At 38.8% G+C, this 72,089-nt stretch overlaps 1 pseudogene; it reads left to right on the top strand.

The window, feature by feature from the left end:
* The first annotated feature begins 42,071 nt into the window (after positions 1-42,071).
* LOC129480193 (COP9 signalosome complex subunit 3-like) lies at positions 42,072-44,715 on the top strand (annotated as a pseudogene).
* Positions 44,716-72,089: the final 27,374 nt, after the last annotated feature.

The raw sequence follows: 72,089 nt of genomic DNA, 5'->3' as shown, positions 1-72,089 counted from the left end.
GCCCTGGCTGCCCCCATTTCGCCACCCAGTTTTTGCCCTTCCTCCTGCTTCATTTTTCCTCCACAACACAAGATAAGAATTTTCACCTGTCAGGTTGAAGAATAGGGTCTGGGCATTGGACAGAGCCAGTCTCCAATTATATTCAAACTCATTTCTCAGTGGGATATATTCTGCTCTTATTCCAATGTAGGGAAGACTATTTCACTAAGGAGAAAACTAATAAGAGGGGGCAGTAGATTTTTTTAAGACTGAGTTCCCAATGCTTGGGTGTACAGTAGTCATTGATGTACCAGCGTATCCGATTACACATTGTGAACATTCTGCCTCCCCATTAATCAGAGGGTAGATTAGGTGGCTAATCCATGGAGAAAGGTGTATGTGAACAAAGCTGACCTGACTTCATATGGAGTTCTCAGGAACCAGCCACCAAATAGAAGTATAAAGCATTTGGTGAAAATCATTATAAAAATAATTAGATTTTTAAAATCTCCCTGCTTCAGCTCCTCAGATGAATTTGCAGCTGGGGAGATCTTTAAACACAGAATTAAGCCCCTGATTAGTGAAGGTAACATTTGGGTATAGTTTATCCAGCATAAGTAAACATTCTGAGTTCTTTAATTTGAAACCAGCAAAAAAAAAAAAAGATATTTCATTTTTTCTGCTGCTGCTCCTTCTGTCTTTTGTTAGAGAATTAACTTCAACAGCTCCATCATTAGAAGAGAAGATGGCACTAGAAAACCTTATTTTTCTGCATCAGAATGTATTTCTCTATATTACTGGGATGAAATAACAGAATGAAAATTGGCCGTGCTGATTCATTTCTTTACTATTAATATGAATAAGTATTCTGGGCATTTGTTTAGACCTTTCTACCAACACAACTCACAATCAGAAGGACCAAAGTCCAGGAGCTAGATAAGAGTGTGTCTAGCCCATGTGTTCTCTTTCCTACTGCCTCTGCATTCCTGGATGCTAAGTCAGGTTACCTGGACATGCTGGTTTGAAAGCATCCCAAAGCAAATGCAGATGAGCAGGGTAGCTCAAGATGGACAAGATTTGGAGTAATACTCATTTAAGATCCTTAAAACTCATAACAGACCACGTTGTCTTTGCTTATATAATGAAGTAAAATTTTTCTGTATGATTAGTTGTAGCCAACATTTCTTCCAAACAACTGTAAATTCCAGAATGGAGGGATATGTCTAAGACATCTTTATGCATATTCTTAACTAAATTAATATAGCCATTTTTATAAGGTCATTTGAAGAATCAAGGTACTCATGGCAGTAAAAGAAGAAAAAACAGCATTGAAAGAGAAATATGTGAGAAGCACTTTAGAATTCATTGAAATATAAATACAATAAGCTTAGAAATCAAGTATACACTGACACTAGTATTATTTATCCTTTCTTCTTTTTTTAATTCTCTTTGAGTTTTGTTCTTCCTTTTTTCTTCTTCTAGAGAATACTGATAAAGTAGTCTAAAAAATAACTTGAAACCTACAAAAATTAATGTTCTGGTACATATCCTAGTATATAAAGTAATAATTATTTTGATGAGACTAACGTGAAAAGAAATAAACATACATTGTTGTGTATTCAGAAAAATGCCCATGTTCATCTTCTATTAAAAATGCTATCTTTAAAAAAGAAAATAAAAGATGCCTTATTAGTCTTTATTTTTTTGAGTACTTACTGTGGCCCACACCTCTGTTATTTGCAAGTTTTTCATTGCCTCAGTTAAGTTTTACGCCATCCTTTAGGCATGTTAGAAGTAAAACAGAGGCCCGGCACGGTGGCTCACGCCTGTAATCCCGGCACTTTGGGAGGCCGAGGAGGGTGGATCACTTGAGGTCAGGAGTTCAAGACCAGCTTGGCTGACATGGTGAAACCCTGTCTCTACTCAAAATACAAAAAAATTAGCTGAGCATGGCGGCAGGCACCTTAATCCCAGCTACTCGGGAGGCTGAGGCAGGAGAATTGCTTGAACTCAGGAGATGGAGGTTGCAGTGAGCAGAGACTGCACCACTGCACTCCAGCCTGGGCAACAAGAGTGAAACTCCGTCTCAAAAAAGAAAAGAAAAAAAAGTAAACAGCACACAAGAACATTTTGAAGAATTTACTTGAGCAAACAGCAATTAATGAATCAGGAAGTCCAAACCACAACTGGGTCAGGATGAGCATGGAATAAAGGAAAAAAAATGGATTGGTTGCAGTTATACAGTTTTCCTTATGTGGTCTATTTTATTGGAAAGTCCCTACTTCTATAATTATAAGTTAGTTGGCTGCTTCAGATTGGTTGGGCTTAAATTCCATTTTTCTTTAATATAGGCATTTACAAGAAACAGCTCAAGTTAACTTTCACTTCTGTTTGCCGATCAAGCAAGGTTAGGGTCACTGATGAGGCCTCGCTGGCTATGTCTGCTCAAGGGTTGTTCAGGCCTAGTCTGCATATTAATTTGCCTTAATAGGCAGGACTTTTCTTTTGAGAGAAGAGGCTCTTGGAGGAAAGGGTCCACTGAAGACGTAACCATGACAGTGGTATGTGATTTTCCAGACAGAGAAAGTGAGGAAAGAGTCTCAATGCAGCAGATTAAGGAAACTGAAACAAAGACTTTCCAAATGGAAAAGCAGAGATTTGAACCGAGCGCTCTCTGGTGCCGAAGCCTTGTGTCTCCACCAAGAACGTCTTCATCACTTGAAGAAGTGTTGTGCATATTCACCTTTACTTGTTCAATGCTAGTATAGCACCTGGTAGTTTCTCAATGCATCCTGTGAATTTTACCTTTCAATTTTTTAATTTTATTATTATTATTATTATTATTATTATTATTATTATTTTTAGATGGAGTCTCACTCTGTCGCCCGGGCTGGAGTGTGGTGGCACAATCTCGGCTCTCTGCAAGCTCTGCCTCCCGGGTTCACACCATTCTCCTGCCTCAGCCTCCTGAGTAGCTGGGACTACAGGCGCCCACCACCACGCCCGGCTAATTTTTAGTAGAGACGGGGTTTCACCGTGTTAGCCAGGATGGTCTTAGCCAGGATGGTCTCGATTTCCTGACCTCGTGATCCACCCACCTTGGCCTCCCAGTTTTACCTTTTAAACATAAATCCTTTACTCTCTCTGCTCCTTTTAAAACCCGCTTCCGATGCATTAGGTCATTACCTCATGTGGACAGTTGAAAAAATCTGCAGAGTAGTTTTCCTGCCTCGTATTGTTACTTTCAATCTATCCACTGTATGATTCATTCCCTGCTTCCTTCTTCAATATTTCCGCAGATTACCATCCAAGCTTCACAACTGACCCATGAGGCTACTTAGTGTTGCCTGAACAGCCAATGCAAATTCTATGCTAATACTTCTCCATGACAATATCACTTTCTCTCTTTGCTGAAATGACCTTGTGTACATGAAAAAATACCTGACTTATCTTTTGAGACTCATTTCAAGGTTTCCTCGATGGCATTGTTTTGAATCTACCCAGAATCGGCAGCTCTGTTCTTTTTGCCAGTGTTCGGTCTTATGTAAACACTGTTACAGCGGATGTACAGTGTGTCATAAAGGTCTGGACTTACCTCTGTTTTCCCTACTAAGCTGGAAATTCCTGGAGGCAGGGACATCTTACTTGGCATTGTATCCTTAGAACACATGCACTTGAGCTCAATAAATGTTATTAAATGAATCATTTGTTGAACAAATGAATGGGTAATCTACTCTTGAGCAACAAGATACTCGCAAGTGCTAAAAAGACACTATTCTCTTATTAGAGGTTATAATCTGTGACGAAGCTTTAGACAGTGCATGAATTCACAGAACCTGTCTCTTGGCATGCTGAGGATAGCAATGTGACACCAAGTGTCTTGGGAAATTTTGAGCAGGGTGATATACTAGCCTCTAATACCACCTAGAAATGCATGCAGTTTACAACCACATTGTCTAAAATCAGCATCAAAACCCCAAGCATGAATATTGCTCAGTGGAATGGTATGGTTAGGTCAAAAATAAACAAAGTTCACAAGGAAAAAATCTAAAAATAATGGCCTGAAAAGTGATAACTCTTCTCTCCAAGATGTAATTGTTTCTGAAGGAATTGCTTACCTGAGTAATCTTATAATTAGCTCATCACAGTTAGGGAGAGCATTAGGGCCCCTTAATTCTAGCATCCCACCTAAGGCAGGACTTCCGGAGAGATGCCAATCCAGATTCTACTTGAACACTTCCAGAAATGGGAGTGTCATCACTGGAAGCATCTCCTTATTCTGGAGGCAGCTCATTTAATTCTGGATTATTCAGGCTGAGGTGAAATCTACCTTCAATCCATTGACCCTGGTTGTTTTTCCAGAGCTACACAGAACACATCCAGAGCTACACAGAACACATCAACTTGTTTTTCCATGTGAAAACTTTTCATGTATTTGAAGACAGCTATCATTTCTGCTAAAAGGTTCTTTTCCATTGATTAGAAACGCTTCATTTTATGCAATAATTTCTTATGTGATGTTCGTTTAAAGCCCTCAGCTGTCTCTGGCCATATTCCAAAGGACACACTTCAATATGTAACCAAACATGGACACAATACTGCAAGTGTACCTAAGCATTGCAGACATATCTCATATGTATAATATACCTCTTTATCAAAATCAAATATTTTACTATATTCAGTGAGTAAATGGATCAAAATATTCTTAGCTAGGAATTGTTCTTGGATACAAAGGTAAGACAGTCTTTACTTCAAGAAGCGTACAACCTAACAAAATAAAATTCTCTCTCAATAAATTGTGATATTGTCTCAGCACTATAACTGAGGTAGAGCAAGATATGATCATCAAGTAACTGACATATTAGGTTTTTACACAATGGAAGATCTCTGCTTATTTCAGACAACTTTATATTCATTAAGGACTCATTCCAGACCTGTGCCATTTAAATATCTAAATGCTGCACCCTCTCCATATCTTTTCCTAATTTTGTGATGTTGATTTTGTTATAGTTCCAGCATAGCAAGGTCTTTTACACCTTTGTCCTGTCATCAAATATGTTCGTTTTCCATTCTAAGCTTCATGTCTCCTCTGAGAGCAACAGGGAAGCTGGCTGCACTGTACATGAGCAAAATAGTTTGCATTCAGCTTTCCCAGCAGAAATATGTGTTGGGGAATTTGGCTAATGGGAAGTGGTAAGGCATATATTTAGAAAAGACAGTTTATTTTACCCAAGACAAATATAGACCCTTGGAATTCTATCCACCATGACTCATAGACAGTGCAGAGTTCTCAGCCCCTAAGGGCGTGTGGTGTTGGCTGTTGGCATACAGTGAAGCCAGGGCCTGAGAAACAGAGAAAAGCACACAAATGGCTGATTTTTTCAGTCCAGCTTCTGACACCAGATGCCAGATTGCAACTTGAAACATTCCCTTATCTCCAGCCCTGCAAGGTAGCTTATAATGTTCTTAAAATAATTAAGCTTCCTTTACGTCGTCTCTGCTTGAATTGCATTTAGCATCTTGCTGGAGAGGCCTTTCCTGACCACCCTGTATAAACAGTCCCAGCCCTGCCTCTGTGCTTGCTCTGTCCTTGCCCTACCCTGTTTCCCATGGCTCTTATCGCTATGAGACTTAGTACATATTTCCTACTTGTAGACTGTTATACTCCCTCCATCCCCATGTCCACATGCACCAGAATATAAGCTCCACGAAAGCATGGGCGTGGGTTTCCTGACTGTGAACAGGGCCTGGCACTAGCACGTGTTCCATTGGCACGTGCTCAGTAAATATTTGTTGAATAAATGAATGAATCTGAAGTAAAATGATGGTAAATTATTTATATACTTAGCTGGTAGAAGATTTAATAAAATAATGACTATGGAAACAACCAAGAATGTCACGTGTATTTGATCGTTCCTAGAAAGATACGATTAATTATACAAAGAATTTTGAGCTTCTCTAAATAAAAGAACAGTCTATGTACTTTCAGTGTGTGCTGGTGTTATTTAGCATGTGAAGAAAAGAGCTTATGAAATAGTAATCGTAGCTACCCATTACCAAATACTGAGTAATGGAGTAATGGCTTAACATACATTTTCTCATTGAGCATAGATTTTATTGTATATCTTATTTAGACAAAAGAGGGAGCTCAGAGGGCATCAGCCATTTACCAATGGCCCACAGCTCAAAAGGGCCAGAGTCCAACTCCTCTCACCTTGCAACACTTACTAACAAGCAATAAGCAAAGAAACACATGTATCTTCCTTTTATGAAATGTCCCGGGACACTCACCACCCTTGCTGGGGAATTTTATATCCAGGTGAGGCTTTCGTGCTACTTGCAGCTGATCAGAGTCCTGTACTTGGTATCACCACATAATCACGATGGCTCTGCCTAGAAAAGTGACCACCAAAGTGACACCTGCATATTTTCTACTCCTCGCTTTGCTTTCAAATCGCGTTTGCCAAGAAAATCAGGTAAAGCAATGTTTTTGAAGTGGTCAGCATTCTTTACATCTGAAACAAGTTATGTTTCTTTCTTCCCCATTCATCACTCCCTCAACATAGATTTTACAATCCAAATGAGAGAGCTCTATCAAGAAAAGTTTGCACTTCTCTCTTGCTGACAATTTTGTTAGGTAAGATAAATGACAAAGCTTGCTCTTCAGACCCTATCTGAATTCTAAAACTCCCACAGAAGCAATTTTTGCCCAAGAGTTAACAGGAGAAAGTAAAGGGATTGCCCATAAACCAGACACATATTGGGAAGGGACAGAAAGCAGAAAAGTGCAGCCACAAAGGCCTTGTGCAGAGAGGCTCTTACAGTTTCACCCATACCAAGTTGCCTATTGTAAGCCACGACTTTGGAGAGTTGAGCTTTGGGGAACCATGTGAGATCCTCCGGGTCTTGCACGTCTAGTGCATGCCATGGTTATTGATCCCACTCTCATACACTTGGCTGAAATGTACGTGGTCTGCACCTGAATTTAGGCCATATGCCTCCTATTTGAGAAACTCCCCTTCCCTGTTCAAGCATCATGTTTTGCCTTTCAGCAGCACTTACACACAGAGATAAAATGGGTGAGAAGAAAGTAGGAAAAATTTAACACTCAGCAAAGACCACTCGAAGGTGCAATTCCTAACACACTTTCTGCAGCTTTGACCTTGGAGGACTCTTTCCTATCAACGGTTCTGTGAAGGATTAGTCGACTCTCAGGGCAGTTCCTGTGCCTCTTTCGTCTCTTTCAGCAGACTTAAAAGTATCTGATTTAGGAAGTCTTAGGATTCCTCCCAAAAGGCATCTCAGGTTCTGATCTTAGTTATGACAAAGAAGAGATCTAGGCTACTATCCAACAAGAGTCCTAGTCAGGGTTAACGCACTTTAAGCGTTTATAACAAGAGATGTTGAACTTACATATAGATAAGAGAATAAAGAACAGCAACAAAGGACTTTATAGGACTTCATCCTCAGATCTCAGACCAGTTTGGAGGCATCACACTTAGGAACAGGGTGGTTACCATTGCAAACTCATCAGTTTCTCCTTGTGTAAAAGCAGAAGGTGTAGGAAAAGGTGTGCAGAAATCCTACTTCCTAAAGGGCATTGCCCTCTCAAAGGGTGTGTAGTGGGCCACAGTCTTGCCTCAGGACCCCACAGCCTGGATCATTGAGCAGAATTGTGCCAGAGCACCCAGTTTCTCCCATGCAAGGTCAGTGGGAGAACACAGTCATAGGCATGTAGGAGAATACTAGGCTTCTCCTCCCTTTGCTGCAAGATTAATAATGATAATAACACATTTAGTGAAGAGACCACTTAAACATAAGAACTTTCAACCTCTTTATTCACAAAATAAAAACATTATTAAGTACCTATTATATGTGGGAGGTTGCATGAACTTCGAGAGGAACAAATGTAAAATTAACACAGTTCCTTCTCTTTTATAAGCCTTAATTTGTGTGTGTGGTGGTGGCGGGGGAGATAGGGGGGAAGGCAGACGTAGAAACCAGAATTGCCAGAGTGATTTCTTATCCAATCATGTCATAACCCATCTATACCTGTGAAAGTCCTCCCTGCACCCTCAATTTCCCCTGTGACAAGTCAAGCTCTTTGTCCTGGCAAGCGAGATCATCTATAGTCCATTTGGTCCCGCTGCCTCTCCCACTTCACCTCCCCTTTCTCCTGCCTGGCATCCAGCACTCCCACACCAGCAGGCTGCCCAAACTTTCTGCAGTGTTTCACAGTGTTTTTCATCTCTGTTACCCCTTTCATCTAGAATGCCCTCCTTCATTTATCTGGACTCACTATGTGTTTTGTTTTGTTTTGTTTTAGATGGAGTCTCGCTCTGTCGCCCAGGCTGGAGTGCAGTGGCGCGAGCTCGGCTCACTGCAACTTCCACCTCCTGGGTTCGAGCAATTCTCCTGCCTCAACCTCCTGAGTAGCTGGGACTACAGGTGCCCACCACCGCGCCTGGCTAATTTTTGTATTTTTAGTAGAGATGGGGTTTCACCATGTTGGCCAGGATGGTCTTGATCTCCTGACCTCGTGATCCACCCACCTCGGCCTCCCAAAGTGCTGGGATTACAGGCCTGAGCCACCGGGCCCGGCCTTCTATGTGTTTTTTAAAGACTCAACTACAGCCTCCTTCTAGAAGCCTTCTCTGAGTTTCCTACATAGTCTTGAGCACTTACTCTTCAAAACTCCCATGAACTGTTACTTCTATGAGTGTTTAAAAGAAACCTATTGCAAGTGATTGTCTTTCTGTTAAGAGTATGTGCCTCTTGAGGATGGACAGAGTCTGTTGCCTCTGTTTTCTTAGCATGGGTCCCAGTGCCTCTTATCCCATATGCCTTAAAAATATTAAGCAGATTACTAAATGAAAAAAAAAGATGATACAGAATATTTAACAAAGCACAGAAAAGGAATGCTAAACAGGAATGCAGGGGCAGGTGTTCAATGCCGTTGGAAGAAGGGTAAGTGTATAATGTGTTGGTTGAAGCCTGAGTTGGAGAAGTGGACCTCAGCAGAGCCTTGAAGAATGGGTTGGATTCAGGAGGAGAGGAAAAGGTTTTCAGAATGAAGATGTAACTTGAAGGAAAGCAGAGCTGTCTAAAACATACAACTGAATAAAGGCCTGCAAAATAGACAGAAAGAGCTGTGTGAGATTATTTATGGAGAGCTAAGACCACGGTGAAAGGACCGTGGTCTTTATTTAGCAAGCCACAGGGAGCCATTGACAGTTTCTGAGAGAGAAAATTTCATAGCATAATGCTTGTTTTAGGAAGACCATTATTGCAGCATTGTGAAGGATGGTTTAAAAGTCAGTGTTTTAGAAAGCCAGGGAAGAAAGTATTTCAAAAACAATGTTGCCACTGTGAAGTTGGATGACAACTGAGAACAGGTCTCTTGTTGGCATAGGTAAGGTGGGAGGATGGAGGAAAGGGTTGAAAATAATTACCAGGGGTAAGTAGAAGAAAACAAAGGGATTGAGATTACAAGTGAAGTGGGAGGATTAGCCTTGAAAATTAGTGTCAACTTTTCCTGAAAGAGGAGAAAGAGGAGGAGAATATAGTTAAAGATTTGAGGCTCTCAAACTTATATTCATCATTCATTTGGGATATTTTTGATACTCTTTTTTTTTAATGCAAGACAAGGTCTTGTGATGATGGTAAGAAAAGCGAAGGATGTGGTTTGGGTTTGAATTGAGTGGGAAAGGTCTGGAAGAACAGTGCCGTAGGAAATGAGAGACGGAGACAGCCAGGGTGCAGTGAAGAACTGACAAGGCCACTGCGGTCGTGCCTGAAATAACATAGTTTGGGTTTTTGTTTTGTTTTGTTTTTGTGGAGACAACCACCAAGGTTCCAGTTATCTGCTGCTGACTAGCAAACCACCCCACATTTAATGGCTTCAACCAATAACCACTTTATTTTGTTCGTGATCTGTTGGTCAGACTCTAGGGCAGGGCATGCCTGGGTGATCTTCTGCTCCATGTAATGACCATAGGGGTCTCCAGCTCGTGGCTGGGGGATCTGGAGGGCCCAGCAACTTGGCAGGGATGGCTGGGGCCTTGCAGGTCTGGGTTCCTCTTCCCCTGCTTCTGTCTCAGGGCCTTTCCATGGACTCTCCATTCGAACACCCAGACTTCCAACAGCATGGCTCAGGGACAGGGAACAGCCAGGCCTGCAGTCCTGGGACCAAAAACCAGCACAGAGCCACTTCCACCACCAAACGTGGGTCAAAGTGGATAGAGAGAGCCCACCACACTGTGGATAGAGGGAGTATTTTTGCTAACTCTCACTTTTTTTCACAGTGTTAATCACTTTCTAATATGATTATTTTCTGTTTTCTATCATCCCCCACTGGAATGTAAGTTCTGTAGATCGAGGAGTTTTCTGTTTTGATTTTTCTCAAATGTTTGATCTGTAGTAGACACAAGAAGTATTTGTTACATGAAGGATGGGAGAAGGTAGAAAGAGGAATGGATAATATGGGCCTAAATTGCCTGGGGTTGTGGTCATGCAGGAAGACAGAGAAGCCCAACTGAGATTGCAGGGTAGTGGTTCCCTCTGGTATATAAGGGTTCCAGCATTTACCCATCACAACAATGGCTCAGCGAGGCTGTGGCTCAGGCTATGGCTTTCACCTCCATAGAGCAAACACGTCATCCTCCTCAGGACAAGTGCTCCCAGTGCTGGGGAATATATTTATGTTTATTCCAATTGCAAGCCCTCCTTCAACAAAAATCTTTTCATCTGACAAATTACTAATTAATCATACAGTCTGGAAGTGTCTCCTGTTACATTTCACAGAGTGGCTTTGGGGTTATGAACCCCCCTGAAATTATACTGGGAAATGTGTCATCTTACCAGAGTCTCTATGAGTTCTACCAGTATCTACAAAGAAGATTTGACCCAAACATATTAAGAAATACTCTCGGAATGAACTATATGTTGACTTTGCCTTTTAAATAGGAAAGTTAAATTTTTCAAATACAATGAAGGAAAAAAAATCATCTGAAATGGGAAAAAAAGCACTTACAACATTAACTAAGGCCACATATGTATCAAGCAAATTGATGAAATAATCTTTAAAGATTTCCCAGGAGCTGTTAAGTTTGATTTGGCTAGTGGCATATGAGCCTACAGGATTGACAGGTAAAATGATTCTAGACAAACAGTAACCACAGCATCATGTCAAAGTCACAAAAAAAATGTATTTTTGGAGACTTAGAATATACAAAAAGTATATTTCTCAATTAGTCAGTGCTTAAAAGCCTCTGGTGATTACAATGTGATGTTTCTTTAAAAATATCTTAAGTATATGTTAACTATGGAACTTGAACTAAAATTATCACTCCATTATTTGAAGGTACTTTCATATACTTTCCTCCTCTTCTATTAAATTACTTTAAAAAAGTAAGATTTGGCCGGGCGTGGTGGCTCACACCTGTAATCCCAGCACTTTGGGAGGCTGAGGCAGGTGGGTCATGAAGTCAGGAGATCAAGACCATCCTGGCTAACACGGTGAAACCCCATCTCTACTAAAAATACATAAAATTAGCCAGGCCTGGTGGTGGGCGCCTGTAGTTCCAGCTACTTGGGAGGCTGAGACAGGAGAATGGCGTGAACTCGGGAGGCAGAGCTTGCAGTAAGCCGAGATCTTGCCACTGCACTCCAGCCTGGGTGACAGAGCGAGACTCCGTCTCAAAAAAAAAAAAAAAAAGTAAGATTATGGTTGCCACACATAGCAACATAATATGGATATATATGGTCAATTATTTTTAAAATTGAATAGTTTGTAAATTGAGGAGACTATAAAGATATCAGAGAGATTATTTTTTGATATCTTTATAGTCTTTATATAGAGAGAAACAAAATCTATAGATAAGATAAAATAGATTAAAACACTGCTAGAATATTAAAATGCAGACTTTTAAAAGTTTTGTTTGCCTGTTTCCTTATTTATTTTACTTTTAAATTTTTTTAATTTGACAGATAACATTGTAGCTATTTATTGTTTACCATATCATATTTTGAACGGTTAAATCTAGCTAATTAACAACTGTGTTATCTCACATAGTTATTTTGTGGCAAGAGCATTTAACCCTACTCTCTGCATTTTTCAAGAATACAATAAATTGTCATTAATTATCATAACCTTGCTATACACTAGGTCTTTTGAGTTCATTCTTCCTAACCGTAATGATGTATCCTTTGACCAACCTCTCCCATGTTCCCATTTTCTTATTTTTAAGCATAACTACCTAAAATATATCCCCACTAAAATGTTTTTGCCATGATCGAAATTTTAGGCAGTTGAAAAAGCTAAATCTCAGTGCTAGCCAAAAGCCCCCCTTGATGCTTGCATTTATGTCAGATGAGCTGCCATGACAAAGAGTGACCTTTGACTTCCTCCCAGTCGTATAGACTTGGTGCCCTCCCTCAGCTTGAATGTCACTTCTGGCACCTCAGGATCCTGTTCCCCAGGTGAAAAATGGACAAACACTGGGCAAACAGAAATCTGAAGTAAACACATTTGCACACTCTGTTCCAATTCATTCTGTGTTTCCAATCTGTAGCTCAAATCTTATTTATTTTCACCCTCACTTGAAAGTCTACCACCTCAATCTAGATCTTTATGGTCTTTCTCCAAGATGATAGAAACAGCAATCCTTTATCTCATCTGCCTAGTGAGATGACTACATTATTTTTTATTTCAAATGCTGCCAAGGAACAGAACTTCGTAAAACAGTTCCTTTTTGCTTCAAGTATCGATAGTGGCTTCTCATTACTCAATGAAATAACACTAGGCCTCTCCCATTTGTGATACCAATGCATAAGTGACAGGAACAGTTATAGGCAAGAGTTAGAAAGAGTTAGGTTGAGATTTATGATTGATTAGTTCACAACTGAAGGTGCAACAAAGGCATTCAGGTAGGTTTTTTTTTTTTGTTTGTCTGTTTGTTTGTTTTTTGCTTATTTTGGCCAGCTTTGGATCCAGGAGTTGGCTAAGTCCAGATACAGTATTAGCAACACCAAGTGACACTGAGTCAGATACATGGCACGGATACTGAGGAGTGTATTGTACTTTCTGCTCACAGGAACCCGGGTCCAGTACAGCAAGTTGCTCTGATTCAATTTGTGTGCACTGTGTGTGCAAGTGGTAGAGACACTTATGGTGAAGCAGCCTCCTGGTCCTAGATGTGTATTTGTGTTAGAGTAAGAATTGCAGGAAACAGGTTTACAAAGTCTTCGGGCAACCTTATTTTTATCAGTCACTAGCATATGCTTTCTCACCTAACTGGGAGAGGCTCTTTCCTCGGCCCCCAACTTATCAAGCTTACTGTCTGAGTCTCATTTGGTATTATAAGGGAATCCCTGAGGTGGGTAATTTATAAAGAAGGGTTTATTTGGCCTATGGTTCTGCAGCCTGGACAAGAAGCACGGTGCTGACAATGCCTGGCTTCTGGTGAGGCCTCAGGGAGTGTCCACCATGGTGCAAGGAGAAGGTGAGGGGGAACTGGCACATAGAGATCACATGGCGAGAGGACATGGCAAGTGGGTGGACACAGGTGCCAGGCTCTTTTGAACAACCAGCTCTTGTGGGAACTCTGAGGTGAGAACTCACCCCCAATGGGGGCCATTAATCTATTCATGAGGGATCTGCCCCCATGACCCAGACTCCTCTCATTAGGCCCAACCTCCAACACTGGGATGAGATTTCAATGTAGGGGTTGGAGAGACAAACATCCAAATCATAGCACCTGCCTTCTAATCTGTGTTTCTGTTGGTGCATCTCCCTTTGTTTGAGATGTTCCTTCATATTTTATCCACCTAACCATATCTTTTCATTCTACCTTGTGTTTAATTTTCAAATGCTAGTGAGATGGCATTGAGTTCCAGTTCCATTTCATCTGTGAAGCCATCTTTAAATTCCTCATGTCATTCTGACCTATCTCTTCTTGGAACCTTGGCACCAACAGTGAGTCATGGCCACACTGCAGCTGCTTAGTGTTGTACATGGAGAGTGGTGGGCATGTCTTTAACTGGTTTTGTGTCTTACATGCAGCCTGGCACAGTGCTGCGAACAATAAATAACCTTTGCAAGACTGTCTTAACCAAAGTTCAATAGTTCCAGAAAATTATTAAGTTTTTGAAAATATAAAACTGTTTTTTAAAAGAATAGGGAGAAATATCACATTCATGAAACCACCAAATTTAAGATCTGAAATTGGTAGCCTCTCATCTGACCTCCACATTTAATGGGAGAGGAAAATCATATGCAGAATAATTAGGTAATTTGCACAAAGCTAAGCAGTAAACTAGAGACAGACACAGGCTGTCCAGATTCTAGCCCCAGTCTAATGCTCCTTGCTAAACTGGATTAGAGTATATAATGAAGCTTCATGGAATGAAAAATTGAATGAAAATATTTTAACTGTGCTTGTCGTTTGAGTTTATATTCAAGCATGCCCTCTTATAAGCTGCAAAACGAATTGTCTAAATATAACCGCAGCTAACATTGCTGGTTGGCTATCCAATATACCTTCCCCTTTCTTCTTTTGTTCTCTCTCTCTTTCTCTCTCTCTCTCTCTATGTGTCTCTCTCCCTCTACACACACACACACACACACAGAGAGAGAGAGAGAGAAAGAGAGATAGAGAGAGAGAGAGGGGTAGAGATAGAGACAGAGACAGATACAGATACAGAGAAAGGAATAGCTATGTTTCCAGTTAAGACCGAAAACCTCCTACCCCTCTTTGTGTTAAATGGCAATTTGGTATGTTTCTTCTCACTAATAGAATATAATTAAAAGTTAGCTAGAAAGTGGTTATTTTTCCAAATGAAAAAGAAAAAAACCTCCTTATGTGAGGAAGATGTTTGGCTTTTTATCCTTTTTCCTTCTTTGTGGTTGGAATGCAGACATGGCATTGGCTGTGCAGCAGCCGTCTTGGAATCATGAGGATGAAAGTCACGACCAAGGGTTAGGAATGGAGAGATGGGGAGCCTAAGTCCTTGAAAACATTCCTGAAGAGCTAACTCTGTCCTGAGCCAACTCCATATTTGTAGGGGGAGAACCACAAATCTTATGTAATCCAATCGTTTTTAAGTTTTGTGTTACTTGCCTTTGACTAGTCACTTTTGCAGTGACTTTGGTGCAACTGAACTTTTCTATACATAAAAGCAGAACTATTTTTAGATGATTTAAATATGCTAGGCACCTTTCTATACCCTTTAAATATATTATCTCATTTTATCATTATATCTGTATAAGGAATTCATTGACACCCTTATTTATACAGATAAAAAAGAAAGTTTAAAGAGGTTAATTATCTTGCTTATGGCCACATAGTAAGTAGCAGATGTTCTTGTCATGCCAATGGCCACTTTCTGTTCATCTCTCACACTATTCGTGTGAAGTAGAGCTCTGTGAGTCGATGTACTATTTCATAGTTTAAGATATTTGACTAACAACCTTGTTTTCTTCTCCAGAAATGAAATACCAAAGTTACAGTAAAAACACATAACCTGTACAATCTGCATATAATTCAGACAAAGAGTAAGTTAAAGTGCAATTCTGCAACTGTGAATTTAGTAGTTTCAAAGAGAATCAATTATAGAACTGACTCTGTTTTTCACTTGGATTCTTGAACTTGGCCTTAAATTGTCATGGTAATTATTCCAGGTATAGCTGCCTTAAACTTAAAAATAAGCCACATTTTGCAGCTTTTCAACACTTTAGTACAAGCTCCATTTAAGTCGAATGGCCTTCTAGAATTGTTTTTCTCCTGCAAAAACATCATTTAAGTTCAGGCTCCAAATGATATAAACCTTAAGTCTTTCAGGTAGTCCATGGTTTCTTATCCTTTATTCCCTAGAGATTATTTTCTTCATTGTTACCCCAGAAAACAAAGCTAAGCTTAAAAGAAAACCTGCATGTTCCTGGATGTAAGTGTTAAATATGTATGATAATAAAACCAAGTAATTGGATACTCACATTATTTAAACGGTTAGTATTAGAACAACTTTTAAAAAGATAATTATAAATCTAATTATATCTGTTCAACTGAGTGCAGCGGTATGTCGAGGTCAACTCTAAATATACCTCAAGGTAAAAAGTTATCTCTCAGCCGGGCGCGGTGGCTCACGCCTGTAATTTCAACACTTTGGGACACTGAGGCGAGCGAATCACCTGAGGTCAGGAGTTCGAGACCAGCCTGACCAGCATGGAGAAACCCCATCTCTACTAAAAATACAAAATTAGCTGGGCATGGTGGTGCATGCCTGTAATCCCAGCTACTCAGTAGGCTGAGGCAGGAGAATGCTTGAACCCAGGAGGTGGAGGTTGCAGTGAGCCGAGATTGTGGCATTGCACTCCAGCCTGGGCAACAACAGCAAAAACTCCGTCAAAAAAAAAAAAAAAAAAAAGTATCTCTCAATTTCTCACCAATATTAGATAGTTAAGAAAAAAATGTCTTTTTTTTCTCATTTCAACTTTATGTAAACTTGTGACAATAGAGTGAAGAAACTTTGCCATGGATATATAGATAATAGGCTTAGATTCTTTTATTCAGTGTACGGTGTTTTAAATGAAAGCCTAAATAAAAACCCCCAAAATGTGTAGTTTCAGATGAAATCTTCTGTAACATTATTTGAAGATTGTGAAGCAAATCTCACACCAATAAGATGAACTGATGATGAGCTTGTTTTTAATGGTGGTAAGAATCTCCAATGGGTTCTCTTCAGAAGGCACTCCATCACCTTTGCTGAATTTTCATATATTTCCCATAATAAAAGTCAATATGGCTGAACACAGGCTATGTTTTATACAGGCTCCCTGACTTCCAGTTGGGATTAATTTAGAGGTAATTTCTGCAGGGGGAACATCCTCAGTCTCTAAGAACCCTCATTGCTATAGCAATCCATTCTTCTCTGCTAGGAAAATGTGAGCTGTAAGACCTAGGTGAGTGTGAGCATTAATTTTATGCATCATCTTGACTGGGTTAAGAGATGGCCATACAGCTGGTAAAACATTCTTTCTGGGTGTGTGTGTCAGGCTGTTTCCAGAAGGGGTAGCATGTGAATCAGTGGACTCAGTAAAGAAGATCACCCTCACCAGTGTGGGCAAGCACCCACCAATCCATGCAGGGCTCTGAGAGAACAAAAGGCAGAGCAAGGGCGAACACTCTGTCTCTGGAGCTGGGACGCCCACTGTCAGAGACGGAGCTTCTTGGGCTGTCAGCCCTGGACTGATTTGTACCACAACTTCCCTGGTTCTCCAGTTTTCAGGCAGCACAATATCTCAGCCTCTACTACCATGCAAACCAGTTCCCATAATATTGAACCCCTCCTATCTGTCTGTCTGTCTGTCTATCTATCTATATCTATCTATCTATCTATCTATCTATCTATCTATCTATCTATCTATCATCTATCATCTCTTGTTGGTTCTGTTTCTCTGGAGAATTCTAACTAATATAACGAATTAATGGCCCAGTGGAGAGACAAAATTCACAAACAAAAAAAATGAGTAAATAAATAAAGGGAAAATAAGAATCAGGCTGTACCCACAGGTTAGCGTGGCACAAATGGTGAGTGTCCTCTGACATCAGTGGGAGAGAAAGGTCATTGACATGGTTTGGATGTCTGACCCCTCCAAATCTCATGTGGAAATGTTGTCCTCAATGCTGGGGTGGGGCCTGGGGGAGGTGTGTGGGCCAGAGGGGTGGATCCCTCATGGCTTGGTGCTGTCCTTGAGATCATGAATGCGTTCTCAAGAGATCCGGTTGTTTAAAAGTGGCTCCGTCCACATCTTCCTCTTGCTGCTGCTTTCGCCATGTGAAATGACTGCTCCTCCTTCGCCTTCCACCATGATTGTAAACTTCCTGAGGCCTCCCCAGAAGCAGATGCTAGCATCACACTCCTTGTACTGTCTTCAGAACCATGAACCAATTAACCCTCTTTTCTTTTTACATTACCTAGTGACAGGTATTTCTTTATAGCAATACAAAAACAGCCTAATGCAGTCATAACCACATACCCTGGAGACTGTATGTGCTGCCCTTTGAGTTTAGTCACTCATTCATTTAATACTCACCACGTGTCTGCTGTGTGCCAATCACAATGTTAGATTCAGAATATAAAGATGAGTGCAACGTGAGCTGTAACCTCAAGGAGTTTGTGATACCTGGGGTATCCGAGGAGAAGCAATGCCAGTGATTAGCTGCCATGTAATGCGATAAAGGCGATATGTACAGCTTCTATGGGTTACAGAGGAGGGAGTTTCTAATGCCCTGGCAATTTGGTAAACAGAGTGCTGAGAATAAAATATACATGATTAATTAATTGAAGAGATATTTATTATCTACTCTGTGTGAATTATTGTATCATTTCAATGAAATATGGTAAATACTAGAACAAAGTTTTCAGGAGTTAAAAAAAAAAGAGAAAAATTTGTTTTGAGATAGAAGTCTTCAGATGAAACCTTCATAGAGAGATAACTACCAAGTAGAATGCATTTTTTGAAAATAGAGAAATTAAAGGACATTAGAATAGTAAGCACAGCCATGGGAAAGTACATCGGTTTGGGGATCAGAGGAACTCCACTGTGCCTAGACAAAGAGGGGCAGGGGTGAAGCGGGAGGGAAGGAAGGAAGGCAAGAGACAAAGCTGGAAAGCTAAACAGGGGTCAGATGATTTAGACTTGCAGACCATGCTAATGAAAGGGCTAGAAGTCAGCCACAAAGAGGTTAGTAAGAAATCCATGAAAACGAACGATGTCGTCACAGAAGAAAGTATATACCCAAATAGAAGAGCTAAGAGTAGAGAAAGACTAATCCACTTCTTTTCACAAATTTGTTTAGGAAAGCCAGGAAGAATTGTCTTAAGTGCTAATTTTACTGGTCTTCACCTTGACACAAAGATTATCGATGCGCCATTAGCAGACTCCATGTTTTGTGGTTTTCCCAGCAGTAAGGATGAATTTGCACGAAATGTCAAAGCCATCTTGTTATCACCTTTTCAAGGAGGCTGGGAGTTATTAAAAATTGTAGTCTGGGTCTTAGACACAGACAAAATTCTGAAGTAGGCAAAGTTGTTTTTTAGCTACCACTAAATTTCCTAATAGGACAAGAAAGAGACAAAAACAGAGAGAGATACTGAGAAGGGAGATGGTGCAAAGCGAGTGCTTTTCCTTTGGATTTGAGCTCTGTATATAAGTAGCTCAAGGAAAATGTCACCTATTTCTAATTAAAGTAATTATACCTCCAGAAAGTTTGATTTGGCAAGAAATATTAGCATTCGAATTCCTTACAACTTTTCTTCTAAGCCTCCTTAAATCTCTTTCCTTTGCAGTAAGAGTTCCTGGCTTGCCAGCTCTCCATGAATCTTGTGAGACTTGAGTTTTGTTCTTGGCATTGGAATGGCAAAATACATTCTACTACTTCTAATTGTGAGAGCAAGAAGAATCTTGCCAGGGCACTCTAAATACAAGGCAATTATGTATGAACAGCAATTTCTGAGGACACAGATGCACAAGTGTAAGCCAATATCTCTCTTCTGAGAAGTGCGTCAGAGGGAAACAGGAGCATGGAAAGGGTTTGCTGAAATCATAATGAGCAAAGCCCTGTAAAATAGCTACTTTGATTCTTTTAGACTGGCTGGCTGCCTAGGGGGTGACCTGGGGCAGTTTCAGAAGCAAAGAAAAAGGGATTTGAGTCAAAAGTTGGTGAAGGGGACAAGAGGGAAAATGGTTCTGTATTTCTCAGGCTAAATTGTGAAGACTTTCAGAAACCAAGGGCTGGTTGCATATGCTTATGTTTAATTTTAATATGCAGGAGTGGCACAATTGCTTATAATACCATATGTGACATTTCAATTTAACTTTTTTCATTGATTTTTGACTTACAATATTATTTTCACCCACACTAACAAATGTGACAATCTGTCAGTTCTAAGAATGGGTATAAAAATATTTTGACCCATATTCAGTCTTAAATAAATTTATTAAAAAGCTCTTGATATTCCTCAGATATGCATGTCAGGGACAACTGATTTTAATTTGTCTTTTTGAAGTCTTCTTAGAACATTCATTAAATAAGACAGGGGCTGCAAAAATTCATACACCAAGGATTTTCTGTGTGACAAGTTTCTTGAAGACTAAGTATTACATGATTCTTAAAAACATTCACTCCCAGATGATCTCAATTTGCTTACATTTGGAAAGAAAAGTATATGCATTTGATTCAAATATAGAATAATGTTGAAATCTTCCAGTTGCCAATACATAAAGTCAGAAATGTACAGTCAGTAGAAAAAAGACAAAAAAAGTCACTTTAAAATGCAATGCTGGTCATTTTAAAAAAAGAAACAGCATATCCAATTTAATATAAATGAAAATATCCATGCTGTGTAGATAGTGCTGATTATTTTCATTATCTGGTCAGTAGTAGAAAGAGAATCATGATGAGAAATGTATGGGAGAGTTACAATTTTCAGCACATTTTTAGTTCTATTTCATCTTAGCAAAAAGCAATAAATGAGAAGTTGTGCTGCCTATGCTGAAGTTTTCAGAAGTAGATTCATGATGAATAGTGCTGTGGTGTGGATGCTCGATATGGCACCCAGACCTCCTCCCATCCTGCTGCCATTGACCTCATTTGGGCTCCCGTTATTTCCTAAGGACACTGCAAGTTCCTCGTTTCTGCCCAGGCACATCTTCCAAAACCACTGAAAATTAACTAGATTTCCCACTTCCTCCATTCTCCACTTCCAGTGGGTTATGGGTTGAATTATATCTCCCCAAAGAGATGTTGAAGCACTAACTGCTAGAACCTATGAATTTGACCTTATCTGCAAATAGGGTCTGTCTTAGTCCATTCATGCAAAATAGCAAAATAAACAAAACTGGATAATTTTATAAACAGAAATTGATTGCTCACAGTTCTGGAGACTGGGAAGTCCAAAATCAAGATTCCCTTTCTGGTAGGGACCCATTCCTCATAGATGGTGCCTTCTATGTGTGCCCACATGGCACAAGGAGTGAACAAGTGCCCTCAGGCCTTTTTTATGGGCCACTGATTCAATTCATGAGGTGGGGAGTCCTCCTGACCCATCACCTCCCAAAGGTCCCACCTCTTAATACCATCACCATGGGGGTTAGGTTTCACATAGGTATTGGGGGGAACATAAACATTCAGACCACAGCAGGGTCTTTGCAGATGGTCAGTTAAGAGGAAATCGTTAGGGTGGGCACAGTCATCCAATATGACTTAATAAAACATGTCCCCCTAAAAAGGGAAAATTTGGACACAGCCACAGAGACACACACACAGAGAATAGCATGTGAGGATTGCAGTTACACTGCCACTGGAACTGCAGGCAGCCGGGAGAGAGGCCCAGCACAGATCGTTCCCTGGCACCTTCAGGGGGAGCACGACCCTGCTCGCACCTTGACATTGGACTTCTGGCCTCCAGGACTATGACAATAAACTCCTGTGTTTAAGCCCCTTCGTTGGTAGCACTTTGCTACAGCAGTCCTAGCAAACTAATACACAGCCCCCCATTTATTCGAATTTGCTGCCAGAATTGACTTTCTAAAGCTCTGTATGATTTTACCACTGCCCTGGTGAAACGCCTTTGATGGCTCTCCATCACCTCCATGCCCAGGGTGAGATTAGACACTGGTAGGTGCTCGTAATTATTTGTTGAAAAAATTATAAACAACCAAATTAACTACCAACCATGTTAAGGCAAATTACCTCATTCAAAGCATGAAAGAAAATACCATCTGGCCTCAGTCTGCTTTTCCAGACTTCTTCATTCCCATTCTGTCACATGTATCATACCTTACTCTCACATTTGGCTCCTAGCAACACATTTGAAACACCAAGTTCCTGCGTTTAACTGAGGTATTTTCGGGCATTCATTTTGCACTATTGTCTCAGCCCTGGCTGCTTCTCCAAATTTTAACAGGTCAGAACACTACCCATTGTTTGACCCCTTGCATGCACCCTCAAGCACTTTTTTTTTTTTTGAGGCGAAGTCTCACCCTGTCGCCCGTCCTGGAATGCAATGGTGTGATCTCGGCTCACTGCAACCTCTGCCTCCCGAGTTCACTCCATTCTCCTGCTTCAGCCTCCTGAGTAGCCACCACCACACCTAGCTAATTTTTGTATTTTTAGTAGAGACGGGGTTTCACCATGTTAGCCAGCCTGGTCTCGAACTCCTGACCTCGTGATCCACCTGCCTCGGCCTCCCAAAGTGCTGGGATTACAGGCGTGAGCCGCCGCATCTGGCCCCTGAAGCACTTTTGTGAGTTGTTTTTAGGCCATTTATATACTTCTTTGAAGTTTAAATATCTGGGAACTAATTTTACATTTACAATTAAATAATTCATTATTTAAGGGCTAGATTGCATTTCATTCGGATGAACACCTCACATCGCATGAGTGAAAGTCATCCCCAGAGTGGACATTCAACATGCTTTTGAAATTACATGAGATTACTTTAAAATGAATGAGACCTGTTCAAACGTGGCTCTTGGAGCATCTTTGACAATTTTACAGGAAAAAGGAGATCTGATGACGGAATTGGAAGTTGGAGTGCCAGGGCCAAAGAGTGCACGGGCAGCCCTACGGAGCTGGAAACGGCAAGACAAGGGCGTCTCCACAGAGCCTCCAGAAGGAACGCGGCCTTGTGGACACCTCAATCTTAGTTGTGTAAAACTCACCTCAGAATTGGGACCTCCAGAGCTACAGCGAAGTTAATTTGTGTGGTTGCAAGTATCTAAGTTGTGGTAATTTTTGTTGCAGCAGCAATTGGAAACTAATACAGAACTAGAAGTATTACTATTGAAGACACCAGCACTTTCCAGAATGTTTTCTGGGAATTCAAAATCTTGTGAAATGCTATGGGAAAACGGGTACTATAGTCACATACTTTTTGGCAAATGTCGCACATCCTTCTTAAAGATTCAAGATTCAAATAATCATATTAGGCTCCCAATAGGTTGAAAGAATCTGTTTAGCCCAGCACTTAGCAAAAGTATTCAACCATGTAATCACCTTCACTACCATCACACGTGCACACACACACACGCACACACACACACACACACACACCGTCATACATCACCTATTAACATCCCACAGAAACACATTTGGGAAATTCTAATGTGAGCTAGTTAGATCATTATAAAGTGTGTCCACAACTGCTGTGTCAGAGATCTTTCCTTAGGATACCTTCAAATAACAAAGTCCAAAATCGAAATGTCTAGTTTTCAAATTTGAGCTTACCTCGATTCATGTCTCATTCACTGTGAACATACCTACCAACAGCTAATAAAAAGCATGTGACATTCTAAATAATAAAAGTATTTTAATTCAAAATCCCAGTGCTTTAGATATTTAAGAATTTTAGGTAGTCAAGTGTTAAATTGTTGTATTCTAGTGACAGCGTCAAGAATTCCTACTTTACTTTAGTGACTTACGTAAGGAGCTTCACAGACGCTCATGACATCATTTCCGCTCTCCTTTTGATTCTGTAGTATGTAGTACCTATGGATGAATGGAGATTAGCTGGGAGGAGATATGTCCCAAGCAAAAGAAATTGAATGTTCTAGCATTTGTGTGTAGCTTCATAAGGCTCTCCAGCCACTTGTAATAAATCCCCCGGTTTTTCCATAGCTGAATGTTCTGATTCTAAATAATCACAAACAAGAAGACAAAAGATTATCTGGAGCACCTAATGAGGTTGTTATCCTATTTTACTTTAGCTGGAGATGTATTATCTGATATCCATGGTTCCTGTACGATATGATTGTTGATTAGTTCATTTGTTGTATTAATCAGTATGTATTGCTACAGTGGTGAGGTCAACAACATCAACAACAAAAACCGCTATCCTTGCCCTCATAAATCTTCGACTCTGGCAGGGTCAAGGGGCAGAGAAGCCACAGAATAAACTGTTGCTGGTCATTTAATTACCAGCTGTCATTCAAGGATGAGCTGATCTCTAGGGGTCAGGTCACAAAGAAAGGATCCAAATACAGCAGTTTCCAGGAAAGAAAGTTTATGAGGATACATAACCTTGCTTGTTTCAGAAAACAGGGATGCTCTCCAGACTTCATATTATAAAATACATCAGGTGTGCATACGGTTTTTCAGAACTTGGGTTTTAAAAGAGTTATTAACAATGTATTAATGAAAGAAACACACATAATGAAACACACAGTAAAATTATGGGTAATCATCAAAAAGCAAAATGCAGTATATTGATTCTAATTACCTGGGCTGAGATTCGAGTTTGGAGAGTGAGATATTCATCTTGAGTGCAAAATTTAAGGGGTTACCAAAAAAACTCAGTAATCAGGATAAATAATATTGTAATGCCACATCTTAAAAATAAGATCAATGGCAAAAAACTGTGATAAACAACAATATCAAAGTTTTAAGCAAGACAGCATCATCATCACAGATATTTCCTTTAGTCTTGGGTCCAGCATGGCTTAGCACAGCCCTGGTGACCATCCTCCAGCAGGCCTGGTGTACTGGCTGAGATCTGTTTGTTCAACCAAATTCTGTCTTCACCCTTTTCCAACTTGTTTTGTGCCCTGGGAGGCTGACCTTTAACGACTTGCATTAATGGTCTTCCTTTCTCTCAGACTTCTCTGTTAGGCGTAACCAATGGGAAATTTAGGCAGATTGTCAGAGGACACAACAATAATGAGATTGGACTATTTATTCCCAGACTCCTTTCCTACTGAGTAATGGACCGGTAGTGGGGCTCTGCCAAAAGCCACAGATTCTCTTCAGCATCCCTCTCCCACAGCTGTGATCCTTTGAGTCTAGGAGTGGTGATGGCTTTCTGCTGCTACCAGGAGGCTTCAGTATCCCCTCTGGGTTCCCACAGCTCTGCCCATACCTCTGTAAATACGCTTTCCATTCAACTCTCCTTCAAAATCCTGTTTGCACAGGCCAAATATTCCCTGATGGAACCCAACAGCCCTGGGGCAAGCCAGGTCTCATGCGATGCCCAAGCACAAACCATGACTAGGGCAATGTCTGCTGCACGTCATAGTTATGAGCTTAGTTTGATGAGGCTCTGTCCTAAAGGCAATGCTTCCAGATGATCCCCCGAGTTTTGCCCTGGCCACTTTGCCCTCATAGGACTTACTGCTGTCCAAATCTGGCAAACTGTTTCACATATGGTGAGCAAGTTTTAATGTTTGTTAAGACTAGACAAAATATTTGCATAATTAATTACACCAAAAGATATTGGCAAATATATAATGAATCCACACAATACATTTATTTATTTCATGGTTCAGCCATCCTATCAATATTTCCCTTAATTGATAAGATGGCTGAACCATGAAATAAATAAATAAATATATCTTGTGGATTCATTATATTAGTTTCCAATATTTCTAGGCTAGTTTGAAAAAAAATTGTTAAAAAAAAAATCCTGGGGGATCGTGTTGGCTCACATCTGTAATCCCAGCACTTTCAGAGGCTGCAGTGAGAGAGGACTGCTCGAGCCCAGGCATTTGAGATCGGTCTGGGCAACTTAGTGAGACCTCCATCACTATGAAAAAGTACAAAAATTAGCCGGGTGTGGTGTCATGCACTTTTAATCGTAGCGACTCAGAAAGTGAGGTGGGAGGATGGACCGCTTGAGCCCGGAGGTCGAGACTGCAGTGAGCCATTATTGTGCCACTGCACTCAGTCTGGACGACAGAGCAAGACCCTGTTTTAAAAAAACAAAAAAAACACAAAATCCCTGACTGGTTGGGTAATCAGATGTATGATGGGACTCTAACATGGACTCTGGGCTGAGCTGACATCAAAGGAATGATTCATATGGCTGCAATGGTTTTCATCTTGGAAACTATGTATTTTTCACATTAATAGCAATGAAAATAATGTGCAAAACAGTTTATGTGTTCTGACCTAAAATATTTGCCTAATATTCCAATTTTTTTGCATGTGGATCATAAAATTTGGTTAGTGTGATTTCTTCATATACCAGTAATAATTCAGGCATGATTATATTAATTTTTCTTATTTTCTAAATTTTAGTGAATGCTGCTTCTTATTTCAATTTTTTATTTTTAAATATACATTTATAATTACAATTCTTAATCATCAGGAAATAGACTATATTTTGTTCTAATAGACTGAAAATATGAAAGAGCAATAAAAGGCAGATATTTGGATATATTTATAAAAAGTATTAATTTTCACCAAAATATTAGAGAAAATTGATAGGAGTAATAATCTACACTTATTCTTTATGATAAAAGTTAATTGACATATACAAATTTGCTTGTTTCAAGGCAGAGCATATTATAACAACAATGTAATTTCTACTTTTCATATGTTGATTTGTCATGAATTGATATAAAATTATTTGAGATCCTCAGAAGGACAGTGCTGTATACATGGAAATTAGATAATTTATGATATTTTGATCATAAAATATATTATGTTCCACTTATTTGTATTCAATCACATTTCTAATCTCATCTCACTCAGGTCATAATATATTTGGGTTTACATTGGGTAGTGGGGATATGAGGGAAACGTAACTTATTAAAATCTTCTCTATATTCTTTATCTCTTTTAACTATTGGAAGTTTCAGAGCTTCATGAAAGACACTAATATTGACACTAATTTTTAGATACTATGCAAATATCTTTTATGAAATCAAATGTTTTGGATCAACATTTTATTCCTCACATTTATATTATTGCTAGAATTTTGCAAATTTACAATATAAATTCGCACTAAATTGGAGCTCTGAGCCTTCAAAAGCATTCAGACAACTCAAATTCTAAATCCCTCTAAAATAAAATAAGAGAAGGCACAGGCAAAAATGGAATCAATTTAATTTTTCCTGTTGAGATAGATCAGTCAGGATGTGATGAAATCAATCCAATTCTGGAAGCCACAGAAGCACTGCACTAAAAGCAAACACTTTTTTATGTGTTCCTGAGCTTTCATTTGAAAGAGCAAAGGAGTTTAATTAAATGTGGATTGAGACTCCCATCCACAAAATCAAACCCATGTGATGATAGATATAAGTAGCTATCCAGCTCTAAGACCACACATTTAATCCATCTCTACTTTTTGGCTGCCAGAAAATGCATAAATAAATACATCTCTACCCTTAACATCTACTTAGTGCTTTACTTTTTGACTGCAATAGCAAATCAGATGATGGAAAACATAACCAAATATGTCATGGTTGAGAGGCCTCCATCTCTTCTGGGCCCCCTTTCGCCCTCCGCTGAAAGATTAGTAAACACAATGTACACATGTTTGTACTCACCAAGATCCATGTGAGTGTAGCTCTCTCCAGGCTGTTACTTCACTGGCCATATATTTTCAATGTAAATTAGGATGCCTACTGAAACGGATTGAAAAGAAAATTCGTAAGATCAATTTCACAGGCCAAAGGAGAGCAAACTAATAATATGGATCTTCAAACAATAGTGAACATAAAACAGCAAGGATGTCAGGCAATTGACCACAAAAGTGCATATTCGGGGTGACCTTGGGTCTATTTGCATAGGCTGCCTTGTTACTGTAATCACGTTTTCTTTTGTTCTAGTGGTTTTTGGGTTCCGCCAAAATTCTAAACCGTGCAGATTATGGAAAACTCTCTACTATGTGCCTTTATTTAAAAATTGCCTTAGTGTAACAAGTGTGACAGTTAATCACCTCAATGTCACACACTCACTGCAGTTGTCACACTCTGAGGCTCGCTGCTGCATGACAGACGTTCTGACGTGCCACCAGCCGCAATGGCCAGACGCCTGAGGAGAGTAGTGGCCAGGGCACATATATCTTCCTTTGTTTTGTAATCCCATCTGATCACATTCCCAGAAACAGACATTGGCCATAAGGCATAGAACAGTGATCACAGGAATTTACTTTGGAGTCATATGCCTCCGGATTTGAAAACAGACAGTACTATTTTCTCCCTTCATAGCTGGGCAAGTCACTGAGCACCACTAAGCTTCATTTTTCTCACCTGTAAATGGAAACTAGTGGGAATGGTCCCTCCCCACAGGGCTATTGCAAGGATTACATTAAATAGTATATGCAGGTAGCCTAGCAAATTGTCTAGTGCTATATAAATGGTAGCTGTTTTCAATAAGCAGCTGTAAAGTTTGTTTTTCTGCATTTCGTCTTTGCTTCCAGTCAATATTCTACACCGTTCACTGACTCTCCTGCTTTCCCATCTGCATCCCACAGTGTAAGAATAGAGGTGCACAAAGCCCACTGTGTCCTTCTCCTGCTTCAGCTCCCATCAGCCCCTCATCCACTCTATCATCCAGGCCCACTGATCTTTTCCCAGTCCACACCATTGACCTCTTTTCAATCCACATTTTTGCATTTGCTACTCTGTCCACTATATGAGAACCCTAGTTCAATGTCTAGGGTGATATTTATGTGTCACCTCTTCTTCACACTAGGGTTCTTCATTCTCTGCATTCCAGTCAGCCTCTGTAGCATTGATCTTACATTATAATTATGGCCTAGTTACTTTGTTCACCAGATGACACTGAATGGAGATCAACAAACATCTCTGGATTTTTGATCTTTTAATTTTCTTGTTCTTATCCTGACACTCTGAAAATCATATTACAGGAGTTCAATAAATGTTTGTTGAATAAAAGTTTGGGCACCCATAAAACTGAAATGGGAAATGGCCATATTATGCAATTGCATGCAACAGGTGTTCATGCATTATACACGCACAGGCAGTCCCTGCCCTCTAGATGCTGCATGTCTTAGTGGAGGCATGAACATGTCAACAAACATTGCAGTATGACATGCAGTAAAGAGGCTGCATGAGAACCCCGGGGGGAGCCTCCATGACAGGATCATTTATTTCAATATAAAAAGATTTTTAAAGGCATTCTGAAAGAGTCGAAACTTGTGCTTCAAAAGAACATCTCTAGAGCATTATCATTATTCTTTATTTTCAAATTTCAAGTATAGCAAATTTCAAACATATGATCGGTAAGGATATCTATGAACTTCTAACATTAATAAGCAACTTATAGAGATTATTAGTCTAACGTAACAATTTCAAATAGTTCATATTAATAACATATTCTTAGCACTAAAACTAAATTGACCATAACTGTTAACTCTGATAATTCAGAAAGCACTTTGGAATGCTGCAGTGATTCAAGGTCACTGTGAAATTATCTGCTAATACATAAAATGGTTATTGGAATATTCCATTGTTTGAATTACCTACAAGCAAGCATTTACTGAAACAGCTAGAATTTTGCCTCCCTGTACGTAGAAGGACTATATATTTGGTACTCAAAAGACCATTTGTTGTTATAAATAACACAATAAAAAAAACTTACTCTTATTCCTTCTCTTTCTCTTCTCCAGATTTCAGACTACAATTTTATAGAACTAGAGGCATAGACATGACGAATTTCTGCAAAATTAGAGACATGACCATTTCATTAAATTTTATCAGATTATTTTAAAATTTTAATCAGGTTAACACTGAATTAATAGATGAAAAAATGTCAAGTTAGGCACTAAGGTGGTGGATAAACTGAAATGGAGTATTGTAATTCAGTCTTTGCTTGTATAACTCTTGCTTAATTAGCAATTCCGTGAGGACCGTTTTATACTGAAATGTCATTCATCTATGGAGAAAACCTAATTCTTAAACTTTTTTTTTTTAGCATTTTTTTCTGTCTACTGGTTCCATTCAACAAATTTTCACAATTCATCTTCTCTTGGAGCTCATTTTTTTCTAAAAGTTTTGGAGCCGATTACACAGAGAGTAGTTTATTCCAAATTCTTATTCTACAATCTCTTTGCTAATATCTGTAGCAATATTTAGGGTCAACAAATCATGAAGCATTAAGTTGAAACCTCACTTACAATGTCCTTTATAGTTTTGATGTTTGTATTATGCATTATGCAGAACTTATTTTTGTATACATATATTAGTCAAATATATTATAGATAAATTGGTCACCAAGATGAAAGTGAGGTACATGAAAAATAAACTAAGGACATTCCAGATCACTATACATAAACTTGCTTCTTTCAACTTGCCTTTTATAGAACTGGCATTGCTGTCTTCCTGCTCTACAATAAATGTGGTCATCCTTATAAGCATATTTCAGGATTCATCAGGAATGGAGATTTTATATATATGATTACACAGCAGATAAAAATATTTAATGTCACACAAAATGGATTTATTTCACTCCACTTAATGTCAACTCTTTCAAGAAAAACAACATCCAGAACCAAGCATGAACACAAACAAGCAGAGGGCACCAGCTTCTGCGGCTTTGTTCCGGGGACTCCTGGCAGACGCCTGGGTATCTGCAGCCCTCTGATTATAGGCACACGCTTCCAAAAGCAGCTGGGGACAAAAATAAGTCCTCATTCTGAGTGAATACAAAAAGGGCTCTTCTAAAAACATTCAGTTTACAATACATAGTACTCTGGCTAAAATAGCATCACTCTTTTTATACTCTCATTCTCATAAAAGTGAAGACAATAGTTGGAAAATACACAGGAGCAAGCTTTGATTCTCATTTATTATGTTAATTTGCTTCAGGAGAAGTGAGGTGAAAGCAAGCCCTCTTTTTCTTGTCTATATGTTTTGTTTACATCTGATAAGGTAAAATAATAAGTTTTGTATTTCTTATATAGGTAATGTATTCACATGGTTTGAAAATCAAAACAGCATATAAAAAATATATATGGAAAATAACCACATTTGTGAGTTTCTTTGTATACTTTAGTGTTTATATATACAGATATAAATATATATCATTTTTCTAGTTTCTTAGCAAAAGGTTGCATACTGCAAAGCTTGTTCTACACCTTTGTGCATTATACCTGTTTATTCATTAATTATTTGGAGGGTTAGGAAGATATGAGCTATAAGCTTCATGCCTTTTTTAAAAAAACAAAAGTTCTTAAATGGAATTATAATATTTTAGGCTAAAGGTGAAAAAAGAAGTTAAATCCCCTGCTCTAAGATCTTCAGTGAATGTTATAGCCACAAATCAAAAGATGATAGTTTCAAGCTCATATTACAAAATATTATTCATTCTTTGCATAAAAGGTAAGCACACACTGATAGTTGTGTATCAGTGTAGTAACTGTCATCTCTAAATACAAAGATCATTCGAATATTGGCCACAAAGTTATCTAGAGATTTATTGTTATTATACTCTGCCTAACAATATTATATTATTTGTAGTGACTTATGTTAACAGCACCTCCTCCCTTTTAAGTTAATAAGCTGCTTCCCTTCTATGTCTATTGTCTACAAACGGGGCAGAATTGAAGGTGCTGGGATTTGCAAAGGGTTTTAGCCTTTAGTATTTATAGCAATAAATACTCCCTTTTGGTATTTCCAAGGCTATTATATGTTACTTTCTTGGTATTCTTTTGGATTGTCTGCACTACAAGTTCTCTCTGTCAAGTAAATAAATTAAAACCAAGGATATCTACATAATTCTGGGAGACACCTGACAGTTTCCATTCACAGAGAGAGAAGAGTATAAATGAGAAAAGGACCTTTTGGAATGATGCTCATTTTACAGATGATTCGAGTGAACGCAGAGAAGTTAAAGTTGCCCATGCTTGTGCAGCTGAGCTATGACTTGACTTCAGGACAGGCTGCTCTTGGTTCTAACAGACACTGTCTCATGAACAGGCAAACCTGTGTGTGTGTGTGTAACTGCGCTATGCATAGAAGGATATGAGGAAAAGAATAGGTTGACATTTTGTAATGATATTAAAAATAAACTGAACCTGTCAAACTTAGCAGAAAAGTAACTTTAATGCAAAGTTACTATTACATTTTTAAGGTGTTTAAAAGGTGAATTTTCAAGTAGCTGGCAATTGTTCTTTTTTTTTTATTATTGTAATTTAAGTTTTAGGGTCCATGTGCACAATGTGCAGGTTTGTTACATATTTATCCATATGCCATGTTGGTGTGCTGCACCCATTAACTCGTCATTTAGCATTAGGTGTCTCCTAATGCTATCCCTCCCCCCTCCCCCCACCCCACAACAGTCCCCGGAGTATGATGTTCCCCTTCCTGTGTCCATGTGTTCTCATTGTTCAATTCCCACCTATGAGTGAGAACATGCGGTGTTTGGTTTTTTGTCCTTGCGATAGTTTCCTGAGAATGATGGTTTCCAGTTTCATCCATGTCCCTACAAAGCACATGAACTCATCATTTTTTTATGGCTGCATAGTATACCATGGTGTATATGTGCCACATTTTCTTAATCCAGTCTATCGTTGTTGGACATTTGGGTTGGTTCCAACTCTTTGCTATTGTGAATAGTGCCGCAATAAACATACGTGTGCATGTGTCTTTATAGCAGCATGATTTATAGTCCTTTGGGTATATACCCAGTAATGAGATGGCTGGGTCAAATGGCATTTCTAGTTCTAGATCCCTGAGGAATCGCCACACTGACTTCCACAATGGTTGAACTAGTTTACAGTCCCACCAACAGTGTAAAAGTGTTCCTATTTCTCCACATCCTCTCCAGCACCTGTTGTTTCCTGACTTTTTAATGATGGCCATTCTAACTGGTGTGAGATGGTATCTCATTGTGGTTTTGATTTGCATTTCTCTGATGGCCAGTGATGATGAGCATTTTTGCATGTGTTTTTTGGCTGCATAAATGTCTTCTTCTGAGAAGTGTCTGTTCATGTCCTTCGCCCACTTTTTGATGGGGTTGTTTGTTTTTTTCTTGTAAATTTGTTTGAGTTCATTGTAGATTCTGGATATTAGCCCTTTGTCAGATGAGTAGGTTGTGAAAATTTTCTCCCATTTTGTAGGTTGCCTGTTCACTCTGATGGTAGTTTCTTTTGCTGTGCAGAAGCTCTTTAGTTTAATTAGATCCCATTCATCAATTTTGGCTTTTGTTGCCATTGCTTTTGGGCAATTGTTCTTATAACGGCAGTGTTACATCTTAGCCTGTTCAGAGGATAAGGTCAGATCTCTGCGTTTTGTGGGTGGATTCAAAGTAGGCGGAGTCGTAGGAAAGAGCTGAGCAGTCCGGGCAGGCCTTCTTGGCCTTTGGGTCTGTTAAGTGAAAGGCTACTTAGTCTCTGTCCTGGAAGAAGTAAACTCTGGAGAAAGCAGACGTTAGGTGTTTGGAAAAATGGGTTCATTCAATTAACAATTATGGAGCACCTACTATGTGCCCTGAAACTTTTATATTCTGGGGAAGGTATTTGTCCTAACTTCTTGTTGGTAAAGACACAATATTTATAGTATGCTAGAAGGTGATAAGTACTATAAGAAAAAAGATAAGGTGCAGATGAGGATGTAGTTTAACATAGATGACTAGACATAAGGTGCAGATGAGGATGTAGTTTAACATAGATGGTTAGAGAAGGTGTTTGGGCTTGAATTGTTTCTCCTCAAAATTTATATGTTGAAATCGCAACTCACAGCACCTCGGACGGAGAAAAGATCTTGACAGAGGTAATGAAATTAAAACGAGGACCTTAGGATGGGCCTTAATCCAGTGTGACTGATGTCCTTATAAATAGGAGAAATTTGGACACAAAAGGGAAGACAATGTGAAGATACAGGACAAACCCCAAGTGAGCATGAAGACAGCCATCTACATGACAAGGAGAGGGGCCTGGAACAGGCCTCACAGGGAGCCAACCTCGATGACACCTTAACTTCGGACTTCTACCCTCCAGAACAATGAGAGCAGATATTTCTGTAGCTTAAGCCACCTGCTTCATGGTACTTTGTGATGGCAGCAGCGCTAGCCGACTCACATGGAGAGCTTCATCATGAAGGCAGCATTTGAGTGAGGACATGAGAGCAGCGGGAGTGCGGGTTATAGAGCTATTTGGAGCAGAGAGCAGTGTCAGCATGAAGAACTCAGGCCAGGCATGTGCTCTGCACATGTCTTCTGCAGGGTGGGTGCGGCTGCAGGGGAGTGAGATAAGGGAAGAAGATGAGATCGGAGAGATAAGGGATGTTGGGAGCCACAGATCCAATGAGGCCTTGCGTGCCATGGTTAGGGCCTTAGCTTTTACTCTGAGCGAGGCAGAAAGATCCTAGAGGGTTTGGGCAGGAGATAGATATAATTTTTACTCAGCAAGATCAATTTGTTTCTATGTTGAAAAACAACTATAGGGAACGGGGCAAATAGAATCAGGGAGTCCATTTGGCAACCCATTGTGACACTTGCATATGGTGATAGCTTGCATCAGGTTAATGAGTGTCCCATAAAAGGGCCATATATGCAAAAAGACCACCAAACACAGAAGGAACAGAGAAGCCAAAGAACTAGGCAGAGAAACTCAGTTTGTTGGTAGAGGGCAATTTATTGGAAAACTTATGAATGGCAGCATGGTCTTGGGCGGCAGCAGGTCGGGTAGATTTCCACACTGTTACCCCCAGACCCAGGGCTCGTATACCATAGAGAGAGGGTGTATGTCCTCTGTATGGACAACTAAGTGCAGCCCTGCAGAACAGGCAAGGATGCCAGGTGTGTCACAGCCTATAATTTGTGCAATAACATCATCAAGGTTGACATGTTCTTACACGAGGGAGAGTAAGTAAAGTAGGAATCAGGAGGCATTCACAGGACTGTGGCAGACTAGCATCCAAGGTGGGGTCACTTTCGTCTCCACGGAGGGTCCGAGAAATGGGAGTATGGTAGAAATATTTTAAAGGTACAAAAGGTAAGATTGTATAATGGTTTGGATGTGAGCTATGAGAAGAAGAGTGATGTCAGGAAAACTCTAATATGTTTTGGCCTGAGAAATTAGAAGGCTGGAATTATTATCCACAGAATTGAGGATCATTGAGGGCAAAACAGGTGCAGGAGGAAAATTAGGGGTTGTGTTTCATTTACAATTGCCATAATAATGCCACGTAACACAGCATTCCAGCATCCCAAAACTGATTCCAAAACTGCGTGACTGCAGAGAAAAGCCATGACTTGCTCTTGACTGAGCTGGTTGGTCTTGGCTGAGTGTGGCTGAGCTCATAGTTCATAACTCTAAGCTGCTGTTTAGGTCCTAGTTACTCCAATGTCTCTTTTACCATCTGTGGACAAGCAGGATAACTGGGGAATGTCTTCATGGAATGTAAAACCACTATGGGAATTTGGAAGACAGGAGCGTCAATTTTTCTTAAGGCCTAGGCTTAGAACTGGCACCCTGCGACTTCCCATCACATCTCATCAGCTAACGAAAGTCATGTGATCAAACCCCAAATCAAGGGGCTGTCACCAGACGAAGGAACTGCAAAGTCCCACGGCTAAGGGCAAGGGCGTATGAGTCTGGAGTTCATGGGAGCAGCTTGGGCTGAAGATATAAATTGAGGTTTCATCAGCATGTAAGTGACATTAAATGCTAAGGGACTAGATAAGATTATCAAATGAGTGAGTGTGATAGACAAGAGGTTCAAGGTCTGATTATCTTGGAACTCAAAATTTATGTGGTCAAGACAATGAGGAAGATCTCATTATATCATTATGTCAAGGGGGAGAAAGTGATCGACTATGTCAAATATTGCATATAAGACAAGTGAGAGAAGAACTATTGGATTTAGTAATGTGAGGGTCATTGGTGACATTGATGAGAGCTGCTTTGTTGGAGTAGCAAGGCAAAGTCTGATCGAAGTGAATTTAAGATAGAACAACATAATTGGTAATAAGTATAAACATTTGCAAGGAATTTTACTACAAAGAGAACAAAAGAAATTATGGGATAGATAAAAAGTAAAGTAGGCTATGAGTTATTTTTGGGAAAGAAAAAAGCATGTTTGTATATAGTGGGAATGATCCAATAAAGAGGGGAAAACCGATGAGATTGGGGATAGCATGAAGTGAGAAGAGAATTGCTGGAGCAACAACCTGAGAGAAGAAGGAATCTCATGCTCAACTTGAGGGCCTGACTCTAGGAGCACAAAGAGTTTATTTAAAACTGGGGGAAGTTCGTTCCCCATAGAACATTTGGCAATGTCTGGAGACATATTTTAATTGTCACAAGTGGGAGTGCTACTGAAATCTGGTGGATAGAGGCCAGACAGGCTGCTAAACATCCTACAAGGCAGAGTACAGCTTCCCCACAATGAGAGGATCCTCCCAACATGGATAGTGCTGAGGCTGAGAAGCCTGACGCACAGCAACATAAGGAAAGAAAAAGGATGTGGGCACTGTCGTCCGTGGGAGTAGAAGTGATGGTGGGAACTTGAGAATCCTTCTTCTCATTGTATGATGGTTAATTTTGCACATCAACTTGGCTAGGCTACACTGCCTGGCTGTTTGGTAAAACACCAGGGGCTGCTGTGATTTTTTTAGATGCGACTAACATTTAAATCAATAGACTGAGTAAGGCAGATTCCTCTTTGTAATGTGGGTGAGCCTCATCCAATTAGTTGAAGGCCCTAAGAGCAAAAATGAGATTTCCCAAAGGAGAAGCAATACTGCTTTAAGATGGCAGCACAGAAACCTTGCCTGAGTTCCAACCTGCACATTTTGGACTTGAGACTGCAGTATCAACTCTTGCCTTAATTCTGTCTGTTTCTATCTATGTATCATCTATCTATCTATCTATCTGTCTATCTATCTATCTATCTATCATCTATCTACCTATCATCTATCTGTGTATCCATCCATCCTTCCACACACACACATATATTTGATTCTGATTCTGTGGAGAACCCTGATTAATGCACCTTGTTTCCATATTTCTCAGAGAAATAGAATGCAAAATCATCAGATAACAGTGAACAGAATGAGGATGTATTGTAGGTTTGAGGGGAGAAGAATAAAAGGGCAAGGGAAGCTCAGCTGACTGCCTGGCTGCATTCAGGGCCAGCTTGAGGTTAATGGTCACGCACTTTAAATGACTCCTCAGGAATAATGTATTTTTGTTTGTTTTGTTTTGTTTTGTTTTGTTTTGTTTTGTTTTTGAGACAACGTCTCCCTCTGTCGCCCAGGCTGGAGTGCAGTGGTAAGATCTTGGCTCACTGCAGCTTCTGCCTCCTGGGTTCAATTGATTCTCCTGCCTCAGCCTCTCGAGTAGCTGGGATTACAGGCATGTGCCACCATGCCCGGCTAATTGTTGTATTTCTAGTAGAGAGAGGGTTTCACCATGTTGTTCAGGCTGGTCTCAAACTCCCGACCTCAGATGATCTGGACTCCAAAAATGCTGGGATTACAGGCATGAGCCACTGTGCCTGGCCAAAGGAAGGTGTGTTTTAATGTGGACCCATTTGGCCTTGGGTAGTCCAGTGGGTCCAGATTGTTTACGTGTACCTATGCTAGGGTGGGGTGAGTGGAAAGATAGATAAGATCTGTTTGGGTTTTGCTAGCACAGTAGCATGAAAAAGAAGGAAGGAGTTGAAAGTGTGGATGAGAGACTGATTACAAAATACCGATCATGTAATTTCAGCTGGGTAATGAGAACAGTTAGAAGAGGGGATTAGATCATGAAAAGGCGAGTTCTTTGTTTTGAGGAGGTGGGAGGATTGTGTTTTCGAGTGGGCATTTTAGAACAATAAATGGTAGGATGCAATGCTTGAAATTTCCATTATGAAGAATGTCATTATACGTAATGACAATCTAGGCTATAAGGATGGAAGGAAGATGCTAAGTTGGTGAGAACAAGTGTACTTGAGAGGAAGTCAAAGAACCAAGTGGTCTGTTTTAGGAAGATTATCTATGTGGATATTGAAATCACCAAGAATAATGAATGTATAGTGTTAGAAAGCAAGTCATTAAGCCAAGAACTAAAATCTCCTGGAAAGGAGAAGAGTGAGCCAAAGGCCAGTAGCTGCCTACAACTCGAAGTGGTAGCAGGTGCTCTGACAATATGTGATTCCAAACCAGATGGTTTTATGGAGGAGACTGGGGAAACCATCTAGAAATGGAGAGGAGGAGCCAGAGGGTCCTCACTGTCATAAGTATGATATTTGAAGGAGAGACACAGCTAGAGTCATGCTTCAGTAGAATCATAGTCCAAACAAACCGTTCTGCCAGCTCCATTTAGAAAAGTCTCAAAAGAAAAAAGGGACTTTAAATGGGTCTAGTTTGGGCCCATTTCTGGCCAGTTATTGTGTCCAGGAAGGTAAGGGCCTGAAATTGACAATATTCACTAGCACCATATTTCTTTTGAGAGAGTTAAACACTAAAGCCATTAAGAATAAAGGAAAAGTAAAACTAAAGCAAGCCAAAGTAACAGGGTACAAAAATATTTTACATAATATAGCCTGTAGTACTCTAATGATTGTAAAAATATCACCAAATTGGTTAACAATACATCATTATGTTTCTTGGGAGTTTAGAAACAAGAAAGAGAAAGAAATGAGCCAATGTACCGAGAATATGAAAAATACTGAATCTAAAGACCGTAAGTCCTAAAGATTTCTTGAATTTCATCTATTATTCTTCTTTTGGCATTCACACATTCTGCTAGACTTTCTTTTAAATTGGCAGAACTCATTACTGAAGACATTCTGAAAGGTGCTGTTTTTATATTTTGGAAGTAGTAAGTTAAGAAGAAGTGTTTTTGTAAAGTAGGCAGTTTTGACTGGTTCCAAATCTACATTACTTAAGTGAAGTACAGTTGAATAGTATTGCTCAGTGGATTTTTTTTAAAAGTTGGTTGGTCAGGTTAGACTATTATCACCTTCCCAAAAGAACTGGGGCTCAAATTCCACTGTACAATTATTCAACTTCCTAGTTCATTTGAATAGGCACATTTAGCTCTTAATAATCAGCTTCTGGATAGAAAGGGGGCAAATTGTAAAAGATGGAAAAATCAAAGTGAATATTTATGATGGAATTTACAATTCAAACTCCTAGAGTGAAACAGGACCAAGAAGAGAGAAAAGAAAAGTTAACAAAAGATGTCAGCTCCTTGACCTAGAACAGAAATCTCAGTATTCATCAGAGGTAAGGTATTATACCACAGGAATCCCTTGATACATTTCTAAATACTTTTTCACCAAAAGTCTTACACTGGAGTCTAGTCTTGGTTCTAATTGAACTAGCTAGTTAACTGGTAACAAGCCACTGACCATCTCTGAGCCTTGCTGAATAAACTTTGTAAACTGACATGAAACATTAATTAAAGCTCTTATTTTGAAACTCTACTACTGGTTAAATATGTGTACATATATGCATCTATATGTATATATTTATAATTCTTGTATGGGCTTATGTTCTCATGTCTTCAGGGTATGTATCTGGGATTGAAACACTGGGTCACATGGTGATTCTATGTCTAACATTTTGAGGAACTGCCGACATGTTTCCAAAGTGGGGGCACCATTTTATATTCTCAACAAGGAATGAGAATTCCAATTTCTACACATTCTTGTCAACATTTGTTACTGTATTTGACATGAGCTGGTGATATTTTTTAAAATTTTTTTTTTTTTTTTTTTTGTGACGGAGTCTCTCTCTGTCGCGCAGGCTGGAGTGCAGTGGCGCAATCTCGGCTCACTGCAAGCTCCGCCTCCCGGGTTCACGCCATTCTCCTGCCTCAGCCTCTCCGAGTAGCTGGGACTACAGGCGCCCGCCACCACGCCCGGCTAATTTTTTTGTATTTTTAGTAGAGACGGGGTTTCACCGTGGTCTCGATTTCCTGACCTCGTGATCCGCCCGCCTCAGCCTCCCAAAGTGCTGGAATTACAAGCGTGAGCCACCGCACCCGGCCTTTTTAAAATTTTTATTTACAGTCTATATATGCTTATTGTGTAGCCTTAGACTACATGCTTGGCCTCTCTGCGTTTATGTTTTTTCATTTGTATCTGTACAGGCTTTTCTTGAGGATTATATACAACTGTATACGGTTTCTGCCACCCATAGCTACTTAAAACTAGAAACTATCAATAGATTTATTCTCTGTCTAGTTTCATATTCTTTGGGGCCTTAAATGTTATCGCACATTGTGAAGATTCTTAATTATCTGAATTTTCCATTCTTCACTGTCAGGCCTATAGCCACAGGAGGAGAGACACCATATACATTTTTACTATTGAGCTCTGTATCATTATCCCTATATTGTGGGCACTAAATAATTGAGAGTGTGAACTTATAGGGAAAAATTTTGACTCACGTATAGAAATGAGTCTTATCAAGGACTTCTCAAAAAAGTGTGCTATGAAAATGGTAGGTTACCCTTCTCTAGCAATGAATTACTACCTTTGAAGAGACGTGCTCTTATAATATCAGTGAGAGATTTCTCCAGGTAGATCAGGATTTCCTGTCAACTGTGTAAGAGACCATCTTTAACTAGGTTCGCCATCATTTCTGGTGGAAAAATGTGGAAGGCCCTCATGACCTTGTATTACGTTGCCTTCCAAATTCAATGATGTTGGTCAAAGCACAGAAATTGGATTGGTAACCAACTGCCAGGCTCATGATTGTATATTTAAATAAGTGGTGATAACTTTAAAATAAACATAAGTATTACTACATACAATTTAAGTATTATAATCTGATGTAATTTAAATAAACTTAAATCATTGTATTTTCAAACTGCAAGGTAATTTTTATTGCATTTTCTGAGTAACGTTTTTAGCAGTTTTATTAGTGCATAATTGACATGCCATAAAATCAACACTTGAAGTTTACAAACAAGTGGTTTTTGGTATATTCATAGAATTGTGCAGCATGATCACAATCCAAGTTTGGAAAACTTTTGTTAACTCAAAAATAAATCCTATCATCATTAGCATTCACCCATAATCCTTCTTCCCTACAGTCTTCAGCCCTAGACATTAGGGCTAGTGTGCTTTCTGTCTTTATAAACTTGCCTTTCTGAATACTCTGAATACTTTATATAAATATGTGGCTTTTGTGACTGGCTTCTTTCACTTAGTGTAATGTTTTCAAGGTCCATCCCTGTTGTAGCATGTATCAGTATTTTTATTCCTTTTATATTCATTTATTTGATTCGAATAATAATCCATCATATGAGCAGACCACATTTATTTATCCACACATCAGTTTAAGGACATTTGTGCTGTTTCCACTTTTTGCTATTTTGGATAACACTGCTATGAACATTGCTGTACAAACTTTTGTATGGACATATGTATTCATTTCTCTTGGGTATATACCCGGGATTGAAATGCTAGGTAGGTCATATGGTAACTCTGGGTTTAACATTTTGAGGAACTGCCAAAATGTTTCCAAAGCAGGTGGACTATTTTATATTCTCAGCAAGGAATGGGAAGTCGAGTTTCTCTACGTCCTTGTTAACACACGTTGTTGTCTGTTTCTTTCATTATAATCTCCCTAGTGAGGGTGGATTGGTATTTCATTGTGTTTCTGAGTTGCGTTTTTCTAATGACTAATGATGTTGAACATCTTTTTATGTGTTTATTGGCCATTTGTGTATCTACTTTGTAGAAATGTCTGTTCAGGTTCTACACTCATTTTTTAATTGGATTATTTGTCTTTTTGTTATGGAGCTGTAAGAGTTCTTTACATAGTGTAGGTAAATACAAGTTCATTGTCAGATATATGAGTTTTCAAATACTTTTTTCCCATTCTCTGGATTGTCTTTTCATTTTCTTGATGGTATCAAGAAATTTTTGAATTTTTAAAATTTTTAAATTTTAATGTAGTCCAATTTATATTTGTTGCTGTTGTTGCTTGTGCTTTTGGGGTGCTCTCATATTTAGGGCTATGGTATATTTTGAGTTAATGTTTACAAACAGGATGAGCAAGGGGGTCCCAATTTATTCTTCTGCCTGTATCTATTCAGTTGTCCCAGAACCATTTGGTGAACACTGTTTTTTCCCCATTGATTGATTTTGGGCACTGTTGTCAAAGTCAACAAACTGTAAATGTATGAGTTTATTTGTGAACTCACAATTCTATTCAACTGATCTACAGGTTTATCTTTTTGCCAGTGCCACACAATCTGGATTATTGTCTCGGTCCCTTGCAAATCAGCTTATCCACTCCTGGAAAAATGTTTGAATCTCTTTGCTAAATTGCTGCAGTCCTTCCTCCCAGAGTGGCCACCTAGTCCTGCCCAAGCTGCCTCTACCACTTGGGTTGTATCAGGAAATGATGACTGCCCCAAAGCAATATGTGACCAGTGAACCACAGCTCTCAACTCAAGGGCAAATGACTCAGCTTTGTGAACTGATTGACTGGAGTAGAGAATTCCTTGCAAAGAACTGACATCATCTGGGTATTGTGCTTGGGGCTCCTGATGTACAGGAACACCTTTTGAGGGTTCTTGCTGCTTTGTTTGTGAGGTCTTCTATGCCTACTGTTCCTGACGTGGAAACACTATTCTCACAGGTTTCACTTTTCATCAGTACTTAGGATGGGCTTTGCCATCAGTTAACTAACGCATTTGTGGAAAGAAAACAGCCCCTGGGAGGAATCGGCATTCTTAAAGGAGCTATAACAAGTTGCAGATGAATACAAACCAGCTGACCTGAATACATGCTGATTTCTGCCAGCTTTGTTTGCAGGCAAAATGCTTTAAGCCTGCCCTTCCAGCTCTTGACATGGCTATGATGGATATCTGTAAAGAGAATGGAGCTGTATTAATCATATTTTCTACTTTCTGTGTTTTACGATGCTTTGACATATTTGGAGCCTTATGGCCCTGGGGGCGGGGGACTGCTAATTAGCTAATTTCCTAGAGATGGCTAACAAGTTTCCTATGAGCACAGCTTTGATATGCAAGCCAACCAATTCCAAGTACACACCCACATCCGCTTTCCTTCATCAGGCTCCTGCAGTACAGGGCATTCTCCTCCTGCCCTAAACCACCCCAGGGCAGGGTGCCAGATAACTAGGGATGACCCTCATGTCCTAGAGTCTGCTGAAATTATTCTAACAAGCCAGTCCTACCCCCGCTCAGCTTTTCTACCCTACCTTGATCATTTACTGCCTCAACAAAGACAGTATTGGCTCTGGTCCATACTTTCCCCTCCCCTTCTCCCTCCTGACTGTCCCTGCGCCTCCTCTTGCGGCCCTCAGTGTGTCCTGCCCCTCTCTTGGGAACCATGAGTGACAAAGTATCTTTTCTATTTATTATTTATTTATTTATTTATTTATTTATTTATTTATTGAGATGGAGTCCTGTTCTGTCGCCCAGGCTGGAGTGCAGTGGCGCGATCTTGGCTCACTGCAACCTCCGCCTCCCAGACTCAAGGAATTCTCCTGCCTCAGCCTCCTGAGTAGCTGGGATTACAGGCGCGTGCCACCACATCTGACTAATTTTTGTATTTTTTTAATAGATACGGGTTTCACCATGTTGGCCAGGCTGGTCTCGAACTCCTGACCTCTGGAGTGATCTGCCCTCCTTGGCCTCTCAAAGTGCTGGGATTACAGGCATGAGCCACCTCGCCCAGTCCCAACTATCTTTTCAATGGTAGTTGACTCCTGATCTATTGGCATTACCATACCTGAATTAAAGACAAAATCCTAGGCACATTGTAAAATAGGAAACGATGATGCAAAGCACTGTTTATGTTACTCCTCTAATGGAGGGATGAGCTGCACTGGCTGAAGAGCACTTTACCTTCTGAAAAAGCTGAACCCACTCTTGCCATGTCAGGTCGTTACATCATGTTGGATTGAAATCATAAGTTTGTTGCCCCATGAGTATGGCAAATCAATACATAGATACACCCAGTTGCAGCAGAGAAAGAGGTTTAATTGTAGGGCTGCCAAATGAGGAGATGGGAGGAAACCTCAAAATTTGTCTCCCTGTGTAGTTTGGTACTAGGAATTTTAAGAGTTTTGGCATGGGCTGGAGTGTGGAGATCACTGATTGGCTGAATTGTGCAGGGTGAAGTCATGGGGCCAGGAGATGAAGAAACCATATTCTCATGCTCATTCAGGTCTTCTGTGGGGCCTTGAAGCTGGTTAACCTCTATTGTCCTGCTGGAAGTCAGGATCTGCTTAAGCAACTCTTAAGCAAAAGCTTTACGATTCCAATGTCAGAGATCCTGTCTTAAGCAAAAGCCCTATGATTCTAAGGTCATAAATCCTACCGATAGGAACAGTGGGGATGCAAGTGGTCAGTACCCAGTGCAACGGGAGTTTCGGTTTCAAGGAAATGGGTCAAAGGGGCAGCCTGATAAATGCTTAATTATAACTACATTTCTGTCGAGAATTCTTGATAACTCTGTGAGGATGACTTCAAAATCATGTAAAAAGTTGATGATAGTTTTTTTGATATTACTTGTCAGAGTACAATAGCTACCAAATATAGATCTCAATTTACTGGTAGATTCATTAAGCTCCTTAGCAATGCATAGTATGAGTTAGCCCAAGTCTATTCAACCAGTAATCTCTCAGAACTCCAAAATCTGAACCTGGTAAACAAGCACAGTGAAATTATTACTTATGATAACAAAAAAAGGCTGGTGAAGCAACGCTTGTTATCTCTTTATAAGAACAACACTCAATGGCTTACAAAGACTTTTTAGCTCTATCCTTACAAGGTATGGCAAAACATGTGCAGATAGCTAGACCTTAAAAGGCAGAAAAATATGTCAAAGCATGATAGAAGATGGCAAAATTTTTGCAAGTATTAAGCAAAAGAATGGTATAGTTAGTTTTTATAATGACCCTGAAAATTATAATATATAACCCAGCCACGCTTCATAACACTGATCGGGAGATGCTGAAACAGAAAGCACTTTATAAGCAGCTGAAAGCCATGGACCAAGAGACTGCAGTGTAACAAGGATATGAGGTCACAAGAAGAGGATTCTGTAAACGTCTCGTTACAACTGAAGCTAACAGACATCCTGAGATGTCACAATTGAAACAAATAAATACAAGATGTGATTATCTATTGAAAAATTGAGTCTTTTATTAAGAAACATTCTCACCAAGAAAACTCCAGATATAAATGGATCAACTGTGAATTTTTCCAAATATTTAGGAAAGAAATAACCTCAGCCTTATAGAAACTGTCCCAAAGAATAAAAAAAGAAAAAAATTCTTCCGAACTACTATTATGAGGCAAACATCAGTTGATACCCAACCTTAAGGAGAACATGATAAGTAAAGAAAATTATAGCCCAGTATCTCTCTTAAACATAGATAAAAAATTCTTAAGCAAAACATAAATGAATAATTTAATAGTGATATATAAAAAGAATAATTACATTACAACCTAGTGAAATTTATATTGAAAATACACAGTGGTTTAACATTTAAATATCAATAAATATGACGTCATACTAACAAATAATAAGAAAATCATATAATCATAGATGCTAAAACAGTATTTAATCAAATTCAGCACTCACTTGTGATTTAAAAAAAACACAAAATTCTTAACTATAAATCAAAGTAAATTTCTTGATATCTTACTTTCATTTATTTCCCACCATCAATCCATCACAAAGTCTTGCTAATTTTATCTTCACAATATGTTTCAAATGTCTCTACCTCCCTCCATCTCCACTGCCACTTCCCGTCATAATTCAGGCCCCATTACTACGTCCATCTACTATAACCATAGCTCCTCAACTGGTCTGCTAGATTCAATCCACAGTCCTTTAAAAAACAATCACAATGAGCTCTGTAGAATGTAAATTGGATGTTGTCATTTTTCCTTACAAAACTTTTTTGAAATCTTTCCATTTCCCTGAGGAGGAACATGGGCAAGTTTGATCTGTTCCTTGTCTATATATTCAGTTCATCTGCGGATATTCCATCTGTTTTTGTTTAAGCTGTAGTCATACTGATTTCTTCAGACACACAGATCTCTACACATGACCAGGAGTTTCACAGATTACCTCGCCTCTGCCTTTGACTGGGTTAGAAAAAGAATCTTTAATGGGCCCCCTTGCATCTGAGAGCTCTTAAAACCATACTTTGCTATCTTGAGTTCACATGATATAACCTCTTGGGCTACAAAGTAATTCAGAGCATAATCTCCAAAAGGATTCCTGCAATGAACTCAGTAATTTATTTTTCTTAAACTATAAAACATATAGTAGTTAAAAGATATTAAATACATAAAATTAGAAAAGAGAAAAAAATCCATAATTCAATTTTCAAAGAAAGTATTATTAACATTGTTGAATAGAGTTTTATACTGTATTTTTATGTAATTTAATTTTAAATATTTTTCCAGATTATTGTAGCCATTTTAATGAGTCCACATTATTCAATCATGTGGCTATATCACAAGTAATTATTTCCTTTCTGATGGAGAATTAGGCTTTGATTCCTTTCTATATAAATAATATTTTCTATATAAATAATATTTACACTGTTTTCTGTAAAGCATTTTCTGAATTTTGAGTTACTTCCTTAAATTTTTCTACTTATGTAATTATTAGGTCAAAAAATATGCACAATTTTGGAATGATTACTACATAATGCCCAATTACTATCTAAAGGATAATGCTACTGCCCACTTCTCAAGAAGAATATGACCATGCCCATTTTTTTTTGCTCTTCCTAAGAATGGATTTTCTTAATTTTTAAAATATTTTCTAATTGGACAACAGAAAATTATGTCTCAATTTAAAGAAAAACTTCTATTGACTTTATTACAAGTATTTTCTATAAAGGTTTGTGCTTGAGTTGCATTTCTTACATGTATTTTATTTATTTTGCCATTACAAGAAAATTGTCTTTAGTTAAAAAATTTTCAGTTTGCTTAAAGTTATCAGCAGCTAAGTCACACAGTCCAAATGTATAGACTAATAAACAATGAATACAATCCTTTACGAAGAAAAGAACAAGGTTTTAGTTTTCCATGAAAAGTACTTGAAATGACATTTGAAATATTCATGGAGTAGCTCATGGAAATTAATAATTTCTTAATGTTTATCGTTTACTACCCCCTGCAAAGCACGATGTTAGGCATAGTTAAAAGCACAAAGTTACTAAAGCATGATATCTGCTCTGTTTTGGGGAAAGGTTGCTGATAAAATTGTTAATTAGCAGTTTATCAAGATATCCATGTCATTGTGTGTTGTAGAATGCCCATGGGCCAAATGTAAATTATTCATAAATTAATACAGGAAAAGCAAAAGCTAGATCAGCAAGTTGAAGGTCACATTTACCCAATCGACTAAAATGCTAATTCAACCCGTAACTATTAAAGATGAATATAAATAAGCATTTCTAAACAAAAATACACATTAAAACTTACCTTTATTAGCTTAATCAGACTTGCATATTAAATGTATGAAACTATTAAATGTTAGTCTTGATTTCTCTTTTATAAATCTAAAATTTATCTGGTAAAACCTTCATGATACAGTATAAATGAACAGGATTTCAGCTCATCGTAAATAATACAAAAGGAGAATGAAGAAAACAAGGGTCATTGTTCTGCACCTTGCATATGAACTCTCTAAATGCTGTTCTATTTGTATCATTTCTTTAAAAAAAAAAAATCCCAACTTTTATTTTAGATTCAGAGGTACCCGTGCAGGTTTGTTACATGCTATATTGCATGATGTTGAGGTTTGGGATATGAATGATCTCATCACTCAGAGAATGAGGATAGTACCAAATCATTAGTGTTTCAACCCTTGTCCCCTCCTTCTTCCCTTCATTAGTCCCCAGTGTCCATGAGTAACCCAATGTTTAGTTCCCACTTGTAAGTGAGAACATGTGGTATTTGGTTTTCTCATCATTTCTAGATATAATTTCAACATTTTTAAAATTCATGTTAGCACACACAGTTCCATGGATGGCACTGTGGAATCCTCACAGAATTTATGTTCCATCTATAATAAACAGAACAAAGACATTGTTCTTATTCACAAAGGTTAACTTACAGTTTCTTGGCAAACAACTTAATATGTCTGGATAACAATGCAGATGATCTGTTGCTCTTGGTTATTTTTCATTTCCATTCAGAATTGATTTTATTCCTACATGATAAAAAAAAAAACAATGTGTGCAACAGTTAAACTTTAGATTTTCTACTACTAAAAAAATTTACTACCAAGTATGTCAGAACATTTCATGTTAGTAGATCTCAATTGGGCCCTATGCTATTTCTAGCATTATACCGGGTGCTAGTGAAACCCTGGCTTTGCAAAGATTATGACAGTGAGAAAAATCTAATATGGCTGACTCCATCTTGCTTCTAGCATAATAGGCTGGTTGTCTTTGCTCATTCCTAGGTGTAGGCCAAGCTAACCATGGGAGGAATTCAGTTAATAGTAACTTAAAAGCAAGGATGACGACAGGTCCTCCCTAAAACCAACTCCATCCTTGCTCAAGGACCAGAAACTAATGAAAGGCCATAAGTTTAAGATCATGAGAGGGGTCTGAATTCTAAAATATAGCAGAATTATAGTTTCTATTATCCCTTACTGCCCACGAATCATGTGGCCAGAGGTCAGAAGATTTGTGACTTCCCCAATTGCTCCGACAGATGACATCTCTATTGTAGAACTTAAGACTGGTCTTTTGAGATATTTTTCAGATTTTTGCATTCTGGCAACTGACAGACCCATGCTGGAGCTGTGACTCATGACAATTGGTTCTGTGGCCCCACCCAGAGGCATACTCACTGCACAAGGACCATTTTCCACACCCTGTGATTGCTTCCCCAACCAATCAGCAGCACCCATTCCTTAGCCTCCTGCACACCAAATAATCCACAGAAACCCTAGCCTCTGAGTTCTTGGAGAGACTGATTTGAGTGATAACTCTAGTTCTCTTGCATGGCCAGTCTTGTGTTAATTAAACCTTTTTTTTTTACTGCAATGTCACCATCTCAGTGAATTTGTTTTGTCTGTGCAACAAGCAGAAAGAATTCATTGAATTATTGCACCAGCATTGTCACAGTGATGACAACCCAGGGCATTCCCTCAGTAACATTGCAGGAATGGATATGTTGACTTACGGAATAGGGGATATTAGTTCATCAAACATTCTGTTCCTTAACAGTTCACCACCACCAAAACTGTCAACTCAGCTCTGCTCCGTGGAGCTGACCAAGGTATCTACAAGGGTACAGAAAAGACTCAGATGGCTCTAAATCAAGAACTAACAAACAATAATGTTTTATTTATTGAGTACTTTTCATGTGATTTATCCAATGTGAAATTATTTACATTATATGTATATTCATGCTTTCAACCCTTACAATACAAGAAGTCATTTTTATGAAATTCACTTTAGAGATGAGGAAACTGGGGCTCAGAGGAATTGGTGATTTCACCAAGATCCCATGACTGGTGGGCAGTGAGGCTGAGCCAGCTCTCATATCCCACAATCTACGGCTCTCACTACCACGTCATTTATATGGTGTTCAACAGCATGCTCTTCTTCAGGGCAAAGCCATTGTCTCCAGGACTGCCTTCCTCCTAGGGCAAGACTCAACATTTTTTGTAAATTGTTTCTTTATAGAGGGTAAAGAAATAACATGGCCTCCTGCAGGAAACTTCCTGACATCCATTTCTAATCTGCAAAGCAGTGGGGATCTTTCCACTGCTTTGCACTCTGATTAATATTTCCTTTCTATTGCACATCAACTTTGATCTGGTGCCCATTACAGAGGAAGGGAAAGCTTTTGTGTTAATTTTTTAAGATAATAATTTTAATGGAGTGTGGAGTGAAAATTATCAAAACAGTGAGAAAATGAAATCCACAGTAACAATGTCAATATAACACTTCTGCACATAGCAGACACTTAATGTTCAAAGATTTCAATGACCTGTTGATTGTATTTCTAAGGGAACAAGTCTAGGCTCGTGAGTGTTTTTCAGAGTCTTAATGAGCAATCACAACATTAAAGCAATTTGCTTATTCCTCTTTAATTTATTTGTATTGAATAGAGCTTATTCAGCAAACAGGAAATGTGCTCAGTCTTGTGATCGCTAAGACACAGAGAAGGTTGTGAGCACTTTTGAGAAAAGGAAGGTTCCTTAGGGAAAAAAGTAGAGGAAGTCATGGGCTCTGAGGGTAGTACAAAGTAAGCAAGTCTGGTAACCAAGAAACACAGACAGAAAGGGGGCGTTGAGAGAAACCAGCCTTCCCTGAGAGACGCTTGGCCTGGAACCATCCAGAGGGTCAGATGGGGAGAATACACTGCTTCTGAGGCCTCTGAAAGGGTACAGAAGTACTCTTTTCCAATAGCACTGACCCATGCATTCATAATTGCTTTAAATAGACCAACTCTAACAGAACAATTTACAGGCACGTCAACAGAGCCTTATGTTCAATTGTCCTTTTTCAGGTATGCACTGCCAAGCTGGTAACTGCTTCTTGGCAAGGCTTAGGCAGGCCCGGAGCCCCTACCTGAATCCCCGTGAATCCCTCACCCCCATGACTGTCATCAGACCAAAGGGGAGGTTAGAAAGGTGAAAAGAGAGACCTGGATTTTGTTTAATGTTTTATCAAAGTGTAACAGTGATTCTATTTCAACATGTTATATAGTCTATTCTTTTTAAAGTTTTGCAAATTTGTAAATAATTATTCTAAAGTGCTGTTTCTTATGGCTGTAAGACAAAAAATGCCATACCTCACCCCCACCCACCAAATGAGCTGCTTTGCTATATGCAATAAGTGTGTCTGAAAAACCACTCTTTTTGCTTTTTGGTTAAAAAAATAATATTTTCTATTTCTTAAAATGTTTGATGTTTCAGTAAGTTCTATAGTTAATTTTTGTTGAAACCCACAAATGGATCCATGAAAAAGATATTCACTGATTATCTTTGGTGGTGAGGGGCCTCTGAGAGTTTCAAATGAGACAGTGGAAATTGCTTTGAAAACTGTAAAGAATTATGCCAAATTAAGGTACTATTTTGATTTGGTGATAGTACAAAGAATAGCAACGAAAATATTTGCATTTTGGTCTTGTCTAAAGAAGTGCACAGATGTTTTGTTGGGATGTATTGAAAAGGAGGAGTAAAGAAACACCCACCTCTTACCTCACAAATGAGAAAATATTTGAAGTCCAATCGTATTTTCTTTCAGTACTAAGAACATGTCATGCTCTTTTTTGCTTCGATGCCTTTCCACGTGTAGTTTCTTTGCTTGGACACTCCAAACCTCCATTTCTTTACTTGGTTACCATCTTCTTTAGTCTCAGCTTAGGCGTCAGTTGAGGGCATGGGTTGGTGAGGCTCCTGTGGAACTGGAGGCTAAGCCAGTGCTTTATGTCTGTTTTGTCGTGAGTGTAACATAAAGACAGGACATGTGGGAAACTCTTTACAGAACAAACTAATTCCAGTAAAGCACTAGCTCAAGACACAAGTGACCATGAGAATGTAATCATCTCCTTGCTCAGATTCTCCTTCCCAGCCTGGAATCTGCTATGTGTTTGTGGAGAACTTGGTCATCTCCAGCATCTGGAATAGGGGTTCAAGCCGACCTTCTGTAGATTTTAGGGAGCTTGGGAAACCTCAGCTGATATCTGGAATACATGAGCACAACAAGAAGAGGTGAAGCTTCTGTCAGGAGGTTACTTTACAGAGAGGTGGGGGAAAAGAAGAGAAGATGATTACTTTCATTTATGGCACAGTTTAGCACACACAGAGAGGCCTGGATGCTATTTAGGTGATTCATTGGTTTGTCCTATCCATCTACCTCTCTGGATCACAGATTCACAATGTTTTATAGTTGTAAGGTCTGCCGGACTCCTCACACAATCACCTTTTTTATAGATGAAAGACAAATTTATAGACAAAAGGACAAATAGCATGGTTGGATGTATCTTCTTATAGCCCTAGTAATCTTCCTGGAAAATTCAAATCTATAAAAACCCATTCCCAATGTACCAGCAATACAGAATCAACAATATTATATCCAATTTGCTACAGGGCTCACATAGTATACCTGGGGCATATATAATCCAGTAAAGGCATTTGGACATGCCACTGTCCTCATTAGCTTTTATTTTAGAAGAAATTGAGCTGATGTCTGTAGAAATAAAATGCCAGTAAATGAGTGTATTTAGTAATTCTATTCTCTCCTTGCTAATTTTTAAAGACGTGCTGTGCTTCACAAGTGACTTATTGCTTCATCAAAGCCTTGTTTTTAAAAATAATGTTAAGGAATGTCATTCATTTAAACTATGATATTAACATAAAAGCTTGAACAAGGAAACTTTATAGAGAAAGTTATGTTTCAAAGCTTCTACTGAATAATTCAGAAAAATGTGCTTTGTTTTATATGTTTCAGAACATATAAAGATATGTTTAGAAGCTTCTACTAAATAGTTCGGAAAAATGTGCTTTGCAAAATCTATTGAACTACCTGGTGGTTGTTGCGCCTGGTAGGATATTTCTTCCTCTGCTTGAGGGCAGCGTGTGGGGTGTGGGGAAGGACTGGGTTTCAAACTTGAAGATAGTACTCTAGGACATTCAGTCGCTAGTGAGATTCTTCAGTTGGCAAAATGGACAAGCACTATCAATTTAACTCAAAAGAGTTGCCATAATTTCAGAAATTGCAACATTAAAAGAAAAATTAGCTAAGGTTCCTAATGTCAACAGATGGGGAGTGCTCATGATACAGAATGTAACATTTGTTCCTTAAATTCACAACTAGAGATTTTCTGTAATTGGAGTAAAATTAACTCATACATACTTAAAATAACAGCATTCAACCGGAGTCCTGAGAAACACTCTTTATAGCAAATAGTAGGACTGGCCTTTGCAAATCATACTCACAATAATCATTCGTTCATGGGCTCTCAAGTCATAAGAATGGGGTTCCGGTTCTAGCTCCACTCTTCAGTAACTGTGTGACTCTAGATGCCATCTAACTTCTCTAAGCCGTCACTTCTCCATCTATCATATGGGGATAATTATAGTATCTACTTAATCTGTAAGTGTGTGGATAATAATACTGCCTACTTCATAGAGTTTTGAGATTTCAGACAATAAATGTAAAGCATTCAGAACAGTATATATTTAGCAAGGTCTCAATAATATTAGCTATTATAATCTTTTCAATATCCTAAATTCACAAATCAGCAAACTGAAGCTCAGAGAGCCTGAGTGCTACAAATTATGAAAGTAACAGGGCAGGGAATAAAACCCTGAGATACCTGATACCAAAGTACATATTCTTTTCCACATCACCATATTGTTGCCATGTATACAGGTCAAAATAAAATTAGAAAAACAGTCAGGTCATTGTGCTGGTTAGGTACATGAGGGAGGGGAACAAGAGGGCTGGTTCTGGTGAGGTCATTTCAGCTGATGATTTAGGATACGTTTGTGGGAATGAGTTAAGAAAGTGAAATAAAAGTGGTCGCATTTTGAAAATTATTTAAAATTTCATCCTATCTGGGGGTATACAATATAGAATTGCAAAAAAAATCTGTTAATATTCTGCTCTTAATTTTCTAATTTGTAAAATGAATAGACCAGATCATCTTTTAGCATCCTTTCACATTGAAATATTTGGCTCAGTTATATAGTTAGCATTAGATTTTGTCTGATCTAAGCTTCTGTCTTTTGTATTCTAAATGAATCCTTGCTACCTTATCCATGAATAAATATTGATTTTCTTTCTAAACATATAAACTATGACAACTATAAAGAGAGTTAAAGAGATAAAGCAGTATCAATCCTGCTCTCAGGAATGCCACATCCCAGTAAAAAGAGCAAGGTGTGCACATAAAACTTCTAATCCCAGGTAGAAAGTGATCATGTATCTTCTGAAGATACTAGTAAAATGCTGCTGGAATCGAAACATTACTTCTGGTTGGGGAATTAGGAAAGAACTTGGAAGATGTGGGTTTAGAATTTGGATGTGCAGAAATGGAGGAGAAAAGAGAGATCTCGATCAAGTTGGGGGAACATAAAATACTTAAGTGAGCCACAGCAGCTTTGCTGGCGTGTAGGGATACAGAAGAAGAGTTGGGAGGTGGGGAGCAATTTCCCGGTAGGTAAATGCTCCCTGATGAGGGCTGTGGGGCCAGGCTGAGCACTGGACTGTGGCTTGGAGCAATGGGCAGCCGTTGGGAGTTTTAAGCAGAGGATGACCACCCCAGAGCTCTGACAGCAGATGGTTTGGCAGGGAAAAAGAAAAAGGGAGGTCAACTAGTAAGGAATTGCCGTCATTCCTGTCTAAATCACTGAAGGGACAAATCTGCATCTTTGCTTGGTAGACTTGGTGGCACCCTTGTTCACCTATTAGTGTGCTTATTGAGTTAATGAATAATAGTTTAGGGCAGGTGCAGTGGCTCATAGCTGTAATCCCAGCACTCTGAGAGGCTGAGGCAGGCGGATCACATGGTTAAGAGATTGAGATCATCCTGGCCAACATGGTGAAACCCTGTCTCTACTAAAAATACAAAAATTAGCTGGGTGTGGTGGCGGGCACCTGTAGTCCCACCTACTCAAGAGGCTGAGGCAGGAGAATGGCTTGAACCTGGGAGGTGGAAGTTGCAGTGAGCAGAGGTCGTGCAACTGCACTCCAGCCTGGTGACAGAGACTCTGTCTCAAAAAAAAAAACACTAATAAATAAATAAAATAAAATATAAAATAAAATAAATAAATAATAGTTTAAGTTTGGAAAAATATGGAAAAATGCTCTGCTGACCCATAATAGAATCTAATGTACTTGAGTTGACAAGAATTAGAGTAATCCTGACAAAAATATAATACTATTATAGAACACAGATTAAGGAAGAGGAATGTTTTTGTCCACATCACCAAAACTATAATCCAGTACATTAAAATATCCATGTTATTGGCAGAATGGCCTTGTTTTATGTTTTATTTTCATTTATTTCCACATATTCAATCAAAGCTCCAATATATTTTATATCCAAGCTTATGCTAGGAAGTATGATACTCTGGTCAAACAATACTGTAATTACATAGCCTCAAAAAACTTATAAAAAGTCTTTCAAAAAAGTTTCTTCCACAGTCCCTTGTAAAATCATTTGGTGAGTCTTTTTGCAAAATTTCTTCCCTGCTTCAGTTCAGTTTTGGGTGTGTGTGTAGTGGGACTAAATTAAATAAAACTAGACCGAGTTAATCATTTAAGCATTAATTAGCACAAGTGTTCATTGATGACTATAAAGAATCCTTGTGTGTGATGTTAGTTGTGGGGTGGGGGGAGGGGGAAGGGAAAGCATTCAGAGATACACCTAATGCTAAATGACGAGTTAATGGGTGCAGCACACCAACATGGCACATGGATACATATGTAACAAACCTGCACATTGTGCACATGTACCCTAAAACTTAAAGTACAATAATAAAAAAATTAAAAAAAAAGAATCCTTGTAAATGTAATGACTACAATTAACAGGTCTCCTCTCCTTACATGGCTTTTCTGATATTATTAACATGACTAAAACATACTGTTTTCTACTTACCCCAGGAGTCTTGACAAATGATAATTTGCAAGCTTATATTAGAGCTTTACAAAATTATCTACTCTTTATGTAATGGATTGTGATTGCATTTTTTTCCCTTCACTTAGGTTTCTATCAAGAAACTACTAAGTTTTCATATCTTTTGTTATAAGACTGACAATCTTGGAAAGAGGAAGAGATCTGTACCCCCATACCTCCCTTAGAGCTGAAGAGATATTTCCTCTCTTAGAGAAATGCCTCACTCATCCCATTTTTACCTGCCCTTTTATCATGAGCCACAGGCCTTGAGGAAAAGAAAGGGACGACTATGAAAGTGGTTACTAGGGAATGCCTTCAACAGTGAAGGCCTAGGAGTAGATGCTTGTGAAGTTGAACAACTTGTCAATCTTGCTTCTCCGTGGCCACTGACACTCACGTGGAGGCCTGGAAGGGCCCCAATAAAAGTAGACAAAAAGTTATGTCCTCTTACCTGATTCAGTCAAGTCTACTTGCTGACTGATTAGAGACAATAAATTGGAAAGTCATAAAATGTGATACTTACATACCTTTATATTTTATTATTCACCTATCTGTTGAATTGTTAATTTTTTATAGGAGGCCAGATCCATTTTTGAATGTGGGTTCCCAGATTGCAGATCCACTTTTTTTTCATAAGCCACACTCATAATACATCTACAATTTTAGAACTATTATTTCTTCAGGCTGAATGACAACTTAACACTGCCCCAGCAATATGGATGTAGAATCCTACAGAACGTCCCTCCCCATGCCAGTTGGGGCTTGTTGTCGTCTTACCCACATATAATCAACAGCATAACAGTTTATATTGAAAAGACTTCAAAAGAATTTTTATTAGTCTTTGTGCAAACAACTCTCCTTTTTTGTACTCGTAATTCATCACTTTATTAAACAGCTAATTAGAATATATAATTATAGTCATAAGTGAAATTGGAATAAACAATCTTAGGAAAAAATACACATAGCATTTAATATGCATAGGCCCCAACTTATGAGGGTAAAGTTGCACAGTGGCATGGAGTAGAGCTGACCAGCTACAGGGTCTCAGCATGCCAGGGCAGCCGTGTTGAACAGAGGAAGTGGAGATTATCAGATAATTGTTGGGTCAATTGACTAGAGGTTGATTAACTAAGTTTATTCTTTCCCAATTTTGTCAGCAGTGTGTTCTTAATGAACCTCTAAGACAGCAACTAATTTCAAGTTCATATAATATATATGAGGTATTTTGATCCTGTGCAGTTCCCAAAAATGAAGTTTCTTTTGCCTTTAAATAATTGAGACATTTCAATTATTGTAGTTGAGAACTAACAATTATCATTATTGGGCACTCACAACAGATACTGTGTTAAGTGTTTTTAATAATTGTTGTATTTAATCCTTTTAATAACACTTTGAGTTTGGTGCTGTTACTATCAGCATGAGCAGATGTGGAAGCTGAGGCTCAAAGCTGTAAAGTAACTTATCACGGGGTCTCACAGGTAACAGGCAAGTATCATGAATCAAAATTTGGGTCTCCCTGACTCTAAAGTCTTAGCTGTTCATCAGTATGCTATTTTTCACTATTGTTTCATTGTTTGTTTATTTTTTAAAATAATCTGAAGTTTTTGGTCCATTTAAGGGATTTTGTAGCCTGCTCAACATTGTCTGCTTTCTCATCGCTCCTGCCCTGAAGAATCTTGAACTTCTTTCTAGAGCCAGCACTAATTTCTAAGTTTAAATCATCAATGCTTTATAACTAAATATTTTAATGTCACACTTGTTTTTTTAACAGTCTGAGGTTTCTTAAATGGCAAGAGCCAAATCAGCGAAAATCTCTGATTTTCTCCCCTGCTTTCCAGTTTGATATGGCTTTGATATGTGTCCCCTCCAAATATTGAAATGGGATCCCCAAAGTTGGAGGTAGGGCCTGGTGGAAGGAGTTTGGGTCGTAGGGGCAGATCCCTCATGAACGGCTTAGTGCCCCCATGGTAATGATTCACCTGAGATCTGGTTGTTAGAAAAAGTCTGGGACCTCCCTCCTCTCACTCTTGCTTCCTCTCACCATGTGACACACCTGCTCCCCATTTGCTTTGTACCATGATTCTAAGCCCCCTGAGCCCCTCACCAAAAGCAGATGCTGGAGCCATACTGGTACAGCCTGCAGAACTGTGAGTCAGTTAAACCTCTTTTCTTTATAAATTATCCAGCCTCAGGTTCTCCTTGATAGCAATACAAAATGGACTAACACATAGCCCTTACGAAAATAATGCATACTGTCATGGCTTTTAGAGTCCTAACGAGTCTCACCTCCTCTTAGCCTTATCCCAGAACAGCCTGTTCACAACACAGTCGTCAAGAGTGATTCTACTCAAGTTTAAGTTAAACCATACTGTTTTCCAAGAGGTTGAACTAATTTGCATTCCTACCAACAGTGTATGAGTTCCCTTTTCTCTGTTATTTTATGTCTTTTTGGTAATAGCCATTCTAACTGGCGTGAGATGCTGTCTCATTGTGGTTTCAATTTGCATTTCTCTGATGATTAGTGATGTTGAACATTTTTACATATGCCTGTTGGCTGTTCGTATGTCTTCTTTTGAAAAGTGGCTGCTCATGTCCTTTGTCCATTTTTAGGCCGTATGACATCTCTCCTTAGGTTGTCTAGTGGCTTGCAGCCTCACATGCTCCTGCCTCAGGACTTCTGCATTTGCTGGTGCCTTACTTGAAATCCACTTTTCCTACTACTCCCTCACTGCATTCATTTTTTTGGGTTCTAATGTTATCCTTTCACTGATATCTTCGGCTGACCACCCTATTTAATACTGCAACATCCCCAGATTTTCTGTCCCCTTCCCACTTGCTATACTGTATGTTTCTCCATAGTACTTATCACCTTCTGATAGTGTATATAGTTTACTCATTTATATTTACTCATTTACGGTGTGTTAGGATATTTATTGTGGAGTGAAATGTGTGCTCTGTGCCTCTGATGAACCCTCAGAGCCCAGGCCTGTGCCCAGCACAGAGTGGTCCTCTACCTTTTGTTGGATGAATGATTAAAAGAAGGAATGAGGACTTCAATTAAAATATATTATAAAATCATGATATATGTGAGTGGAAACGTGAACATATTTAATAGCATTTGTGAAAGTAGGTGGTTTGAGGATCAGTCATTTAGACCTAAAATTTAAGATAGAAAGAAGAATAAATTTATAAGACAAAATAGTATTTTGCTTGTTATTTAATCATGGGAAACCTTTTTTTTTTTTTTTTTTGAGACGGAGTCTCGCTCTGTCACCAGGCTGGAGTGCAGTGGCACGATCTCAGCTCACTGCAACATCCACCTCCCGGGTTCAAGCAATTCTCCTGCCTCAGCCTCCTGAGTAGGTGGGACTACAGGTGCCCGCTACCATGCCAGGCTAATTTTTGTATTTTTCATAGAGACAGGGTTTCACCGTATTGGCCAGGATGGTTTCGATCTCTTGACCTCGTGATCCACCTGCTTCGGCCCTCAAAAGTGCTGGGATTACAGGCATGAGCCACTGTGCCCGCTGGGAAAGCTTTCAAAATGTTTTTTCATGTAATGATAGAACAAAGACAAGTGTGTCTGAATGCATATATATATATATATACACACATACAAATTATTTATGTATAATTTTACACATACATATATACACACACACATATACACAGATATACATCTCTACAGTAGAATCTTAGGAAGTAGATTCTCAGGTTTTATTCAACAAAAACCACCACAGTAGTCTGTCCCTGTAGTAGTTTTATAACCTGCCAAGCCAACTCCATCTATGTCTATTACAATTAAAGGACAAAGAACAGCTCCAAATGAACGGTATCAAGTAGTTCTTCAACTGAAATCTTGTCTAGGAAGGAATTACATCAACCTGTTCTTTTTTTTTTTGAGATGGAGTCTCACTCTGTTGCGCAGGCTGGAGTGCAGTGGCACGATCTCGGCTCACTGCAACCTCCGCCTCACAGGTTCAAGCAATTACCTGCCTCAGCCTCCTGAGTAGCTGGGATTACAGGTGCCCACCACCACGCCCAGCTAAATTTTTTTTGTATTTTTAGTAGAGACAGGGTTTCACCATGTTGGCCAGGCTGGTCTTGAACTCCTGACCTCATGATCTACCACCTCGGCCTCCCAAAGTGCTGGGACCACAAGTGTGAGTCACCTCACCCGGCCGGCCTGTTCTTAAAGTCTTGAGAGGCTTAGGAGGTCAGGTTGATTAAATCACACAGCTGAAAGAAACTTTTTCAATCGTGGTCTCTGTATGAGTTTCTATGAGAAGTGCTGAGACAAAAAATAAATCAGCAAAGCCTTCACTTGGCCCAGAACAATGTCACATGTCGGCTAGGTTAGTACACATGGAAATGTTATACCCATTTTGGCTATTTAGAAGAAATATTCTGCTTTTCTGTTATTTTTTTTGTCATAATAGCTCTTACTCATTTGGCAGGACAGATACATCAAGTATAATTTTAAGGTCACAATTAAGGGGGGAATTTTCACTCAGAACAATCCAACTGTTTCCACATCTGTAATATTAATAAAAGGGTTTGAACTAGAGAATCTGTGCGTTCCTTTCAGAGTATGCTGCTAACAAATCTCAGAATTCATAATTTGTCTAATATCATAGATTTTTGGGAGCTTAAATTATGACTTCTAATTCTAGACACACGATAGTCCTGCTCATAATTCATCATGAATTTTAATTGTTTTGTAAGGTGATCTTTGGAAAATTAGGAAGCTAATGGATAGCCTCAGCTGTTTCATCTTGCTGGTTTGCTAACTACATTGGGCAACCTGGCCAGAGAGACTTCTTTTTTTTTGTTTTTGTTTTTGTTTTTGTTTTGAGACGGAGTCTCGCTCTGTCGCCCAGGCTGGAGTGCAGTGGCGCGTTCTCGGCTCACTGCAAGCTCCACCTTCTGGGTTCACGCCATTCTCCTGCCTCAGCCTCTCCAAGTAGCTGGGACTACAGGCGCCCGCCACCACGCGCAGCTAATTTTTTTGTATTTTTAGTAGAGACGGGGTTTCACCGTGGTCTCGATCTCCTGACCTCGTGATCCGCCCACCTCAGCCTCCCAAAGTGCTGGGATTACAAGCGTGAGCCACCACGCCTCGCCGAGAGACTTCTTATAAATCATTTTTTCCAAGCAAGCAGGTGAACAAATGAAGCTAGAGAATAAATATCTAGAAGGTTTAACACAAAAGAAAACTGCATTCTGTTGAAAATGTAAGTTTTTGTAGCTTATGTTCAGTTTTGAGTTGTCTCTGGAGAGGCAGAGAAAATAACAATGTCTATTTAATCCAGTATAAAAAAGAGAGTTTGGCTCACTCAGGTTTTCAGTTAGTGGTAGTAAAGAATAGGGTATATTGAGTTGCACCTATTTCTATTAGTTTGTGTCAGCTTCTAAAATTTTATGAGCAATCATTAAAGACAAAGTCTTGAAAATGGGTCAACAAATTTAGTGTTTTCTTGAAAGATGTTACAGATTTTTAAAATTTTTTAAATGAGCGTGACTGCTTCACTGGATTTGTTTCTGTTCCTGGAGTTAGTCTCATGTAGGGCTGCTAGGATGCTCTTGGGGGGAAGTCGGATTGCTTTCTTCACTCTTGTCTTTTTGACTAGGAAACAATCTTGATTAGCCATCCTGAACCAGAGAAGTCCCTGGCTACCATTTCCTCCATCCATGTCCAGCTTCTTACCATAAAAGACCTAGAATTTTAACCAGCCTTTAACTCGGGTTATCTTTTGTAAATCTCAGTTGTACAGAGTTGAGTTGGAGAGTGGAGAAATTAACATGCCTCTTTCTAGATCTCTTTTCTACCAGCATCATGCAAAAGCATAGAGCTGTGAAGTGGAGGTATTCAGGTCTTCCCTGGGTGTCTGTAGCTTTCACACAGAGCTCCTCTCTTTTCTTCTTCACACCACTGCCTTTTCCTCCCCAGTTCTTTTCTCTTTTCTCTTATTTATTTATTTATTTTTGGGAGATGGAGTCTCGCTCTGTCACCTGGGCTGGAGTGCAGTGGTGCGTTCTCGGCTCACTGCAACCTCCGCCTCCTGGGTTCAAGCGACTCTCCTGTCTCCGCCTCCTGAGTAGCTGGGACTACAGGTGTGCATCACCACGCCCAGCTAATTTTTTGTATTTTTATTAGAGATGGGGTTTCACCATGTTAGCCAGGATGGTCTCGATCTCCTGACCTCGTGATCTGCCCGCCTCAGCCTCCCAAAGTGCTGGGATTACAGGTGTGAGCCACCGCGCCTGGCCCCAGTTCTTTCCATTCTGAAATTCCAGCCTTCCCCCTTGTGCCAGATGCACTACTGCATTTCTTAGGGTTCACTAAATGGCAACTCTACCTTTATATTTTGTCAATTGTTGCATTGTCTATCACTGATTGTAAATGCAAATCATCCTGCCTCTAAGTAAAGGGGTCATGGTTTCATTTCTGGGTGTGGAAGGGACAAGAATGAACATTGGATTTCTCCTCCAATCACTCACTACTTGGAATTAATTCAAATTTACTCTGTTAAGTCCCATTCATCACATTGTTAAAGACTCTGCTAAAGACCTACCTTGTCCAAAAAGCATTCTCCACCCATCTCTCTCAAATTACTTTAGATTCCATTAGCACTTTTCATACTACTTAAATATTTGCTCATATTTTGTAGTATTTTTACATACAAATATTGTATTTCTGCATACATAAGTTTAAATCAAGGAAAGAAACTTTGTTCTGTCATGTGGAAATTTACATTTAGAATCACAGAGTACTAGATGCGCAATTCACTGTGGAGATCATCCAGTTCAACGGCCTCATTGCAATGACGAGTAAATGGAATCATTTTACAGCCTCCCATTAACATATAACACAATGTACACAGTAAATTTGCAACAAGCACTTCTGAATAAATGGAGTTCAGCTGCTCATTTAACTGCTCTCATTACCTTTACATGGTTGGCAGCATTTATTAAGTGCCCACCTCTATGCACAACAGTGCTAGATGCTAAGCAAATGGAATGGAAGTGAGGCACTCACAGTGTGAGGCAGATAACCCAGAAGCAGACGACTCTATTAAAGTCATAAGCCTAGTGGGGCAGTGGGGAGGGATGGAGGGGCGGCTGTGGCATGCCTGCAATGAAGTGGTTACTAAAGAGGAAATTTCTAGTGGGGTGGGGTGCAGGTTTCAAGGAATCTGCCAGTCCTCTGCAAATTAATAAAATACCAATTTAATTCAAAGGGTAAGAGTTTAGAAGTTGGATAATATTCCTGAAGCAACCAGGATGCTATGGTAATAATTGGCTAAGTACAGGATCAATTCTCTTGAGAGACTGTATTCTAAATTATATTTACATTCCTTAATTAGGAATGTAAATATAATTCTATTCTTTCCTATAACATGATTCTTCCAAGACAATTCTTCCCATTGTTGAATCTTTAACATGTATGCATGGTTGTTAGAGAAAATATCTTTATTGAAGGTTATGTGCCTCATGTTGGAAGCATGTAATTTAAATATTAGATTGGTGCAAAAGTAATTGCTGTTTTTGCCATTTACTTTCAATGGCAAAAAATGCAATTATTTTTGCACCAACCTATATTTAATTTAAAAATAAAGTTAATTGGTCTTTGGACTAAGAGGGAAAATGTCTGAAGTTATGCTCAGTAGATGGGAATGAATGATTACCCACATTTATATAACTAGTTTCTTTCCTAGGAGAAGTAAACTTTAGAGTTTGAAAATGCAAAGAAAGGCAAAATCGAGGTAGGAAGCGATTTCAGACGACAGGCAGTGAGTAGAAATAGCTAAGATGACTAGTTGGGGAATAAGCGACTGAGTCAGTGCAAATGTCCAGCAATGAGACAGGCAGAATATTTGGGATACGAAGCAAATACTAGGTACTCTGAAAAGACGTAACAGTAAAAATTTAAGTGTCTTACTGGGTACAAAGATGGAAAGAATAAATTAGATCTAGTGTTTGATATCACAACAGGGTGACTATAATCAATCATAATTTAATTGTACATTTAAAAATAACTAAAAGAGTATAATTGGATTGTCTGTAACACAAAAGTTAAATGGTTGAGGTGATGGATACCCTGTTTTGTGATTATTACACACCGTATGCCTGTATCAAAATATCTCACCTACCCCATAAGTATATATACCTACTCTGTAGTTGGAACCAAAATGCAGGTTTAGTCCCTTGCCGCTTGCAGAGTCCAGTTAAAAAGAGTGAGATCTGGTATAAAGAAAATGACTTTTTTTTTTTTTTTTCCAAAGCTACCTTCGGGGAAGAAGCATAGGTTCCTACCATAAGGGTACTGCTTCCCTTTTGGAGCAGAAAGTGGGCCCTTTTATAGGGGGGACCTATGGGAGATGGAAGGGAGCAGGTAAGAGGGCTGCATACTTACTTTGGTGCCTTATCTACCAGGCCATCGAGTTGGCTTCTTCATGGGCAGAAACAGGCTGTAAAGGTGGCCAAAAACTCTAGCAGGCATATGCTGGGTTGTCAATCAACTGTTATCTCCCAAGGCAACCTCCTGATGGGTGAGGATTCTGCTCTGGAGATGAACTTGCCCTGTAAGGAGTGCCTGGTAAATGGGAGGTAAAAGGCTATAATTGCATTTCTAAAGAGCTAAATAAGAAGTGAGGAAAAGGAGGAGAGGAAAAAGAAGAGAGAGAAAAATAATAAGCTATCTCTTAGAAAAATGGGATACTCAGTCACATACCTAGGAAAATTAATAATTAAAAATTTTAAGTGTAATACGCATTTACAAAAAATTCAAACACTCTATAAAAGTATTTAGAAGAAAGTGAAAGTCTCTTCTCACATTTCATTTGAAATCCCCAGAAATTAACATTAGTTATCAGAATCTTTTGATTCTTTTTCAAAAATTCTCATGAATATCTTCATGTCTACTTCGTATCTGTCTTTCTACCCATCTATCCATCCACCTTTCTTTGTTTTAATCTATCTATAGCTGTAGATATTAATCTGTTTACCTTCGTGTTTCTCAAGCTATGGGCATATAGAGTTTTAACATAAGTGCAACCATTATACACTTCATTCTGAAACTTTTCTGTTTTAGAAATTAGCAACATATATGGACATTTTTCCAAATAAACAACTGTATTCTATTTTACTTTTTTCCAGTCGCAAAATATTACATCACATGAGTATACAACACTTTAAATTTAATTACTTTCTTACTAATAGATATTTAGGTTATTTCAAGGTTTGTTACAATTGACTTCCCTGGCATTTATCTTTGTAATAGATTCAGAGCATTTAAAGGCTCCTCATAGGAGTATTGAGGGAAGGTTTCAAGAAGAGCATCTAGTGAGGGGAGAAATGAGTAAACATGGTTTAACCAGATGGAATATTGAATGCAATCAGAGTCAGAGCCACACTGCATAGTAATATACACATAGAAAAATCCTTACCATATTCAAATCATGTTTAGTTAAAGCCATGAAAGTTCATGAAATTTTCTGCATTTAAAATCCACTTAACACTGATTATATAATTGAAGTCATCATTCTGGATATTATTAGTTATTATGTTTAGGTTCGAATGAGAGGGATTTATATAGAAGTAACATTTTTGTCTTGGCAAGTTTTTTTTGTAACCAGAGTCAGCAATGAGAATGTTCAGGAACTGAGCTGTGTACTAAATCATTCTCTACTTAATTGTTTGTCAGAGCTTCCCAAACCACCAATGATTCTCTTCCTCGAGTCTTATAATTCCTGCAGACTTTAAGACAGGACACTGATTCCAGTTTGGAAAAGCTAATTTACGATACCTTCCCAATTTATTTATGGTCCACTCCAAACCTGTAAGTCAGGATAAAGCTGCTGATCTCTCTCACAGGAATGGTATAAAGACAATGGCATGAAGACAATGTGGTAATATTTGTAAAAAAATCTTCATATTACAAATATTTAATAGTGAATTTCAACTATTTTAGCTATGTAGAAAATGATGAGGTTCAAAATGGGGAAAGAAAATCAATTTTTCTTTTTAGATTATTGAAGTAATCCTTAAACATTATTAGCCTTGTGAGTGTGGTGCTCACAACAGGGGCATGGGATAGAGGCAGGTGTCTCTCCACGCCCATGGGGTGTGCAACTGGCCTCTTTGTGCTGCCTAGAACAGGGAAGGGTCTGAGCAGGGGAAAAGGACAGGAGATGTGAAGGAGGCCATTCGGACAAGCAGCAGAAAGAGAGCAGTGGGTTGGGGACGGCATTGGTCTATTTTCCAGGAGGGTGGATAGATCCAGGCCAATGCTTTTCACTCTCTCATTTGCACGTGTGTCACCTGTAGTCTTATGAAAATACAGATTCTGATTCAGTAGTTCTGCATTTCTAACACACTCCCAGGTGATGCCAATGCGCCATACTTTAAGTTGCAGGGCAGTCTAATTATTCATGGGAAGATTAGCCATGAGAATGGGCAGCACAGCTCTGATGGAAGCCGTCAGTTCACATGAGGCTGGACAGTTTCATCAGGGGCTGGTACTCATGCATGGCTTCCAGGGATTGCAAGCACAGTTCTAAACATGTTATTAAATATTCAGCAATTTCTGTTAATGTTGAAATGTTAATTTCAGATGCCAAAAAATGTATTTGGCAAACAGTGTGAGAAAATGGGTGAAGGATGAGCATTCAGTTCTCAGAACACTATTTTAGTCTAGAGTTATGATGCCAATTTATAGGCTCTTGAGGATGGGTGGGAAGTGAATTGGAGGAAACCGGGAAGAAAAAGGGCAAGAGAATGGAGAGAACTGGAAGAAAGTGACCCCCAAATGTCTATAACATTTTGTTCAATCGTAACAGAAATGTTAGTAGCTCTTCATAAAGACTAATAACTTGTTAACAAACAAGTGTTCATTATATCTGCATAAACAAGTCAATTTCATCAGAATAAAAAATTATTCATGTTCATTCTTCTCAAATGTGATGCCAAATTACTGATTTAATGCAATCTTTCACTTTAAAAAGGTTTTAACCTCATCTTGGCAAAGTCATATACTTTTTAAGTTTAGGTTGTTTCAAACAAGGAGGACCACAGAAATCACGTCACGAGGAGCTACAGTTCTTCCATATTCTGTCATGTCACCTGCTAGTGTGATAGCTAAAAGTGTCATGCAAGCTGTGTCTAAATATCCTGGTGTTAGGCCTGGTGTTTCCTAATTGTTGAGAAAGCATATTTTTTCTTTACCTGCATAATACTCAGAGAATTTCAAAATAATTGGGTTTTTTAAGATAAAAGAAACATACTGACATCAAAATGCTCTATTTCAAAAACTGTATGTTTAATATTTCTTTTTGTCCCCATGGATTTTGCAGTTAACTTTCATGTTTTGACCAAAGAATGGTGTGTCCCTCAGCCTGACCCCTGCTATTGTCAGGCATGACTATACTTGGTGCTTTCCATACATAATTGCATTTGAAAAACTAGATTTAATGTCTTGAACTTGGGCCAAAGTGTTGAAAGATGTAAGCATCAGATCATTTGGCTTTAAAGCAGTGCCACTTTCTTCTTGCATTCTGCCCTGTTTCTCAATATGTTCGCTATTCTCAGATTCTTCTGGTAGCATAATTAAAATGTCGTACACCATTTCCAAGCACATTAAGCTCCTTTGAGAAGTTAAAATATTGAAGCTGGGAAATGTACCGAAAACACGTTTAATTTTCTCCCCATTTTTGAGCTAGATAGGAAGCAGTCAGTCAACACTGACTTATTGGACTTTTACTGGGTGCTGTGAGTAGATTATGTGCACAAGTGTTGAAAAACTCTGGGACATGTATCCAGTTTGGAGAAGATGATATACTAGTGCTTCTACAACGGAAAGAGTCCTTTTGATGTCAGTGAAAATTCAGATAGGATGACAACTGAGAAGCTGACACAGAGTTAATAGCTAATACAAAATTTAAATAGTCCCTAAAACTCAATAATAAAAAATTTAAAAAGTAAAAATTAAAATTAAAATGGGCATTAAATTGTTTTAAAAAAACAATTGCTCTCTATACCAGGAAATCTGAAACAAGGAAGAAATAAAGACATACTAGCAATGTGAAACCATACAAATGTTTGCTAAGGGTTCTATCTATATATTCATGTATTTATCTTTCCATCTCCTAATTTTCTTTGATTCAAAGTCAGAATTTAAATAGAATGCTAATTTTCTCCTAACCTGATACCTATTTTGTGGTTTATCTCAATATGATCACAGTACAATCGTAAAGAAGGTACTCTCATCTTCAGTGCCAGAAAAAGGACAGAAAAAGACTCTTAAGGCTGTGCCATATACCCTAGTGTTGGTATTTGTTTGAGAGTCATCATGTTAAACCTGGCTTGATAAAAAAAAGAGAATGTTTGTTTTCTTTTTCTACATTGCTCAAATGAAAATTTCCAGTTATATTTGACTTATAGTTTTATACAGTTAAAATCAAGAAGTAAAATCAACTAATATGCAATATTTCTCTCTTTTTTTTTTTTTTTTTTGAGACGGAGTCTCACTCTGTCACCCAGACTGGAGTGCAGTGGTGCAATCTCGGCTCAGTGCAAGCTCCGCCTCCAGGGTTCATGCCATTCTCCTGCCTCAGCCTCCCGAGTAGCTGGGGCTACAGGCGCTCGCCACCATGCCCGGCTAATTTTTTGTATTTTTAGTAGAGACGAGGTTTCACTGTATTAGCCAGGGTGGTCTCGATCTCCTGACCTCATGATCCTCCCGCCTTAGCCTCCCAAAGTGCTGGGATTAGAGGCATGAGACACCATGCCCAGCTGCAGTATTTCTTAATTTTAAAACTACACTTTAAAATTTGCCTGTACTATACCAAACCAAACCATACTAGAAAATGCACAGCGATGATATAATGCTCTATCAAAATTCTACATAGCTTTTATGATGGGCTTATTGGCTTCTTTGACATATTGGCTTATTTAACACATCTGAAATCGTATCATTGCGACATTAGATAGCAAATGTCATAAGCCATTATCTTCCAGCTTTGCAATCTATGGCTATTTCTAAATTTGTCACCACATTAACATTCCAGATGTTATCATTAGTACATGATTATAACAACAGCAACAAGAAATTGAGTTTATGGTGGTGGCATCAACTATTAAAATGCTCTTCTATATTTTCAGATTAATACATACAATTACTCTTTTAAAGAAATGGTGTTAGCATGGCCATGATGTCCATGCAATAAGCCAGAAACATCTCTTTCTTTCTCTGAAGTGGTATGTACTCATCACAGGCAATGTTTATTGCTAACATAACTGTTAAGGCAAAAGAATTCAGATAATTTCAAGCTCTGTTATATTTGTTTGATAAGTTTGTCTTTATTTGCTTAAAGCAAAATATACAAGCACTTAGAATTTTTCAGGAATAGTTATCTATTCATCTTCTTTTGTTTTTATTTACCTCACATTTTTGAATTTGTAATATGGTATCTATCAAAGAAACAAACTGTAATTTGAAGATACCTTTCTTAACTTAATATCTGACATGAGGAACTCTACCAGGGTCTTGTTTCACTCTTCATCTCATTTCTCTTTCTGTCTCTGTCTCTGGTCTTCTATATTCTCTTTATGAATATGTATTGAATGAAGATTCCCTTTTCCCCTTTTGAGATGAGCAAGAATTAACAGTTACAAAAATTTCTGTTTTATTTATTTAACTGCCTTGTCAAGAAATGAGAGAAGACTACAAGGTGGATCAACGTTTTTTTTTTTCATTTTAAACATGATGAACAGAAGCTATTTTGATTTATTATTTTCTTTCAAAGGACAGGTGACATTTCCTGCACCACTGACTTTCGTTCATAATCCTCTTTTGGGAAGCCAAAGAAAATTACAATTGGAGAGATTTTCACAGTCAGACGCTCCACTAGAATGAAATGCTGTAGAGCGCTTCACTTCAGCCAAACCAGCACAATCCTCCCATTGCCAATTTTTCTTTTATATTTTGAAGTTGGCCTCTCAGCACAGATTTGATTCACACCATTTAAAAATAAATCTGGCATCTGCAAAGCAGAAAATTCAGGCTGTGTTGTCACAGGATCAGTATTTCCATTTTTATGCTTGGAGACAACCTAAACTTAAAAAAAAAGGCCACAGTTCCGAATTGTATGGCAATGGAAGACTAATTTTATTTTAAATATACACATTTGTTATATTTACTAAAGAAAACAAATTACTACATTTATTACATGGCACATTAAACATTTTTATGAGTGATTCAATTGCATGAGAAATAGGTATTTGTGTTACGATGTGATACCCTGTGGCAACCACTGATTTGGAGGTACATAGCTTAAATAAGAATTTGGATTCAATATCAATATGCCATTTTTTTTTCAATTTTTTATAATGATTTCATCATTCTCTGCTTAAAATCAACTAAACAAATGGTGGTATTTTCCGGGCATCTGTGTGTGGCTTGACCCTAAAATGACCCTTGACAATCTCACTATTCTGCTCATGCTTCCTGCAGACACAGGCCTCTCTGCCCATCAACAGCTGGGACTTATGTCTTCCCCTTTGAATCTAGGCTGGGCCTGTGACTGGTTGGGCCAAGATGAAGCAGAGGAATTGCTGTTCTGGGATTTTGGAGCCCAGGTCTTAGAATGTGCCATCTTCTCCTTCTCTCATCTCAGAGCCTTTGGCCAGTAAGTAAGAAATCCAAACTACAGTGTGTGTGTGTGTGTGTGTGTGCGCGCGCGCACGCGCATGTGTGTGGTCCTGGAGGATAAGACACCACATAAAGAGCAAGGCCACAGTTGTCACAGCCAAGAGGAGCCCAAGGAGACATGACAACTAAATGTGACATGGTATCCAGATGAGATCTTGGAACAGAAAAGGACATTTTGTAAAAACTAAAAAATAAATAAACCGAAAAAACTCTGGACTTTAGTTAATAACAGTGCTTCAATATGGGCATATTAATTGCAACACTTGTACACCACTGATACAAGATGTTAGTAACAGGGAAAACTGGGTGTGGGGTATGTGTGAACCCTCTGTAGTATTGCCCAAGTTTTCTGTATATCGAAAACTGTTCTTAAAAAATAAAGATTATTTAAAACAACAACATAGAGTGAAGCCCCTGGGAGGAGCATGAGGAAGTTAGACCTGGAGCCATGGCAGCTTCAGCCCAATCTGATGGTAACTGCATGAGAAACTACACGTGTGAGCAGCAGAAGAGGCATGCAGCTGAGCCCTGCCAAGAGCTGATGAAACAGCTGTTTAAATCTCTCCATTTTGAAGTTGTGCTCTAATAGATAAACATGCTACTTCAATTTGGTTATATCTACAACATATGCCTATTTTATGACATTTAACTTTAAAAAATAAATCGCTAAGAAGTTCATTCTATTGAGAGAAATAGAGATGTCTGGAGAAGAGGTTGCTTTCCAGGAAAGATGGTAGTTTAGTTTGAAATATGAACATATAGGTTCTGGGGGCAAAACTTGGGTTCATTTGTTTGGTTTATTTCCAACTAGCAGTGTGTACTAGGACAAGTTATCTCTCTTCTTATTACATAGGAGTTTTTTCTCCTCTATAAAATATTTTACAGTGTTTATATTACAGAATTATGTTGATGACTAAAAGAGATAATGCATGTAGGCTGATAACATGATTTAAAACACAAGACTTACTGCTTAAATGTTACCTCTGAGCAGATGTGCTCAACACGCTACACTCCCAAGCTTTGTCTCTTAACCCCACCCATGAGGCTGCCCAGGAGAGGCCGTTTCTTCCATTGTGCAGTTAACTGCAGATGTAGGTCCAGTCCTTTTAGATGATGTCTGAGCAAATATTAAACTCTCAGTTATTGAGCAATTAGCATATGCCAAGTTTTTATGTATATCATCTCTTCATGACTACTATCCAAGATGGATATTTTTATAGCCTTTTATCCTCTAAGGAAATCTGTGCTTTGCACTAAGTTACCTGTCCAGGGTCAACAAGTAGCAGGTGGTAGAGCTGGGGTCCAAGCTCAGGTTGTCTGATTCCCAAGCCCATGTACTCACACACCATTCCTTATGTCCTCTGTCTGTATGACTTACTCTCTTTTTTATTAATTCATTAAATCCTATTCTACAATGTTCTATTTTACCTTGGCTTTATCTTATGTTATGCTAAAGAAGGGCTTCGTGTCTTTTTTAGGACACAAGCTTAGCACTTTACAAGCTGTCGTTTTGCTCATATGAAACCAACTAGCTATTAACCAGTCTGATCTAGGCCAGAATTCTTTACTATTGTTTTTTTTCTGTGAAACTCCATCAGAAAGGAAGAGATGAAGATACATATAGGTGCTTAAATTGGGAATGTCTAGAAGTAGAATACTCAAGTAGTGGGAGGAAATATTTTTATACTTAAAGAATGAAAAACTCTGTACAGCTAGATAAAGGTCAGGGAAAAAAACACCATTCTGCAGTGATTGAGTTGAAGAATAGAATTAGATTATGATGAAGGGCATCAGATGATAATGACAGAGATATGAAAAGGAAAAAAATAAATAAGATATGAGAAATACAATACGTCTTCTAATATTGGCAATGTTCTCAAGAATTCAGCCACAGAGGAGAGAACCAATGTCACATAACTAACCTCTGATCATAATCTCTTAAGGGTAAATAAAGAAGGAACAGGAGCATTTCTATACAAATATTTCACAAGATAACATGTTTTTAAAAGTCTTAAAGTTGATGATCTGAACAAATACCCAGGATGCCCAAGCCCACGAGGTT

The sequence above is a fragment of the Symphalangus syndactylus genome, chromosome 4 (assembly GCF_028878055.3).
Source record: "Symphalangus syndactylus isolate Jambi chromosome 4, NHGRI_mSymSyn1-v2.1_pri, whole genome shotgun sequence".
Lineage (NCBI taxonomy): Eukaryota > Metazoa > Chordata > Mammalia > Primates > Hylobatidae > Symphalangus > Symphalangus syndactylus.
Note: the sequence above shows the minus strand (reverse complement) of the source record. Positions and strands in the feature narration are given on the sequence as shown.